Here is a 72,089-nt window from a genome sequence, read left to right as displayed (position 1 = left end):
AGGAGTGAGAGTGATTGGTTGAGAATCTAAAAAGGGAGCATCATTCTCATCTCTCCATTTCTATTTTTCTTCATTTTATTTTATTGTTTTTCAGTACTGATCCACTTTTTTGCAAATCAGGGTGCGAGAACCGGAACCGGACGGGTGACCGCGCCCTAGTCGGCCGGCAACCGCCTAGCCATGTCAGCATACCAGTGCCTGATTTTTTCCAGTATCGGTTGTTTTGAAGTGTGTACCTATACTCCGAGCCTAGATTTTGTAATAGAGTAGGAAAAGTCAGTGGAACTTGTTTGTAATAGTTAGAGATAGAAAGGAAAATGAAAAAAATTAGGAAAAATTAGTTTTTGATTGATTTCTTATGATGAACATGAGTTAAACTTGGTTTAAGTTATATACTTGCCAAGGGATTAGAGTTTTAATTGCCTTGTGAAGTTCAAGTGTGTGAGGCAAGTTGTGGATCATAGCTCACACACTTTGAATCAACACTCTAAGTCCATTTGACTCTAGTTAATCTAGGTTATTAATCTAAAACTAGTTAATTAGATTATTATAATATTAGTTTAGTTTTAAGTTTAGACCCTTGAAGACAAAGTTGTATAAATTGTCAAAAACCCAACTTGTAAGCTTTTTAAGTGGGCCTTTATTGTAACTTAAAATAGGGTAAAGCTCGAAAGGTTGGGCCTAATTCTCAGATGATGCACCAACCGACATCGCTTTCTCCTCAAGCAGCGTGTAAGCACGGCTTGAGAGGTAAATTCTAAACCTCCTTGAAGCCCAAGTAAGAGGATACTTGTGTGTTCAAGCATGCTTATGTGATTATTTGAAATTTACTTTTCGCACTGTAACTTACATTCGCGCATAAGGCTGAACCCGAGCCACATAACAACCATTGGAAAGTTATTCCCCAATGTAGGTAAATTGGATGTTGCTTGATTCTTGAAAACCCTATACCAAAAAAAAATGAATTAAAATCAATCAAATAGAGCCCAAAGTAGTCATGCTCCTCCAGAAAAAGGACAAAAATATAGCTACGAGAATTTAGAGTAATCATTTATCAGATTCCGGTGGACCAACAACCTTCCTCATTCCCCTCCCCCAGATTCATCGTGAGTGAGATTCTTGGTAGCACACCGCTTGGTGAAGTGACTACCTACTCTTCTGAGACATGTGGTAGAGCCATCCTAGTCTCGCGCCTAGTTGTTCCCCTGAACAGGGCATAGTAATATATAAACCAAATCAAATATTTTCAAAAATCCAAAAAAAAAAAAAAAGAATTTCTACTGTTTGTGCATCATCATTGATTGAGCATTCATGTCCTATCAATGTGCATCGCAACCGTCATGAAATTACAATGCAAACCCATAACCTTGTTCTTTTTGCGGTAGTCCTTATCACAGGTTATCCCATTGTCCATCATATACCGAATTCGAGTCTACTATGAGAAATCCTTACTATTACGAACCTCAATTTTCAAACTTCCCTAATACCCCCATACACTAAAGAGTTTTCTAATCATGTCGATAATTCATGGTGTTCTACCACAAATAGTCAACCACCATTCATATATCCACCTTGTCAGTCGGAGTACGATTTGAACCAAAGCCCATTACCATTCATATCACCATCCATATCAAATTCATATTCCATTACACCATCTATCACATACCAACTCTATCAGGAAATGGCCAAGCAAACAATACTAACTCAATAAATAGCAACTACCTTATGTTTTTTCCAATCCGATTCAAAAGATTCCACATCTGGGACTAATATTCTTCCCACCAGTCCAGAACCTATCCAACACGAGAAACAAGGTGCTACTATAACAAAGCCTATTACTAAAGCCCATCCTGATACTTCTGACCAATTAAATCTCCATCAACCTCCGCGTGACTATCGTGAGAATTCCAAATCTTATAGTGATGACAATATGCCTAAAGTCACAATTTCTCTCACATGCCTTATTACATCATCACCCATAAATGAGAAAACTCCAGCAGAAGAAACTCTAGAGCATGTATTGGACTCGACACACTTGGACAATGGTATTGAGAATTTTTATGAAGATCTAGGCAAAGAGATCAAAGAAAATGAAGTGCTTGGAAAAGAGGAAGTAAAATCTATAGGGGGAAGTGGATTTCAATTTAGTTTTCCCGTTAAAGACTTATTGATGGAACAAATGTGTGACATCCTTACTATTACAGATATGAACCACAATCTTGTGAAAAGGCCAAAAATAGATGAAGAATTCTCTGAGTCCTCGAGATCATGTAAAGAACCACCACCTAACCATCACCATCCTAAATTAACACATTTTGAATTCCAACCTCCATTCATTATAAATCCACCAATTTCTGAGGACAACACCAAGAAACCATTTCAAAGAAGCCTCAAATTTGCACTTAAGCCAATTGCCTTTGAGATGATTCATAATTTTCTAAACCTTCCCAGTAAAGAGACTTTGCCCAATATACAACACAAGAGTCCATCATTTCAGTAGTTGAGAAACCTTGTATGTCCTATTCCCCATTATTTGAGCTTCATGAAAGATATCTACTACCAACCTCTCAATCTTTTGGACAATTCAAATATGACGGGTTATTGTATAAGTTTTATGATGGGTTACACAAATATCCTCTTATCATTCTGCATCTTACACTCCAACTATATCATTTCATTTTGTTAGGGGGTGTATGCTTTCATATGTTTTTTTTATAAAGATCCCTAACTGTTTAGATTTTTAGTATATAGTTAACAACATGTCATCCATCTTATGCATAGTCTTGGGGAATCTGACTTAAAACGACCCTGCACATATAGTCTTGAATATCTGACTATAAAAGATGGAGTATTTAGGTTTTGGTTCTATTTATAGTAGCAATATTAGGCTTTGATACATTTATAGTTGGAAATTAGACTTTAGTCTAACTTTTGGTAGTCAAACTCGTTGACTGTCTTGTATTTTGCTTAATACCTAGAATACCCTTACACGTGCGTCTCACACATTTGATTAATTTTAGGACCAAAGTCTAATATCGCTACTATAAATAGGACCAAAGCCTAAATATCCCAAATAAATCCCATAATGAATTAATAATTACCTGGAGCAACATAACCAATTGATCCTTTGATTGCAAATGAGCTGATTTGGCTTTGAAAAGAATCATCATCAGTAATAGAAAACATCTTTGCTATTCCAAAATCAGCTACATGAGCAATCATGTCATCATCGAGAAGAACATTGCTTGGCTTTATGTCACAATGGACAATCTCCGGTTCAGAATAGCAATATTTTTTGATATTACTATTTTTAAATTTTGAGATAACAAACATCATGGCAGTTTGGATTGAAGAGTGAGAACACTGTTTTGTGTTTGTGCTTGTGCAAGTGGTTCTATGTATAAATTGTCTCAAAGTCAAAAGCCTGAAACTCGTGTTTAAATCTTTAAGCAGAATCTCGTAGAGGACAAGCACATTTCTACAAAAATTTCTAGAATTTAGAGCTATGTTTTACCATTTGGTGGATCACCCTGACATTTTCCCTCTTGGTAAAATCCATTTAATGATTAGTGTTGTGTTAATATATTAACGTTTTCAGCATTGTTAAGATCATACATTAATACTAACAAGTAACAAAGTCGGTGGTTGATTACTTAGCAATACATTGTATTTGGGATGTAGAACATTTTGTATTCCGTATTTCCTAGCAAATGGACTTATTGATCTGTGGGACTGGGTTTTCTGCCTCAGTGTATTATAGGATGTCAAGTTGTCTGACGAATTGAAACTGGTAGGGATCTCCCTAACAGTATTTTTGGTGTAACAACAGGGAAAGTCCTCGTTTGCTGGAAGTACGCCTAAGTCTTTTATGGAAGGAATGAGCCCGAATTTCTTTACCAGTGGATGCAATGATCACCCGTACCTTATCAAATGAAAAATAAGCTAGGAATGAACATAAAATGAAGGAAAGAAGGTGAAGCAGGGGTGACTGTGGCATGGTGCTTCTGCCTGACAGCAAACATTACCCTTTTGACTCTTTTTGTTTTAGCGATACGAAAAAACATATACAAAAAAAGAATGACAGAACAATAGAAAGAAAGCTTGTGCTTGTAAAAGCAAAGATGTAGACAACCTGAAAATATTACTTCTCCCAAGTCCCAATAACCACCGCATTCTTTCCCATGATTCCACATTGGCAGTAACAATTCAATGAATCCCTTTGGGGTGCAGGGGACAAACAATGACTCCCTTCCCCAAGGAGAGATTTCGAATGTTGAAGCCATCCACATCTTTGTCTAGGCTCACCACATTCAAAATATTCTCTTCATCCATATACTGCTCCAGAAAATTCTAGTTGAAGGCATTTGTGAGGGAAACTTTAATGATGTCACTATTTTTAAAGGAGAGTTTTACACGGTGAAGAATAATGGAAGTGTTTATGTTGTTCGTGGTGGTTTTGATACTTCTTCGACTCCATTTGTTAAGTTTGTTATTGGCCAACTAGATAACTGGGGTATTATAAGAAGTACTTAATTGGTTGAAGCCAAGGGAGAATTGTTTTTGTTAGATAGGGTTCGATACCCACTAGCTCAGTAAACATAACCAAGCGATTCCGGAATGTGACCTGACAATTTGTTTCCAGAAACTGACAACACTAAAAGATTTAAATTACGTATCTGTGGTGGCAATGAATCAGTAAGAAAAATCTCATGCAAGAAAAGGGCAATTGAAAGAGAAAAATCAAAATTAATCTCTTTTGTATTAATCCCTTTTGTTGTATGAAATTAGGGGTATTTAGGCTTTGGTCCTATTTATAGTAGCGATATTAGGCTTTGGTCCTAAAATTAATCAAACTTGTGAGACGCACGTGTAAGGGTATTCTAGGTATTAAGCAAAATACAAGACAGTCAACGAGTTTGATTATCAAAAGTTGGACTAAAGCCTAATTTCCAACTATAAATGTATCAAAGTCTAATATCGCTATTATAAATAGGACCAAAACCTAAATACCTCATAAAAGATTCATGTTATGTTTTCTCGATGCATTCCATGGGAGTGCATTCTTAGGGTAATCGGACCACTCCACTTGGAGTGTGTGGTTGTAAGCGCTGGAGCTTTAGTCTACGTATATTTAGCATTTTCGTTGTGAAACACTTTTTACTCATCGTTGAGTAAGTGTAAACCTGTGGAGCGAGTATACAATTTTACTTTTCTTTATTTTACATTTCTTTGTCGAAATAATTGTTTTTCTCCGTTCTCATTATGCAAGGCTCTCGATACACCAAGAGTTGTGATTTTCTTTTTCCAAAAACAAAACGGGCAATGGATTCTACATAAACCAACCCTTAGAAGTACGCAATCTCCATTCTTCTAAAGGTGATTTGAGGATCAGTTATGTATTACTAAGGGTTGCCCATATCACCATGCACTTTCTGTCTCAGCTTAAACCATATAGATACCAATTGTCCTTTGCTCACCAACATATCATCACGTCAACCATCAAATACATTAAGACAAGGACAAAGTACCTAAAACAATCATAACAGAGCATTGGTTCCCATCCCATTTTAACCAGAACTACCAAAATCCACCCAAGAGAACTAGTTCCACCATCCACTAGTGTCCAATCAGCTAAACTCTTCCATTACGTCCTGCACAATAAACCCCCCAACACACATAACTGAAGCCACAATCTGACTGGATTAGGTTCAATAAAGAGCCGACACGAAAGTTGCCTGAGAACACCAGTTATGGTTTGTTTTCAAAAATTTAGAGTTAAGAATCACTATTTTTGGGTACGAGAATCTTTATAATATCTCTCAATAATTTTTAAAACTAGAGGATATAAAAATGAAAATTATACGCTTCGGAGTAACCAAAATGATACCGGATTAACGTATAATTTTATATTTTTTTTATCAAAACCTCTGTATAGTTAGAGATATCTTTAGATTGAGAAAAACAATTACCTTTAAAAAAAAAAAAAAAAAAAAACACACACACACATTTCATATGTGTTTGTATAGATAGTTGTTTACATACTTTTTATTTCTTCAATCTTAGTCTAATCATAATCATGCATGCATGTTAGAATTTCTGCATTTCATATATGTTTTAAAAATACAAAAACCCAAAAAGATTTTATAGTAGAATAAATATCTATAGTATAATAAACTATGTATTTCTTATTCTATATCAAACAACCCACGCCCCAAACTTATTTGGGGGTGGCGTATTTTCATCATGAAGAACAGAATACAGGTGTATCGCTATTTTTGCTCATATTTCTATGGTAATCTCTTTTCATATATCTTCATATTTTAAGGAAAAAACATATATAGTTATATTTGGGGGTGGTATAGTAACATTTTGCAAAAACTAGACATTTTTTATATATTAGATATAATAATATATTTCTTTCTTTCTAAAATTTTTTTGAGAAAAGACCAAAAATATTTTTCTGCTTAGTATTAAAAAGTCTTGTTTTCTTTTTCTATGATGAATAAAAAGTTTAGAAGTTTCATTATAGCAATAGAGTAAGGACTTGTTCTTCGTACTTAGACTAATATACGTACAATAGTTTCTGCATCTTTTCATGAATGGCATGCATCAGCGTTTGTTTGTATATAACAGTGAGTTTCCGAAGGCAAGGTTAGAACAATTAAGTTCCAGAGCTTGTGAGAATCTAGCCAAAAGCCTCAATGATTATTGAGTGATGACACAAAGGATGTCTGGATAGAAAGACCACACGTCCACTTGCTTGATCACCACGCCATATCATAAGAGAGAATTTATGCCATTTTTGGATCGATATAGCCAAATAAATGTTAAAAAAACCCAAAAAGATAGTTTTCCTCTAGTTACCCCTCTTGAGCCTTCACCTTTTCTAATAGCCTTTTTATTATTCACCAAAAATTCCTAACCCGTTACAACACACAATAAAAAGCTTACCCAGCTGATGAGTTGAGAACTGGATGGATATCAGAAAAAGAAAATAGAAGACCTTGTACAAAAATAGAACAATTATTTGCTTTAAAAAGAAAAGAAAGAGAAGAAAATAAAGACCCATCAAAAACCAAAACCCCCAAAAATCAAAGGAGTCAAAACAATCGAATCTCCCAAAAGTTCAAAATCAAAAGGAGACAATATCAGAAACAAAAAGAAACAAAAGAAAAGTTAGAACTCCCAAAATTCAAAATTATATGGAGTCACAAAGCCAAAGGGCTAAAAGAATGTATCACAATTCGGAAGCAAAAGAACAAAACGAGGTTCTTCTCTGGTTACAAGTATCTTGAATTCCAGTTTCTCGACTTATCAGATTTTGTTTTCCCTTCCTTTTCCTTTCTAAACCATCACCCTAGCCTCGTAAGTCGTAATAAAAGACTTCTAGCTTGATTAGGAATAGGATGGTGTGATAGTAAGTGGCAAGCGTGATCAATCGACCTCGGTTTCTTTGGACGTCATTTGAGTATGTGAGGAATATAAGTGCCCACTGTACTTGAGAGAACGAACCTTGAGTGAATATATCAGAGAGTTGTGATTGCAACATACCCTTGTGAGAACCCACCTTAAGGAAGCTCTCCAAAAGCCTCGGAAACGACTCTGCTTTTGCATTTCATTACTTATGTTTTGTACATTTATCTTTAGATGACTAAATTACTGTATATATGTTATTCTAAGTTCAAAGAAACTTGTCCTTATTCACCGCTAATGAGATATATGAACTTCTGAGAATAAATAAGAAAACAAGACCCTTTGTACTAAATAGAAGAAGCTTGTGAACCCCTTCACTGGAAAACTCTCACGAGGCTTAAAGCTCGTCCACTAGGGAATTCCTAGTGGTTTAAGGCCTTGTTGCATATGGTCAATGCAATCGCACTCTGTGAAATGAGATTAGTATAACATTTAATAAATCACTCATTTGTGATCTTAGTTTTTTCTCTCATCCTTGCTTGAGGACAAGCCAGATGCTATTTAAGGGTGGTGATCTACTCCCAAATGTGCATTTTATTACCCGTATATTGCTGTATTACAGTCTTTCTTACACTTAACGAAAAGACAACTCATAGTTTGTACTGCCTTTTTCAGGTTAAAGAGTATTTCATACCACTTATCATAAAAGTTGCGTCTTAGCACCAAAAAGAGCCTTAATCACGCTTATTATGAAGACCAGAAGCTGCTATGGAAAAGTGCTAAAACGTCAAAGTCAATGGTAAAAGTCAAATATCAAAGCCCTCAATTTAGAAGACCAGAGATGGAGGCCCTTATCTCAAAATATGATGACTTTCTCCCTAAACCTACCTTGGTCAAGAAGAAACCATAAAGCAAAAGCAAAGGCAAAAGTGAAGTGTGAGATGTCTAATTTGTAATGGAGAAGCGCAAATCTGTAAAAGACAAAAGTAGGGGTATATAAGCTAAAAGCAAAGGATAGAGAAACCATCCATTGTCTTAGGATCCAAACCATTTGGTTTGTTTAATTTATTGTCTAGTTTTCAATTAATGTTTTTACTTTCTTGTTGTTTTATTTCTTTTCAATTAACTTGTTATTCACTTGTTCTTATTTCAATCAAACTTGTTATTTACTTGTTCTTATTTCAATCTTCCTTTCATCTTGTTATTCTTATTTCAAGTTTTAATCAATCTTTCCTTCCATGTTTTCAAGTTATTTCAATCACAACAATCAAAGCTTTCAAGTTTTTATTAGCCTAGAACCATTCTAATCCATACAAGAGTCTACCTTTCTTCTTCACATCTCCCTTACTCAAACTCTAAACAATTTAGGATGAACCTCGATCACTTCTAAAAACATACTATTTTGAAGTTACTATCACTATCTAAACTTTTAGTGGACCCACTATTTCTTTAGGGGTTCTTCTATCTGTCTATCTCAACAACTACTCACTCCTGAGCTGTTTACTATATGATTGGTCTAGTCTGTAGTTCAAGGGCACTCTTCTTAATCTGAGTTTGAGATCGGATAAAACCGGGAAGGGATTTTTTACTAAAGCCCTTTCCAGATGGAGTATTAGTTCATTTGTGTCTTGAAAGCCTGCCCTAAAGATAGGAGTTCCTATCTATACTGCCTATCCAACCCGAATACTCTTATTCGTGGTGGAGTGCTTTGAGTAGGACTTGGTCCCATCCCAATAGTGAATCCATTATATCTATGGTTTGGTTAGGACGACTGTAGTAGCCATTTGCTTAGATGGACCGTAGCATGTGTTGGGCCAAGAGAGTGGGCCCAAGACCACACTGTGGCCCATGAAGTAAACCTAAGAGAGGGATATAAAAAGGAAAAGGAGAGAGGAGGAGAAAGGGGGAGAGAGTGGAAGTGAACTACGATGGCTTGATCTCAAAATGGGTACGTAGGCAACCTAATTGGTGCAGCCGATCCAAATTAAAGCGGGAGTATGAGTAGAGTTAGAGGTTGCGGTAATTGGTTGCGACAAATGTTGTTGTCTGTGGGGAATCGATTTCAAACTTCTAGCTGTCAAGTTCTAATAACAGCTCACTACTTATGTCGACATTTGTGGTTTTGCTAAAATAGAAGGCGGTCCAATATTCGGTGATCAAAACCCATCAAAACTAGCTCAAACACTCACCTGGGCGTGATGGTCAGCACAATCCACTACCCCATCTTCCATTTCCATAGTCAAAGCAGACATTTCATACCCAACTTCACTTTTGAACCTTTTTAATAAATCCAAGCAACTTGTTTTAAATTGTGTTTGACCATTTCGTCTTTACGGTGAGCCAGTTATGTCAATTTATGTGGAAACTAGTGGTGATTATTTAGATGTATGGGGTGAACCTGAGTTTATGGAGAAAATGGAAGTGAGATATCACGGAAAAGCGGTGGCAAAAGGTCATCGGTGGCTTCGGCAGGTGGGTTTGAGTCAATTCAAGCGGAATGGGGACTTATGTTTCAGTGTAAACAATGGGTACTACTTTCGGTGTCGTATAAGGTTGAGGCATATTTGAGTTTGGAGCCTAAGAAAAGTATTGTTGGGAATTTCGGGAGGTATGGATCGGTGGTTTTGGGTGTTACCAAGATGCAGAAGTGGATGGAGTTGAGGAAGTAGAGACTCAATAGAGCGAGACCATTGATTCCAGGCCCTAGTCCTAGAAAAGGAGCAACTTTTGAGCATCAAAAGAAAATTGGTCTGTTCGGACGATGAAGGTTTGTGGGGAACTACACATTCTTGCATCTGGTTCTTAAGCACAGTTCCTCTTTTTGAAAGGCTTCAAAGAGTATGTAAAATAAACTTTAACTCATGTTGATGATTTCCTCAAGTGAAAATCCAGGGTGAGTTGGGGCTAGAGTGCTCGCTAGACGCTAGGCAGGAGGCACCAATTCTGCATGTCACTTCCAAGATGGCGGAGTTCAATGCGCTAATTATCATGCTTCTAGAGTAAAAGTGGATAATTAGAAGAATAATGAGGAATCTCATTCAGGAGTATGGTACAGGACTAAGCCTCCCTTACACAATAAACATACATGGAATGCACAACAGCCACTCCGATAGTGAAGTGGTACACTAGTTTGAGTCTGTTTTCTCTAGCCAAGGAGAAGTTCTTTTTCTTTAATTTCTCCAGGTGGGGGCTCGTTTGAACTATCTTCTGTAACAACTGAGCATCAGGTTTCTTGGGAAAAGGTAAGAGCTCTGTTCTGCCACACTGGGGAAGTTGATATTGTGTTAAAGGTGTCTGAGGAGATGGATGAAAGAGATTTGGTTTCTGGGTCTTCTATTATTGCTTGTTTAGTGGACCATGGTTTCAATGGTGAAGCCTTAGGTTTGTTTTGAGAGATGTAGCTTGTTACAAGTATAAGACCAGATGAGGTAACAATGGTCAGTGTGATTACAGCGGTTTCGAACTTAGGTTCTGTTGAATTGGATAGATGGTCGCACTTCTTTATATATAGAAATGGGTTAGATGTTACTGTTGCACTTGGTACTTCTTTGATAAATATGTACTCGAGATGTGGATCAATTGATGAAGTAGTATTAGTTTTTTATGGAATGCCAAAAAGAAATGTTATCAAGGGGACAACATTGATTACGGGGCTTGCTGTTCATGGGCGGAGTAGAGAATCTTTGAGGTTGTTTTATGAGATGGGGAAGTCAGGGTTGCGGTCAGATTATACTACTCATACTGGGGTTTTAGTTGCATGTAGATCTGACGGTGAGTGGAGAGATGGGGGGAGAAGATGGGGAATGGGTCGGTTTGGACCCATTTCAGATCTTGGTAAAATGGGCTGGGTTGGATGTTGTTGGGTCTCTTAGCTATTTGGGCTGTGGAGTAGTGTGTGGACTTATAGAGTGTGGGTGATGGCGTAGTGTGGGAATTGGGGGTAAAGTGTGGGCAGTGCTGGAATAGTAGGGCGTGAACGGTCGGTGGTAGCAGGATAGGTGTACCACCTCGGTTTTGTGCAGGGGATGTTAAAAAGAGGTTTGACAATCACGCCGAGTATTGCTAGAATGGTGACGGGTCTAACAAGGGGCAGCACAATCCCCTCCTTTGTGTTATTGGTGATTTTAGTTTTTGTAGAGTATTTAACGTAGCCATATTAACTGCGAAGAAGTTAGAGACAGAGGAACAATGAGATCAATAGATTGGGGTTGAGATCGACGGCTTGGAGCGTCTGAACATGGATGGTAAGATGATTACAAAAAACGTAGAGAGGCGTACACCGTGGCAAGTAACTTGTTTTTTTAACCGTCATGTACATAATAGACGGACGAGTAACGACTCGGCCGTCAGCCATAGTTACACTGGGGGCAAACAAGCCTTGTCCCCCCTGGGCAAAGATGTATGTGGGGACAGATTGGGATTGTCCCCAGACCTCGTGGTATTCCACGAACCTATTCGCTCTAAGAGGTCGTGGACCATGAATGAGAAATGTGGCGGTACACTTCAGGGTAAGACAGATTGTACATTGTCTAGACTATATGATCGTCGTTATATTTGTATACAAATGCTCATGCTGAATAATGTTCTGCATTATAACTCACGTGCTATTTGTGCAACGCTCAAACATGAAAGTTTCAGATTACAGAGAAAGAGAAAGACCTTCGATACCACAACAAAACTACAACAAATGCGATTGGATATGCTGTTACACTTTTCGAAGGAGAGCGGAGGATATGTCGTGGGCCTATCTGAATGAGTGTGGGGGGATGAGCCCGCGGACCCTCGTTTCCAAATCAAACATGGGGCAGGCTAAGTTGTTCCCGGATATGCATTATGAAAGAGAACGGAGGGGTTCGAGAAGACCCTTCGCGGATATGGCGTGGAGCTATCCGAATGAGTGCGGGGGGAATGATACCTTTGTGGACCTTCGAGTCTGAATCAAACATGGGGGGCAGAGATAGAAGGGGGGATGAGCCCTCCGCGGACATGAGATTCGAGTCAAACCTGAGGGAAATATGAGTTGCCCCTTTTCAGACTCCACTCCAGAGCAGAGACAACGGGGGGGGGATGAGCCTTTCGTGGAGATGAGATCTGAGACAAACCTGGGGGCAAGCTGAGTTGCCCGTCATCAAACTACACTCCAGAGCAGAGATAGCGAGGGGGGGGGGGATGAGCCTTCCACGGACATGAGATTCGAGTCAAACCTGGGGGCAAGCTGAGTTGCCCCTCATCAGACTCCACTCTAGAGCAGAGACATCAGGGGGATGTGCCCTCCGTGGACATGAGATCCTAGTCAAGCCTGGGGGCAAGTTGAGTTGCCCATTCTCAGACCCCACTCCAGAGTGGAGACAGCGGGGGGATGAGCCCTCCGTGGACATGAGATCCGAATCAAGCTCGGGGGTAAACTGAGGTGCCCCTCATTAGACTCCACTTCAGAGCAGAGACAGCGGGGGGGATGAGCCCTCCGCAGACATGAGGTCCGAATCAAAGTTGGGGGCAAACAGAGTCGCCCTCAATTGATTCCACTCCAGAGTAGAGATAGTGGGGGGGATGAACCCTCCGCTGGAAATGGAGTTCCAAATTGCAATTGGGAGCAAGCTACATATCCAGAAGGAATAATACTATTGAGTTATACAAAAGAGAAATAGAGGGATTGAGGCCCTTTACGGATGGGATATCGAATTCCATGAGTAAGTGCAAAGGGGATAAGACCCTTGGCGGATACAATGTTGAGTTCTATGAAAGGGTGAGACACTCCGCGGACATGGTAATGAGTTCTATGAAGGAGAGCATATGGCGAGGCTGAGACATTCCGCCGACATAGTAGTAAGTTCTGTGAATGAGAGCTTATGGCCGGGACGAGACACTCCGCGGATATGGCAGTGAATTTTGTAGAGGAGAGTGGATAGCTGGGTCGAGACACTTCGCTGGCATGAGGATTGAGTTTGAAGAGTGAGAGCAAAGGGGATGAGACCCTTCGTGGATACGCTAATGAGTTATATGAATGAGAACCGATAGAGTGAGACACTTCGCGGACATGATGATTGAGGTGGAAGAGGGAGTGCCAAGGGAAAGAGACCCTTCGAGGAATGGTAGTGAATTATGTAAGGAGAGCTAATAGCAGAAAGAGATTGAGGATTTTGGGTCACGCGACCAAGGACGTTTAGCAGAGAAAACACCGTGAAAGTAAGACTTCTTCAGTCCCAGACTATCGAAAGAGGGATCGCGGAGTAGAGTTTATTTACGGCTGACGCTCGCGGAACTATTGGAGGTTTGCAGAAAGAACCATAACAAAGAGGATAGAAAGATAGAGAAAACGTAACCAAGGAAAGGAGTTAGAAGAGATATAATGCACCTACATATAACATAAGCCTACGGAGATCTGAGATACACATAGTTTATCGGCTGAGGTTGGAGAACTCGGGTGAGTAGTGGTGAAGGAAGAGCGAGACGAGGGGAGGACTATAATACAATTCGTGGCCAACAAAGTCACAGAGTCAAGAAAGATAAGAGTGCAAAGTGCAAGAGTACGCAGACAAAGAGAATAAGGACTGAGTACTTTATAGACATACGATCCATTAGCAGAGTACATGGATATGAAACGTCCCGAGGAGAAGAAAACTACATAGAGTCTCAGGATACTGTGGATATCTAGAGTTCAGAGAGAGAGACAAGGAAGTTCAGAGACTTCTCAGGCCCGCCGGTGTCATCACTGCCGAACCCGAGAGGGGGCAAATGTAGTAGCCATTTGCTTAGATGGACCATAGCATGTGTTGGGCCAAGAGAGTGTGCCCAAGGCCACACCGTGGCCCATGAAGTAAACCTAAGAGAGGGATATAAAAAGGAAGAGGAGAGAGGAGGAGAAAAGGGGAGAGAGTGGAGGTGAACTACGACGGCTTGATCTCGAAATGGGTATGTAGGCAACCTAATTGGTGTAGCCGATCCAAAATTAAAGCGGGAGTATGAGTAGAGTTAGAGGTCGCGGTAATTGGTTGCGACAACGACTAATACTCTTCCCCACTATATAAACCCAGTTGCTGGGCCATCTGGTGTAGCTCAGCTGGATATTGGACACACGTAACATTATCTTCATCCTATATAATGATCTAGACTCTAACATTATTATAAAAAAAGTGATGAATGCATTATAATATCTTGAAGATTAAGATAAAATCTTAATAAATGAAAAGCTAACATTATCTTCATCTTATATAATGATCTAGACTCTGATATTATTATAAAAAAAGTGATGAATGCATTATAATATCTTGAAGATTAAGATAAAATCCTAATAAAAAAAAGAAATTATTCAACTACTTCAGACTATTTATTCCTCTCCAAAAGATTCTTCAATTGCTTGATACTGTGATGTCGTCCTCATCACTTTTCCTCTTCATTTTTTTAGCTTTCTTTGATCGTCGAATTTCTTCAGTAATTTCTTTGGAAATCTGGTGTTGCATTTTAACATAACAATATATTGAATATTTATTTTCTCAAAAATAGTAAACAAAATATTCGGAAGAGGAATTGTAATATAATTTGAATATACCTTGGCATTTTCTGTTATTGATTCAGCATCCTTATTATCTTCAGATACCATATTTGTTATGGTAAATGATGGAAACTTTTCATGCATTATTGAGTTTGACTTGAAAGATCCAATCACTACTAGTATTTTTTACAATGCAAGTTGTTTTCGAATGTCATCGAAATTTTGACCTTGCAAATTATATAAAAAGTAATTAATAATAATTTAATATTGAAATTAAGTTAAACGTGTTTATGATTCACTTGCCTTTTTCTCTAAATCAAGTACTTTTGTAATTGGTACTTTCACAATATCTTTTGCTTTGTTACCAAAAGCTACAAAAACAGTCATTTCAGTTTCATCCTCAACGCCAAGTTTTAAAAGGTATCTGTAAGTTAAAACATTTAGAATATTTGTACTCAATATCCTTTTTATTAAATATTTGTTGGAAGACTTACCTCTTTTTTGGTTTTAAATATTTGGCTCCACTATCTGTGCATGTATGTTATGAATCACTATCAACGTGATTTACATTACATTTTACACAAGTTTGGTAGTATCAGTTGGTCCCTAACAGCTTTACAAATTTTCCTTTACATGTGAAGACGTTCCCCGTAAAAGGTAATAGATTACAAAATTAATTATATCAATTATATGATATTGAAAATATATGTAAAATAATATAATACTAAATGGCTAACCTGATTGGTTGATTCCATCCTATATGTTATGAGTTCTTCTATTGTTATCTTGTCCTTGCTCATTTTTTTCGTCTAATGAAATTGGTTCTTCGTTGTTTGTTTCTTCTATTCCAATTTTTTTTATCGGGGTCTTCAAATCTTCACAATTGAAAAAGAGAATCATTATAGAAAATATGAATAATTGAAAATGTTGTAAATAAAACTGATCATAAATTACATTTTTCTCATTTCATGAACATATTTTAAATCCAAATTTGTGTACAGCTTTGTTATTGATGAGACACAAACTTTGAATTGCTCTATTAAGTAGAAAAAAGTTTAGTATGATAACAATTATTTTGGAAACTAATATAAAGGTGATGTTAAAGCTTAAACTTACTTCCAATCTTTTTAAGAAATAGGGATGTCAGGATGACAATAACATTTTCTTCCTTATTGCTTATATTAGCAATTGTATTGGATATTTGTCCCCATAAAGCCATGCTGTTCTCATATCCCCAGTAGATTATCCCCAATTGTCAAATACAATTCAATAATAAAAGAAAAAATTGCGTACTTCTGAATTAATGTTTACCTTTCATCTACCAAAGTAATTTCTCTGTAACCTTGTGATTTTCTTTGACAAACTTTTTTCAAAATTGTTATTACATCTGTATTACAAATATTGTTAGATCATTCGAATATAAATTATTAAAATATATAAAAAATAGTAAGTTTATAAAATACCTTTCAAGTCACATGCTGATGCATCTTCTGTTGCAAGGAATTTTTCGAATTCAACAAAAGGAACTTGTAATTTTCAATACTCTTGTCATCTTCGTTGGTAGGAGTTACTATAGTTTCTTTTGTGAACAAAATTTTGCAGTTAAATCGTACAGGACAGTAACTCTTGTCTTCTTTGTCCACTTCAAATTTCTCAAAAGTATAAAAATTTTCCTCTTCTAGTTTTTCTTCAAATTGGTCTTTTAGGTTGTTCTGTACCTTGGCATGGATTTGATCTTTCTATGATTTCAAAAATAAATTATTAAGCAAAAAAAGGTTATTATTTATTAAATTTCTATTTCTTACCTTTTCATCAATGAGAAGCATGTATATTCCAAAAGTTTGTTTTCTGTTCAACGGATTAAAAGGGAACCACAATCTACTAACACATGCTTTCACTATACACTTGTCTATTTTTTAGTTAAGCTCAGCAAGTCCTGTGTATTTTTTTTTCCATTGTGTAAAACCTGCGTAACATTATTATAACATTGTGAATTAGTTTTCTAACAAAAAACTTTTTTTTTTAATTGTTATCAATATATGAATTTATATTAATTAAGCTATTATTAAAAAATTTGTTAATGATAAAGCAAAAAAGAAGAAGAAAAAAGTACCTTTTCTTGAGTTGATAGATGTGTGATTTTTTGTTTCCCCTCATTGGTAAGGTTTGTGTTGTATTTATAGGTATTTTTAGTCGGTTTACTTTAAGAAGTTAATCTAAATAGAAGTTCTATTGCCATATTGATTCTTAGGAAACCTATAGAGATTAAAATTAGTAATGTTTTATCGATTATAGAAAGACTGAAGTTGTTGATTATTTTAGTTGACTAATATACGTAAGTTTAAGTTGTATGTTTCAACTTTAAGCCCAAATTGCTTTTAATCCATAGGAATACTATTAAATATTATTTTTCGTTTAGAGTTCAAGCCCATTCACATGGGTTTTCTTAGAAGTTACTTTTGAACATTTAACATTATCCATTGAAACAGATTTTTTGACTTCATTATTGTTCATGATATGTGTTCCATCTCCTGTCATCTTCATTAAAGCGGCATTCAAGTTATGTAGATCAGACATGTTACTTTGGATTTGCTAGCGCAGTTAATGGACAAAATGCATGTTGTGTGTTCTTTTCATGCTCTAAATAAGATTTGAGTTTAAAGAGGAGAAAATATTAGAAAGGAAGATCTCATATACACAGGTAAATCTATCATTATTACTTATTCGTCTTCTTCCATCTCCTTCTTTTCCTCTTGTATCTTTTAAATAATCTCCTCATTTATTTTCAGTTTGATCTCTTTGCTTATTTTCTCTTGACCTGTAAAACATGGTATATATGTTTAGTCAATAAATAAACATAATAATGTTAGTAATAAAGAATGTTAACCAAATAAGTTAATCCGATGTGTCAAATTATTGTTGATTACAAATTATATGAAAGTTGAGTGATAACATAAAAATGATTAGCTTACCTACGAAATGAACGATGAAACTCAAAACGTAAGTAAACTAAAACTATTTACGTGTCTTTATTTATCAAAGTTTCTACTCTCAATTCTATCGAAATAGCGTGGAGTAACAAATTCGTTCCACTCCTAGTGCTCTAGCATGTAATTGTTTTCTAATCTAATTAGTCAGTCTTAAGTCAATGAGAGTTTTACGAGGGGGGATTATACTACGATGCAATATGAAATTGATTATTTGAATTTAAACTACGAATGCTATGGAAATATGATTGTTTTTGAATCTAGATAAAGGATTAGAGGGGAATTGAATCCACCTCGAATCCAACTTAATAACCTAGCATAGATTCTTGTATCTCGATTCTTACGTTCTTACGGCAAGAATTTCGAGTTCTAATCCCTAGTGTTCGTGGCATTTCTACCAAATACTAACTAGCATGTGAGGTCGTCCACCCATTCTCATGGCGAAACACGACCTTCTAGAGTGGAATAGAATCTACAAACAATTCTACACTAACAACTAAGTTTTCATCAAGGCTTCATCAACCCCTCTAATGGAGGTTTTAGCCTTGAATCATTCTGCAATCATTCCCATATGAATCTAAACTACACATATTATCAAGATTCGAAATTTACTAATTTAAACTAAACAATGATTACATTCTGATTAACAACTAAGAGATGGTAACCAATCAACAATTAAAACTAGATCTAATAGATTGAAATAACACAATTCGAAATTGATAAAATAACTATTTTATTTATCTAATCAATCAAGAACAATGATTCAAAGACTTAATCTAACACAAGAATTGAAAATGGAACTAAAACTTAATTTAATTAATGAAAACAGATCTAGAATTATCTATATTATTTTAGGTCTAACTAGCTACCATTAACAAAGAGTGAAGCTTTGGTTTTTATACTCTCAGATCCAGAAATCGTGCATGGGCTTGGAGCCATGTTTTGGGCTAGAGAATCAGGCCCAAAACCCAATTCTTTCAGTCCAAAAAGGCCTCTTCAGCTGTAGTTCGCTTCAACAGACTTTTCGTCCACTTCTGCTCCTCTGATTGGGTCAAGACTTGCACCATTGGAAAGCTCTTTCCGAGCCGGTCGTTTTGACATAAGGTAGGCCCAATTCCGAGGTCCGAGTCCAAAGATATGGTCTTCGGAAGTTCTGTTGACTTTGTGTGCATCAAGTTTACACACTGGGACTTTGACTTTTCAGCTTTGACCGGGCTTTAGAAAGGCTTTGTCTTCTTGAATCTTGGCCTTTAATCACGGAACTCCTTAGTAACCGACCTTTGCTCATTTATCTCGCTAAAGTGGCACATTTCTGCACATAATGGACTTTGAAGCCTGAAATGCATAAAAACACGTAATCAGTGTTAACTCTTAATTATTACTCACATAATTGGTCTAAAAGTATGACTGTTACAGGGTTAAAACTACAGTTTTGGGCTCTTATCATTGAGTTTCATTAAAGTTCTCAAACTTCTTGGCCACCATTTTTTTAGCTTTTAAGTTCCAGTATTGTGCTGATTGTTGCTTCTTTCCCATCCTTTTTTGAGATTCCAAGTTCTACAACATTTTTTTTTTTTTTTTTTTTTTTTTTTTTTTTGTAAGATAAGATAAGGTTAGGTAGACCCTCACCTGTATTGATAATTAACCTCTTCTTACATAAATGTTTCCCCTCGCATCTTCATTTACAATATTTTGTAGGACATGATCTATAGGAGGAACAAAATGTAAAGTATTTTCAATCTCCAACTTCTTAAATCCAATCCATACGTTCTTTCCTGTAGAACATATTAAATACTTGTATTAGGCACAAATTAATATATATTTATTTGGCTTGTTTTTGTTGTTAATCTTGTATGTGATTCCTAATGAATGTGAAGTAGCTAAATTAGGACATACCTTGAGTTGATATCTTCATATTGAATTGAAAACTTCTTTATACACGATGTTCTTTGTGCATTCTTCGGGTTCATTTCCATCCTTTCTTATTAGGAATTTCAGTCCCTTTCTTGAGGTGGTTCGCGAGACAGCAACATATCAAATGTGTGAAAATTGGTCTGGGTAAATAAACACCAACCTTATCAAATGTTTGACCCTGACTCTTGTTTATAGTCATAGCGAAACAAACTTTGACAGGAAACTAACTATTTCCTCCTGAAGACGAATGACCACTTTGTGTCACTTGGAGACATAATCATTCGGGGAATAAAAACTGGTTCTCCTATCTTTGTTCTAGTAATAATTGTTGCTTCTATGAATTTTGGAGCAATTTTTTGTTAGAAAAATGGATTTGCACAAATCCATTGAGATATGAATGAGTAATTTGTCTCCCAAGTTACCCCACTTGAGATGAAATGGGTTTCACTTGAAACAGTACGTAAAGAGAGAAAAACCTTTTCTAAAGGGTGCGCTGGTTCGAAACAGTGTATTATGCCGAAAAGGTGCAACCTTTTGAAATAGGCACTAGTTCGAAACAATGCTTTATACCGAAAATGTGTGACCTTTCAAAATAGGCACTGGTTCGAAACAATGTTTTTTGCCGAAATGGTGTGTCATTTCGAAACATGTGACTTTTCAAAGAGGTGCCTAACTTTTTCAAAGAGTCACTGTGTTGTTTCGAAAAGGCACTTCTCACCTATAAATAGTGGATGAATTTGGAGAGAAAGACACACTAGACAGTTTCCCATCAACCTTCAAGCACCATGAGGGAGAAAATCTGTCTTAAGGAAATCCGTTCTATATTAGGAGACAGTTTCCCATTAACCTTCAAGCACTGTGAGGGGGAAAATTTGTCTTAAGGACATAATGTATCTACACTAGGCTCGGATTTAACTAAAAAGTACAAGACACTTACAAGACAAAAGATTTGTATAGTTTGGTAATTAGTAAAGAGTAAGTACAATTAAGTTGTATATTCCTAACAACTTAAGACAGATTTTTCCTTAGTAAATTAAGTTCATTCGTTGAACTAAAGGTTTGATCATGATATATTTGTTATATCAATTTGATTTTTTTGTTTACTTAATAATAAGTATATTTTTTGGAATAAGTTTCCTACAACTTAAGACATATTTCTTTTTCTTCTTCTTCTTTACCGAACAAAATTTGTTTATGTTTTCTTTTCTTTTTTGGTTTAAAGGAATAACAAAGTGTGGTTGTATGTCAGAATATGGCAACACCACCAGTTACACCTGTTGTTATTGTTCCTTCTGTTGTTCCCCATTCTGTTCCTCATGAGGAGAAGCCTAAAAAGTTCAATAGAACTAATTTCAAGTGCTGGAAACAGAATATGCTCTTCTATCTGACCACCTTTAACTTGGCAAGGTTTATGTGGGATAAGGCTCCTGATGTAAGCCCTGATGAAACCGACAAGGAGAAGGTTTTAGCCAAGGATGCTTGGTTTCATGCTGATTTCTTGTGTAGAAATTATGTCCTTAGCGGGTTGGCTGACTAATTATACAATGTGTATAGTGTGTTCAAGACTACTAAGGAACTTTGGGATTCATTGGACAAGAAATACAAGAGTGAAGATGTTGGCATGAAGAAATTCATAGTTGGCAGATTTCTTGATTTCAAAATGACGGATAGTAAGACCGTCGGGCCAAGAACTTCAAGTAATCCTCCATGATGTCATTGCTAAAAGAATGACCCTAGGAGAATCTTTCAAAGTGGCTGCTATGATTGAGAAATTACCACCATCTTGGAGGGATTTTAAGAACTATCTTAAGCATAAATGCAAAGATATGAATCTTGAAGAACTGGTTGTCCATCTAAGGATAGAGGAAGATAACCGTCTATCTGAGAAGAAGGGCAAGGATCCCATGGTGGCAAAGGCCAATGTTGTGGAAAGATCAAGTGCTGAGGGAAAGAGGAAGTGCCAAGACAAAGCTCAAGGTGAAGAGAGTAGTATGCCTACTAAGTTCAAGGGCAAGTGCTATAACTGTGGGAAGGCTGGACATAAGGCAAGTGAATGTCACAAGCCAAAGAAGTACAAAAAACAAAAGACTTAAGCAAATGTGATAATGGACAAGCTTTCTGACAATGTTAATGACATGAACCTATCTATTGTGATTTCTGAATGTCTCATGATTGGAAATGAAAGGGAATGGTGGGTGGATACTGGTGCTACTCGCCACATATGCTCCAACAAGTTGATATTCACCACTTATCATGCTGTGGAAAAAGAAGAACAACTCTTTATAGGAAACTCTTCTACGTCCAAGGTTGAAGGCAAAGGAAAGGTGGTGATGAGGTTGACTTCTGGGAAGGAACTATCTCTGAATGAGGTGCTCTATGTGCCTGACATTCACAAGAACTTGGTTTCTGGGTCGCTGCTATGCAATAATGGCTTTAAGTTGGTCTTTGTTTATGATAAATTTGTACTAACTAAGAATGATATATTCGTGGGTAAGGGCAATCTTCAGGATGTGCTCTTTAGGATGTCTTGTTTTACTATTGTGCCAAAGAGCGCTAATAAAGTTGAATCTTCTGTTTACTTGATTGAGTCTTCACATGTATGGTATGGTAGATTAGGACATGTTAATTATGATACTTTGCGTAGATTAATTAATTTGGACATGTTAATCCAAGTTGACTAGATCATCATTTCATTCCATTGAAAGAAGTACTAAACCTCTAGACTTAATACACACAGATATATGTGATCTTAAGTACGTGCAAACTAGAGGTGGTAAGAAGTATTTAATTACTTTTATTGACGATAGCACAAGATACTATTATATTTACTTATTGAGAAGTAAAGATGAGGCAATTGAAGTGTTCAAATACTATAAAAATGAAGTTGAAAATCAACTAAGCAAAAAGATTAAGGCTATAAGAAGCGATAGAGGGGGTGAATATTAATCACCTTTTGAAGGTATATGTTCTGAACATGGAATCATTCATCAAACTACGGCTTCTTATTCACCTCAATCAAATGGTATTGCTAAGCGCAAAAACCAAACTCCAAAAGAGATGATGAATGCTATATTGTTAAGTTCTAGTTTACCCCAGGATTTGTGGGGGGAAGCTTTGTTTTCTGCCAATTACATTCTCAACAAGATTCTTAACAAGAAGACACTTAAAGCACCATACGAATTGTGGAAAGGTCATCAAACTTCCTACGAATTCTTCAAAGTGTGGGGGTGTCTTACAAAAGTGGAAATCCCAAAACCTAAGAAGGTAAAGATAGGACTCAAGACTATTGATTGTGTATTCATTGGATATGCAAACAATAGTAGTGCATATCATTTTTTGGTTCATAAATCAAAGATTCAAGATATACATGTTAATACGATTATTGAGTCAAGGAATGCTTCATTCTTTGAAAATACGTTTTCGTATAACATGTGTATAGAGCCAAGTTCAACAAAGAGAACTTTAGATGCTACAACTAGTAACCATCCTATACAAAGCAAGATTGAGGAGGAACCTAGATGTAGCAAAAGGTCAAGGATGTCAACGTCTTTTGGACCTAATTTTCTAACATACTTGTTGGAAAGTAATCCTCAAACGTTCAAGGAGGCAATGTCATCTCCAGAAGCTACTTATTAGAAAGAAGCAATAAATAGCGAGATTGAATCCATAATGCAAAATCATACATGGGAATTGGTGGATTTACCACTAGGTTCCAAGACTTTGGGATATAAGTGGATATTCACATAGAAATTTAAAACTGATGGATCAATCGACAAGTATAAAACTAGACTTGTGGTCAAAAGCTTTAAACAAAAGGAAGGATTAGATTATTTTGATACTTACTCTCCAGTTACAAGAATAACTTCCATAAGGATGCTAATAGCAATATCATCAATACATGGATTTGAGATACATCAAATGGATGTAAAGACGATATTCTTGAATGGTGAGTTAGATGAAGAAATATATATGGAACAACCCGAAGGGTTTATTGCTCCTGGACAAGAAAGGAAAGTTTGCAAACTTGTTAAATTCTTATATGGATTAAAGCAAGCACCTAAGCAATGACATGAGAAATTTGACAATGAAATGTTGTCAAATGGTTTCAAAATAAACGAGTGTGACAAGTGTGTCTATGTCAAAAGCACTCAAAAGGAATGTGTCATTGTTTGTCTCTATGTAGACGATATGCTAATTTTGGGTAGGAATATGGATGTCATAAAATCTACCAAACAAATATTGTCTAGTAAGTTTGACATGAAAGATTTAGGTGTCGCTGATGTTATCCTAGGAATTAAGATATCTAGGACAGAGGATGGACTTGTTCTATCACAATCTCATTACATTGAGACGATTCTTGAAAAGTTTAAGAAATATAACATCACACCGAAAATTCAAAATAGTGCATTATGCCGAAAAGGTGCGACCTTTTGAAATAGGCACGGGTTCGAAACAGTGCTTTATACCGAAAAGGTGCGACCTTTTGAAATAGGCACTGGTTCGAAACAATGTTTTATGCTGAAATGGTGCATCCTTTCGAAACATGTGACTTTTCAAAGAGGTGCCTAAATTTTTCAAAGAGTCACTGTGTAGTTTCAAAAAGGCACTTTTCACCTATAAATAGTGGATGAATTTGGAGAGATAGACACACCAGATCACACATTGATGATCTTTCTCTTCTCCCTCTGTTCTTAGTCAAATACTATGTTGTGATCGCTGATTCTATAGAATTAAAGTGCTAGCTTTCTATAGAAGGAAATCCGTTCTATCTTGGGAGACAGTTTCCAATCAACCTTCAAGCATCGTGAGGGGGAAAATCTATCTTAAAGACATAATGTATCTATACTAGGCTCGGATTTAACTAAGACGTACAAGACACTTACAAGACAAAAGGATTGTATAGTTTGGTAATTGGTAACGAGTAAGTACAGTTAAGTTGTATATTCCTAACATCTTTGTCATTCTGAGTCTAGTACCATTACAAAGTCCTTCACTTTGATTCATGTTTCGCATCAGCATAATAGGGACTCCACGCTTAAGCTTCAGATTGTGGTTCGGTACTCCAGAAAATTCTAAGCTGTTTAAAAATTCTGTTGGGTATAGAACATCCTGTTCCGCTCATTTTCCAGGGATTGGACATATATAGAGAGTCTGCAACCAAGTAAGTTTTTAAATATCCAGAAAATTTTGAAACAATTGCAGTATTTGAAGGATTACCTACTATGTCACAAAAAAGTTATTAGTAGTAGATGGACAATCAAAGTACTTGAAGGATTACTTGACACACTGCTTTAAAAGTTGGATATGGGGTTCCATTAATTGTTAGAATATCTTCATAATTCCTAGGTCTTTTAACAACATTAAGAAACATTCTTAAGTAAAACCTTTCCCCTAATGTAGGATGTGTGTAGTAAACTCGTCCAACTGATTTTCGTCATTTTCTCAGAGTCCACTTATTATACTTTTTATTCCAGACAAATTTAGTTGGGAAATCGACATATGTAAGTGTCCTTGCTAATTCATACTTTCATTTGCGTTGAACCATTTTGTAAACTTTGTTCTGGACGCTTTTTCATGATGTACTACAACTCTTGGATCATCTTTCTCACTGTAATATACCATATTTTGATCTTCAAGATGGAATGGAAAGCTCTCGACACTCGGATTTCTGTACTATATATCAAAATTATTTAGAAGCCTCCAAACTCCTTCAGAGGATCGGAAGAAAGAAATAAATAGTCTAAGAAGTTTGATACTTTATCAACATCCTTGACAATTTGTTGCTTACTATTATTGTCTATCACTGTATTCTTAACAATCATTACAGCTGCTCTATCCTTTCCCTTGTTAATATACTTGAATATGTACTTGATTGACCTTGCTTTGTTGCAGTGTTCAACATTTATGTGGGCTTGGAACTTCACAGTCAAGTCTATATTGTGTGGAATGACCCATCTATTATCAAGAGTTATTCCTCCTTTTTTTTTGCAGTTCGACCATTGTCTCTCCTCATATAGACTGTTAAGTCACTCTTGTTAATCGTTATCTCGCTACAAAATTGTTTTGGATAGTGCCTAGCGCATTTTTTATTTCCATCATCAGTTTTGACCATGCACGGAGAACCTAGTTTATAATCGCCACATGGACCATGGATCATGAATTCCACAACTGCATTATATGCAACTTTGTCAGCAGGGTCAGGCGATTCGGCAGATATAACTCCGTGGACTTGAGAAGGTGTAGAAGGTGACAAGATAATTAAATTAATTGTGAAACATGTTGTTTAACATACTAATCTCATTTTAATCAAGTTATAATAATACTCTCAAATATCATGTGATAAAGGGAAAGTAATCGTGTTCTCCACTCTTGCTTGCACGTACTTGTAACAAATCTAGACTAATCAAACTATTAACTAATGAGAGAGTAATAATGATATGAAAACAGTAAATAATAGATACAAAATAGTAGAATTAAATGAGAGAAAGATATTAGAGAAGGTCAATCCACCACGCAATTCGATTGATCATTAGGTTAATTATCGAATTGCTTATTGATCCCTAGGGAACACCAAGTCCTCTCGGATCAGGGTTCCACTAGCATGAGAGTTTAGCTCCACCACAAATCTCTTTGATGGTGGCTCTAAACTCTAGTTTAACTATTATGGTTTTTAACTCTAAGCAACCATGAGAATCAAACTTGAAACTATATTCTAAATAACAACCATTCTAGTTAATCAATCATCCTCACATGGCTTCATAAACCCCCTCTAATGGAGGTTTAGCCTTATGCCATCGGAATCATTATACTAAAGCAATAATATAAAGACATAATAATATAAAGAATAATTGAATAAACTAAGCTTTCATTGAAGGTTTCTAATGGAGGCTACATACTAAACTAATTAACTAACCCTAAACTAAACTAAAGCTAAACTAAACTAATTAGAGATTAAGGGGAGAAAGGAGAGAATAAGTTTAGCCTTAACCCTCTTTATATAGGAGAGAGTTAGAGTTATATTTTCGTGTATGGGCCAAAAAGGGGAATTTTGGGCCTCTAAAGTGAGCCCAAAGTCCATTAGGTTAAGTCTAAAAGGGCAAATTTTGCTGGAAATTATTTTAGTGCTATTTACGTCCACTTTTACAGCTTTGATTAGGATAAGACTGGATCCATTGGAAAGCTTATTCTGATTCGGTCGTTTTGACATAAAAAAGGCCCAATTCTGAGGCCCGAGTCCAAATATATGCCCATTTTAAGTTCGATTGACTTTTATATTTTTTTTTACCCAAATTGACTTTGACTTCCCAGTTTTGAATGAGCTTGAAAAAGACTTTTCTTCATGATTTGTGGGCTTTATATGTATAACTTCCTCAGCAGTCATCTTGACTCATTTTCTATGCAAAATGACATCTTTAAGCACATAAACAACTTCAAGACCTGGAATACACAAAAACACATAAATATTACTAACTCTTATTTATTATAAACATAATTGGCCTAAATAGAATAATATTAAGGGGTTTAAACTACACTTTTGGGTGCTTATCAGAAGGATTTGCTGAGTTTTCCAAAAATAGCAAGATATGAGCATGAGGTAAGCCTATCTTTTGGAACTCTATTGTGTAGAGAGCTGTAATTAATTGGAATTTAGTCTTATATTTTAATACTCTAATAATATAACATGTAGTAAAATTTAACAGTAAATCTACAGACTTTGCAACAAATTGTGTACAGATGTTACGTAAAGAAGTTGCAAACTAACATAAGCAATTGAAATAAATTATGAAGTGGAGTAGTCTCAAACATGAAGATAGAGCTTAGATATGTTGTGTGAAGGTGCATTCAAGTAGTTTTCAAGTGCTTCCACTGAGGTATTTGTAATAGGAGTTTTAATTAGTTTTTGTACATGTCAAAGTTGATAAACTATTAATGTCTTCTATTTTTATCTCAAAAAAGTGAAGGGGAGTAAGTTCCAGCATGAAGATAGAGCTAAGCAAGGTGGTTTCAAGGGTCTTCAAGCAGATCTCAACAGCGTCAACCTAGGTATGTGTATATGCCTATCGTATATATAGTTTGCTTAATAATAGCCTAAGAAATTATTTTAATTTTAACTATAATCTACAACATGTTTGAAGGGGAATTCAAGTGCTTGCACATAGGTATGTGTAATAGCAACTTGTTTGTCTTCCAGCAAGTTATCATATATATATTTTGTTAGTTCACTCATTCTACACATTACTTTGAATTTCCGTTGTACTTTTTTGAAGTTGAATCCAATAAAGTGAAAAAGGGAATAAGATCCAGCATGAAGATAGAGCTAACCTATATTGTTTGAAGGGACATTCAAATATATTTCAAGAGTTAAAAGCTAGGTATGTGCATGTCTATATTCCATCATGATCATTTAGACATATTTTTTTTTAATCTTTTTTTAGCATCTATTTAATATTAATTATATATTTGAAGGTGTCTATAAATTATGAAAGAAGTAATAAATTACGAAAGAAAAAGTTATGAAAATAACTAAATCAGTAAATTACTTACCCACCCAAGCTTTTCCAAACTTTTACGTTTTTGTAAATCCGTCATCAGTTCATGCAACTTGATCTCAAACACGTACTCTAGCAACAATTTCTGGGAAATTGACGTATGTATATCTAGGAGCAATCTTGTCAATACATTTTTAAACTTTGAGCCATTTAGGATTGCAAGTAAAAGTTCACTACACCATAACAGGATATTTGCAACACGCACCTTTTTTGCTTTGCAACGGTTTTTTACCGTTAGAAAATTGCCAACGCTATATAAGCGTTAGTAATGTTGTTAAGTGTTACTTTAATTCGGGTGAATTTCAGGAATTAATATCTAACACTTAAAAATCGTTTGAGAAGTGTTACAAATCAAAATTTTGAAAATTTCACGAAAGAAGGAAACCAAAAAAAATCACGCTCTGTTATTTCGGTCGAAATATAAAAGATAACCTTAACTTTAATCTCTCTCCTCTCTCTCTCTCTCACTCAGCGCCGCTACACTCTTAGGTCTCCTCCCTAGCTCTCACTGTCGGTACCCTTTTCTCTCTCTCTCTCGCTCACTTGGGTTATTACTACTTCAATTTTTCTTGGCTTGATACTGCTCCAAATTTTCTTGCTTTAAAGGTACGATTTTTATTTTTGTCGAGGCGCTGGAGCGAGCTTTGCAATATTTTCAGTTAATTCGGATCTGTGAAAGGTTATTTTTTTTTAGTTTATTGTTTTAAATTAATTCTTTGCATTGAGAGTAACAATGTTGCGTTGAGACTCCTGAAGTATTAAAACACTTAAAAGTACCTTTGGTGGAAGGAGAGTAACAGTGTTCATTTTATTTGTGCTACTGTTAAATTAAAAATTTATGGACAAGTGTTGTGGATGCTAGGGTTTAAGCAGGTTTATGAGATTGTGACAATGTCTTCTATATCTTACAGCTTTAATGTCGTCTCAAAGTATCTATAGAAGTATTTGGTTCATCTTTGTTTCTTTTATTATATATTTATGTACTTTTTAATTTCGTTAGATCTGTAATGAGAATTTTTAAATTTTAGGTAATGATAATTATACTTAGATAGGTCTCTTTTGTAGATGATGGATCTAAATTGAGTAAATTCCCACTCTTGTACGTTTTTATCTGACTTAAAAATTGTACAACTTCATTTCATGTTAAATTTAATTAGTGTACATAAGAATTCTTTAGCTTCATTTCACTCTCAGGAAACGCTTCTTCTCCAATGTACTGGCGACCTTGAAAAAGCGGATGAGTACACAAAAATAATTTGAGCAATAACAAGCAGTCAAGCAGTTTAATTGCTGGAGTTCTTTCAAATTGTTCTTTAGGGTCTGAAACAGTTTTCACGTTATGCTCCATCTCATGAACTTATCAACTAAGAGGGGTAAGTTTTCCAAAGAAGTTGAATCGAACAAACCCTAAATTCCTTCATGTTCAACAAACACCTGTTTGCACTTTTGCTTTTACGTGTTTATGCTGTTTAACTGACTTAGCTATCTGTTGGAAATTTGGGTTACAATTGATTAACTGATGATGTGGTCTAAGCTTCCTGTGGTATATATTGTTCACATTCGATGATACCCACCATATGATAGGGTCTGCAAATCCCTATAGTGTACTTGGTTGATTCACTAGAATATGTTAATCTGGGTACTTGATAGGGTATGCAAATCCCTGTAGTGTACTTGGTTGATTCACTAGAATATGTTAATCTGGGTAGATAAAGGCTTTGATAATCTGGTTGTAAAGGGGGGAAAAAAACACACGTAAAAACATTCATACTTGGAAAGAAACCTCTCTACCTGTATTTACTTTGTTTGATTATAGTGGGTATAGCTAGAAAATCTCTACCTATTTTTACTTGGTAAGAACAAAAATGCTAACATAAACATGCTAGAAAAAATCGAAGTACATTTTTTATTATGTTTTTGAGAACTTAAAGTAAAAATGCTAACATAAACATGGCCAAAACAGTAGCAATTCCAAAAGATCATCCTAATAATGTCCATGTCGATACTCGATACAGTGGAGTTTTATGGTTCAAGTTAGAAAGACTTCTCTTGATTGGTGATTGACTACGTCTTCTTCTTTTGTAGATACTTGGAACTATATTATCTCCTCAAGATACCAAAACGTGGGACGAGATTGATTCAAGCCAATGGCTTGCATTTAGACGTGTTACTGATCTCATAGTTGATGGTTATGGCACTATTGATGGATGGGGTACAAATTGGTGGTCTAATTCATGCCGCAACAGCCACAGCAAGGTAACCGACATTTCTGCCCCATTAACATGTTTTGGAATAGTACGTTCGGCAATTTTTAATGCTAATCATCTCAGCTTGCTTTAATTTGCAAGATTGCATGGAAATGGCGGCAATAGTAAGTATTTATATGTTGATTGGTATATGTTCGCATCTAGTAATATTTGTTAATAAATTTCGATAAAATAGCTAAATTTTGTTGTTAGGTTATCAAGTTCATATTCTGGTCCAATAGTTATCTCAAAGATCTTCACTTCATTGACAGTGCAAATACAGATATTGGCATAAGACAATTAGAATGGTTTTCATATTACAAATTTGAAAATCAGTGCTCCAAAAACCAGCCAACACATATGGTATCCATATAGACAGATCTAAGCATGTTTTTATTGATCGCTTTCAAGCATCGGTGGTAAATAGCACTCTTTGGTTGATTTTTCTCGGTGACTTCTTAAGAGAATATATAGATCGAAGCTTATTTTTTTCAATTATAACTACAATTTACAGGGATGATTGCATCTCCATTGGAGACCACACTTCAGACATCAGGATAACCAATATTAACTGTGGTCCTGGGCATGGTATAAGGTAAGGATATTCATTCCATTGATCAACAATCAATTGAAGTTGTAATGACTGACCCTCAAAACACAATTGAAGTATGTACTTTGAGAATCTATTGGCTCGTTTAGACCTGGTAGGCTCGTATTCAGTTTGCACTTGCAGTATGCCATAAAATTATGTGGAATGGTGGTGCAGTGTGTGAACTGGTGGTGTGCAGTGTATGGTGGTGGACTGGTGGTTTGCAGTGTGTGGACTGTTGGTGCAGTGTGTGGTGGTAGGCTGGTGGTGCAGTGGTGTGACTGGTAATGAAGTGGACTGGTGATGCAGTGCTGTGGTGCAGTGGTGTATACTCTCTTCTACCTGTACAACTCTTTTTCTCTCTTGAAATCGTGGTCAACAATGTTTCTCCTATCACACTCTGTTGTTATCCAGCTTCATTGGTCCTATGGAACATGAAGTAACTAGTTGCTCTGCGTCTGTATATGATTAAGTAGGTGAGTCAATATCTTTTGTTTATCTTTTCCTTAGCTATTGCCACTTTTTATGACCTTGTTTGTTGTTTGTGGATTTTGGCGGCATAGTCAGCTGCTTGTTGATAAGAGCCCAAAACTGTAGTTTTAACCCCTTAATAATCATACTATTAGACCAATTATGTGAATAATAAGTAAGAGTTAATACTGATTACGTGTTTTTATGCATTTCAGGCTTCAAAGTCCATTATGTGCAGAACTGTGCCACTTTAGCGAGATAAAGAAGCAACAGTCAGCAGAACTTCCGAATGCCATATCTTTGGACTCAGACCTCGGAATTGGGTCTACCTTATGTCAAAACGACCGGCTCGGAAAGAGCTTTCCAATGGTCTAAGCCTTGACCCAATCAGAGGAGCAAAAGTGGACGAAAAGTCTGTTGAAGCGAACTGCAGCTGAAGAGGTCTTTTTGGACCGAAAGAATTGGGTTTTGGGCCTGATTCTCTGGCCCAAAACATGGCTCCAAGCCCATGCACGATTTTTGGATCTGGATGTATAAAAACAAAAGCTTCATTCTTTGTTAATGGTAGCTAGTGAGACCTAAATTAATATATAGAATTCTAGATCTAGTTTTATTAATAGATTAAGTTTTAGTTCCATTTCAATTCCTGTTTTAGATTAAATCTTTGAATGATTGTTCTTGATTGATTAGATTAATAAAATAGTTAGTTGTCAATTTCGAATTTTAAGTCATTTCTATTCTAGACCTAAATTAAATTCTTGTTATTATTCCATTCCAGCCATTAAATTAGATTCATTATTGTTAACTAAGTAAATCTCAATTTCTTACATTATGTTTAGTTTAGATTCAATGGGAAATGTTGGTTTGATGACTCAAGGCTAAACCTCCATTAGAGGGGTTGATGAAGCCTTGATGAAAACTTAGTGGTTAGTATAGAATTTGGTAGTAGAATCTATTCCACTCTAGAAGGTCGTGTTTCGCCCATGAGAATGGGTGGACGACCTCACATGCTAGTTAGTATCCGGTAGAATGCCATGAACACTAGGGATTAGACTCGAAATTCTTGCCGTTAAAACGTAAGAATCGAGATACGAAAATCTATACTAGGTTATTAAGTTGGATTCGAGGTGGATTTAATTCCCTCTATTTCTTTATCTAGAGTCAAACAATCGTATTTCTGTAGCTTAAGTAGATTATCTTTAGTTTATATTTTATCTTGTTATTTATTATATCTAGTTATTTAAAATAACGCGTCTTGTTAGCATAACATTTCGTAAAGCTCTCATTGACTTAAGACTGATTTCTTAGACTTAGAAAACAATCCATGCTAGGGAACTAGGAGTGGAACGAACTTCCTACTCCACTTAGTGCAATTTGCATCGAGAGTAGAAGATTTGATAATAGACACGAAAGTTAGTTTAGTTTACTTACGTTGTGAATTCATCGCTCATTTCAGAGGGTAAACTATATCATTTTGACCGGTTATCAAATGCCATATGCCATCTTAGTTACACTTTAGCATTGTTTTCATAGTAGAAGTAGTCAATTTTAAGTCCCATTAAACCCACCCACCCTTGTTTGTTTCATACTGTGGTTGCCCATTTCAGCGTGACAAATTCCGCGAGAAAATACACGGATGCGCCCAGCATGCAAGGAGCGCGACCGCTAAGTTCTTGGAATTTTGTTTACCACTGAAGCGCCATATACCAATACCAAGCGACCAGCTCAAACACTGGAACTCGACTTCCCATCGAGCGACCGCCCCATTTGGGGCCGACCACCTAAAAACACACGTAATCTGAAAATTACTTTCGGCGAAGGCCGCTTCTATGCGCCTTGAAATACCCATTAAAATTTCCGGATTTCCACGGTTTTGATTCAACTTTAATCTTTCATATTTTTCAGTGTTCTAACCTGCTATATACACTGAACAAGCGTAAACAAGACGCTATTCATAAGCGAAGCAAGGACGCAATCAGGTATTCCTTTCTTACATACCTCGCATTTCCAGTTAGAGGTTTTCTACTAGTATATCAGAATTGTTTGGAGTGTTGCATGTTTAGTTAAGCTCAACTTAGTCTTGCATGAGATTAAGGTCCGGTCAACAAAACAACAAACGTAATTACACGGCAACAAACAAGTCTATCTAGTACACCACCCACGACACCTTTAACTACTATCACACACACCATACCTGACATAATGGCTGAAGAAAGAGAGACTCCTCTCTCCGACTTTTACAAAGCCTTGAGCGATAGCCCTAAATCGTGCATCGTTCTAGCAAACCCAGTGGGGGATTTTTGAATCCCCCCAAACATATTTAATTTGTTACCCGTTTTTCATGGGTTAGACCATGAAAAACCTTATCAGCACATGCGTAGGATTGAACAAGTCCTTACAACATTCCATCATCCTACGGTAGGTGCGGAACAAATTAAACTGAGGGTATTCCCTTTCACATTAGCCGATAAAGGCGTCTTGGTTAACTGCCCAAGCGCCTAATTCTGTGGACTCGTGGGCTAAACTTGTTCAGCTGTTTATGGAACATTTTTACCCACCCCTAAAGACGGATGAGATGCTTTCCAAGATTCATTTTTTCCGCCAGAATCCTCATGAATCATTTTCTGAGGCGTGGAATCGTTTCACCGATCTCCTTATAGAGTGTCCACATCATAACTTAGCTAAAGACACGTTAGTTCGTGCCTTTTTCAAAGGTCTTCTACACCACCATAAAGAAGTCCTTGACATAATGAATGGGGGTAGTTTCCTAAGTAAAGGAGCCTCGGAGGCTTATAAATTTTTAGAAGACCAAACTAAACGGAATAATAATTGGGGGGGTAGTGATGATATCCCCCGCTCAGCTAGTTCTTCTTCAACAGTAAAAGCCGCCGGTATGTTTGAGAAGAAAACCAATCCAGAACTTAAAAATCTAATCGAATCTCTAACTAAAAAAGTAGAGGCTATTTCTGCTCAACAAAAGCCTATCCCCGTCATGAATGTAAACTCCAACCCATGTAATTTCTGTTTGAGTCCAGAGCACCCTGACGATTATTGTCCTCTAGCTTATGAACAACAACCACCAGAACAAGATAATGTTTACTCTATTAATAACCATCCTATTCCTAACGCCTTGAGACAACATCCCAACTTCAGTTGGAGAAATAATCAACAAGTAACACCTCCAGGGTACAATAATCAAAACGTTAGGCAAGCAAACAATTATAACCAAGCTCCACCTAGACAAGGACAAGGACAAGGTCAAGGGAATTATAATAATTATAACAACCAAGCTAACCACGACAAGGTCAAACACAAGGTCGAAATAATTATAATAATTATAATACCAATAGAGGTATCGTTCGGTTAATAATAATAACTATCACAACCCACCCATAAATAATCAACGAGAGATAGTTCCAAATACACCACCCGTGACTACTACACCTACACAACCGGATCGTATCGATGCCTTTATACAAGTTACCCAAAGAACTTTTCCGCATAATGACTCAATCAAACCAACAGATTTTACAATCCATAAATCAGGGCATACAACAGTTAGCCCAAGCGAAAGCCCAACCAAAAGGCGTGTTTCGAGGACAAGCAATACCAAACCCTAAAACAGCAAACACAGCCTTTGAGGTAAACGGTAATTCTAGTACGGAAACTACAATCGTAGGTGACCTAAATGCCATCACCACTCTCCGCTCTGGAAGAGTGGTTGATAACAAAGTAACTATGCCTATAGTTACCCCATCCGTAATCCCTACACCGGATATCGAACTAGATACCGAAATAGAAACTGAAGAACCTACCACTGTAGAGGTCCCAGTTAAACCACAACCTAAGAAATAGAAAGCCAAGGTTACACTTCAAGTCGAGCCATACACTAAATATAGAGCGAAACCACCGTTCCCTCAAAAATTAGCCATGCTAACCAGGGATACAAACTTTGAGGAAATTAGGAACGTTTTCAAGAATCTAACGATAAACCTTCCTTTTCTCGGCTATTAAAAGCTACCTAACCACGCTAAGTTTCTTAAAGAGTTGTGCACTACTAGGCGTAAGACCAATATACCTAAAGACGCCTTTTTAACCGAGCGGTTCCCTAACGTTATCCTAAAAACAATGGAATTGTTAAGTACAAGGACCACTGGTCGCCCCATCAGAAAATGCACCTTAGGAGATTCCCACACGACGACCGCCTTTATTAGACACGGGGCGAGTGTTAACTTACTCCCCGTATTACTTGTATAAACAAATAGGTCTACAGAAATGCAACCTACAAAAATAACGCTGCAATTAGCGGACATGTCAATTAAGTATCCTAAAGGTGTAGTGGAAAAACGCGTGCTTGTTAAGGTTCGTGGATTTCTACTATCCCGCTGATTTTGTTATCCTCGATACGTAAGTCGCTAATGACTCTATACCGATCATTTTAGGGCGCCCTTCTTGGCAACTGCCAATGCGCTTTATAAATTGTCGCGATGGAAAGATGTCCTTATCTTTTGGCCATCTCATGCATCGAGGTAAATGTTTTAAAATGATGAAACAGCTACGATTCGATGCGTAGATGGGGAGGTTAGCATGATCGAGTTTAGCTCAAGATTATTTTAACAACACGCTTCCTGAAAACAATATGTACAAATTCCTTTCTTTTGGACCTTCTGATTTTGTAAATGACTCCTACTTAGAGGAAGTCAACACCATCCTGGAGTCCACACCAATCGTAGACCCGTCGGTTGCTCCATATACTGATTACGAAGACTTGCTACGTCCACACCAGTGCTTAACCTCTTCCCCCGGAGTTAAAATATATTCAACTTGATCCGGATGGTAGTCACCCGATAATTATATCTTCTCTGTTAACTAAGGATGAAGAGACATGTTTAATAAGGGTGATTAGGGAACATCGGTCTGCGATTGGTTGGTCCCTAGCCGATATTAAGGGAATTGACCCCAATGTTTGCACTCATCGTATCCATTTGGAGGATAACGCGAAGACTTCTCGCGAACCTCAGCGTCGCTTGAACCCTGCCATGAAAGAGGTGGTTAGGGAAGAAGTCTTGCGATTACTCGATGCGGGTATTATATACCCAATCTCCGATAGTGAATGGGTAAGTCCCATTCATGTAGTTCCTAAGAAATCGGGAGTTACCATTGGTACGTAACGGGAAGGGTGACTATGTTGTCACTCAAGGTCCTATGAAATGGAGAATCAGTATTGATTCTGACGCGTTTAAATGCTATGACACGAAAGGATCACTTTCCCTTACCATTTATAGATCGATGCTAGAACGTCTAGCTGGTCATGCCTTTTATTGTTTTCCGGATGGCTACTCCGCTATTTTCAGATTATTATTGATATTGATGACCAAGAAAAGACAACCTTCACATGTCCCTTCCGAACATATGCCTATAAACGAATGCCTTTTGGCCTTTGTAATGCCCCCGTACCTTCCAAATGATGTATGCTTCATATATTTAGTGACATGGTAGAGCTTTATGGAAGTGTTCATGGATGATTTTTCTATCTATGGAGACTCCTTTACAGAATGTTTGTCTAACCCGCTAAAGGTCTTGACACGGTGTGAAGAAAAGAGCCTCGCTTTTAAATTGGGAAAAGTGTCATTTCATGGTAAAAAGGGCATAGTACTAGGTCATATTGTATCTAGTGATGGCATCAAGTAGATAAAGCCAAACTAGATAAGATAGCGACCTACCTAAACCACGGACTGTCCGGGTGAGATTAGAGCCTTTCTAGGCCATGCAGGGTTTTATAGGCGTTTCATTAAAGATTTTTCAAAAATAGCTAGGCCTTTAACTAACCTGCTTTTTGAAGGATGCAATCTTTGATTTTAATTTTAACTGTAAACAGGCTTTTGAAACCTTAAAAGCCGCCTAACCATCGCACCTATTATACAGCCTCCCCGATTGGTCTAAACCTTCAACTCATGTGTGATGCTAGTGACTATGCGGTTGGTGCCGTCTTGGGACGTAAACTAGATAATAAGTCCACTGTTATTTATTATGCTAGTAAAACATTAAAAAGCGATGCTCAACGGAATTATTCAACTACTGAAAAAGAATTCTTAGCTGTCATTTACGCTTTAGATAAGTTTCGTCCTTATTTGGTTGGTTCTAAAACTTTAGTTTACACGGACCATGCAGCCCTTAGGTGCCTTCTTGCAAAGAAGGATGCTAAGCAGAGATTAATCCGATGGATTCTTCTCCCGCAAGAGTTCACATTAGAAATAAAGGACAAAAAGAGGGTCGCGTGTTGCCGACCACTTATCTAGACTTACAAATGACGATAGTAGTGATTCCGAGTCCATACCGGACTCTTTTCCTGATGAGCATCTGTATGCTATTTTTTCATCACCGTGGTATGCGGACATCGTAAATTATTTAGCGGCTGATGTTATGCCTTATAATTGGACAAGAAATGAACGTAAGAAGTTCTTGGCCAGAGTCAAGTTATACTACTGGGATGAGCCCTACCTTTTTAAGTATTGTGCGGATCAGATTATTCGTCGTTACATTCCCCAGTGGGAATATAATGAAGTTCTATCGTTCTGCCATGACAAAGAGTGTGGTGGCCACTTTAGCGGAATGAAAACAGCCGCTAAAGTCCTTCAATGTGGATTTTATTGGCCTACCCTTTTTAAGGATGCTCAAGTGCATTGCAAGACGGTATTTAGTTGCCAACAACTTGGGCTTAATCACGGCGTAATATGATGCCATTAAATCCAATCTTGGTAGTAGAAATTTTTGATGTTTGGGGTATTGATTTCATGGGCCCTTTCCCCTTTTCCACGGTTATATTTATATTCTAGTTGCCGTGGATTACGGTCTAAATGGATAGAGGCCCTAGCTTGCCGTAGAGCAAATGAACATAAGACCGTGGCATTTTTATTAAAGAATATATTTTTCAATGGGTTTGGCATTCCTAAAGCCATCATTAGTGATGGTGGAACACATTTTTTGCAACAGAGTTGTTGCATCCCTAGTGAAAAGTATGGAGTTACACACAAAGTAGCAACTCCTTATCATCCACAAACTAGCGGACAAGTAGAAGTTTCTAATAGGGAAATCAAAAGATTTTAGAAACAACAAGAAACCCTTATAGGAAAGATCGGGTCGGTTGCCTATCGGATGCCTTATGGGCATATAGAACTGCTTTCAAAACCCCTATAGGTATGTCTCCCTTTAGACTTGTATTTGGGAAACCATGTCATTTGCCCGTTGAATTAGAGCACCGCGCTCGTGGGCTATAAAAAGCCTTAACTACAATATTGATGAGGCGGGTGTCAAACGCAAGTTACAATTAAATGAGCTTGAAGAAATCCGTAGCGATTCTTACGATCTCGCGAAGGATTATAAAGCTAACATGAAACGTGTTCATGATAAGCATATCTTGCGCAAAGAGTTTGTGGTCGGACAAAAGGTTTTGCTTTACAACTCCCGTCTACATATTTTCCCAGGGAAACTAAAAACCCGTTGGTCTGGTCCTTTTCTGGTTACTGAAGTCACCCCTTACGGGGCAATTACCTTGGTAAATCCCAAGGACAACAGTACCTTTCAAGTTAACGGTCAACGGTTAAAACATTTTCACGAACTTCTGTCCCCTGATATAGAGGAAGTCCTTTTACAGGACCCTATATATGAGGAATGACCCTTGTCATTGGTGTACTTCCTTTCACTTCCATTTAATGGTAAGTGCACCATTAAGGTAACCGGGCCCTCCCTATGGAGTGTGTGGCTATAAGTACCGGATCCTAAGTCCACGGTTCACATATTTCACGTTTTCCACTCTTGCATGTTTTCTCGGATTTTGAGTCATGTTTCTCTATGGTGTGAATTATGTCTTTATTTGCTTAATGTTTTTGCTTACATTTCAAAAAAAAAAAAAAATAAAAAAAAAAAATAATAATAATAATAATAATTGTTTTCATTTTTAGATATAGATATATATCTAAACCCATAAAACTAGCAATCCAACAAGTCTTGGGAATCGACTTTAAATCCACCCATGTTAAAACAAATTTTGTGTTTAAAAATTTGTTTGGGGGGGCAAATCGATCCTTGCATCCGGATTGCTCGAACCTTCCTTTTATGTTGCTTAGGTCCATTAGTATAGTTCATTGGGGTTGACGCCATCTAATTTAGTGTTCATTTGTTCGCATAACTTACGCCATGCACGCACTTCGAGGCGTTTTCCACTATCTTATATGTCACCCACGGTCAGAATAGAGTAGTTTATGGATCATTGGATTGGAAATTCTCTCCCGATCATTTCCATATCTCATTCGCAAAAATCGGACCGATAACGGCGGCAAATTTAGTTTGAAGTTATACTTGAAAATCGATTTAAAGTCGAAAAATCGAATTGGGCTTGGGCCCAACTCATACACCTCACAATACCAGCGCCCCTTTCCAAAATCCAAATCGCGAAGTTCATCTTCTCCAACCGTTTCTCACAAATTTAAATTCAAACCCTAGCAACCAAAAAAAAAAAAAATAGAATAAAAATAAAAATAGAATACATCAAAATAGAAAGACATCCCACCGCCTTGTGAAACACCAACACAAGCTCCAACCGTAACCACCACCGCCACCACCATTGTTTCTCCTTGTTTTTCATCAAACTTGCATCCACCTCCATCTACAAACCCCAAAATCAGTTCAAACTCCAATGGCGCTTCTGACGAAGAATGTTGAGAACGCGTTTGAGGCCGACCATTTCGCACCATTTTACGGCGCCAATATGATTAAGAGGGATTGGAACAGACCGTGGGTATTCGACCGGGGATTTCTATCACTATGATTTGGTAGAACAGTTTTATAAGAAACGAGAATTGGAGGAAATAGGATTTTCATTAGGATAGCGAGAACGAGGAGGGAAGTAACGAGGCAGGTGTTGGGGAGCTATTAGGAATCACGCTTTTGTAACCAACCTAGATACGACCATTCGGAATCCCAAAGATACTGCAGTTCTGTTTTGATGAAAGATACGGTCATAGAGGGTGAATACAATACGATATCTCATTGCGTTAAGCCAGACGACCACGAGAACCAATCAACCGGGCAGAGCGGTGGATTGGTAGAAACGCCCTCGGCAAAGACAAAGTCACGACATCGACTTCAAAGTCCGCGACCTTCTCTGGATTTTGCAAACGAATGAGTGTAATTTCTGCATCCTCGATGTAATTTTGAATGTGATTAGAGGAGGGGAAAGAGCATGGCTTCTTCCCGTATTGATCACTAAGATTATGCTCTCATTTAGAGTCGCTAAATCTGCTCCTATTAAGATCAAATTGCATTCTAATGCAAGTATTTATAAGGAATGCATCCAAGAGACTTGGCCGTTGTCTGCAGAGAATACAGTTGAGTCGAATAATGAAGGTGAAGATATGACATGGTTGGTTGAGGATAATTTCGATAGTCATACTTCTAATTTAGAACGAATGATAATGCCGCAAACCGGGTTCGCGATGCGTTATCGTGATCTCGTGAAGATATCCGACATAGACAAATTGTAATTCGAAATAAGCAAACGAACTTTCAGGCGAGAGTTGAAATGCTCGAAAGGGGTCAGGAAGATATCTTGTCTAACTTGGAGATTATCCACCAGAATCACCAAGCCCAGTATGTAGTACTCAAGACTGAGATGGAAGCACAGCGCTTGTTCAGGATAGAGATGCTACGACGTATGCCACTTGTGGATGAGTCCGTCTCACCGAGTCCGAGAGGCATGAGCGTCGTCGCCGCCGAGCCGGATGGCTCAAGCCATTCTTCGCCACGTAACCGGTCCCATCTCGGGGACCATCTTCTTCACACGCTAGGTGTTCACCATCACCAGGTCCTGTTATTTCATTGTTTTTATTGTTTTGTTAGTGGAATTTTATTTCAGTAGTTAGATTTAAATATTAAGTTGTTTGTTTTAGATTGCTTGGATTTCATATTATTTTAATATAATTTATTTTGATCATCTTTTCGTAAAGGTTGTCTTGGAGTTAGAGTTGAAAATTAGGCCGATATCGGCATAGCTATGAATTTTGTAGTGGTAGCATGATATGTAGGAGAGTTTAGAAGTTACTATGCTAAACCAAGTTTAAAAGATACCATGGTTGTTAGGAAATCAAAACTATGGATAGTTTCCGTTTTCGGGTTTGGCAGTTTTCAAGTTCGAAATTGCCTTAAAACAATTTGGCAACTTGGCGATTCGTTTTTTTGAAACCCGGAACCTATTTAAACTTCCATCTTTCTACACTCACAACCCACACTACACCCCACAATCATCTCTCACTTTTTACTCCAAGCTTTTTCTTCTTGTTTCTCTTGTCAACTCCGGTTTACGCACTTACTACGTCCGCCTTCGGGAGGCCGCCGCTTTACACTTTTGTCAGAAATTTTGTTCAGAGCGCCAGCCACAAGTAGAGCGACTTCTCCCTAAAACACTGTAATACTGAAAAATCTCAGAGCACGCCGCCAAAGCAGAGCGACCAGCCAAAACACTGTAATTTCAAAACCTAAGAGCGACTCGCTCTATAATGAAGCGCCAGCGCCATCGAAAACACAGAAATTCCAATTTTTCTGAGGTTTCTTCCAGGTTTTCGCAGCTGTTCTACACAGTAGTTTTGAGATGACACCTCCTATAGTGATTCCCCGCAGTCATTTGAAGACTTGATGGGAACCGATACCTATGGAGCATCGTTCATGAGCGGATCGTGGCAGCTTAGGATGGCGGCATCTTCCGGTGAGTGATGACGACTCTTTTCACCTAAGCTAACTGAATTCTTTTATAATAATATTACTTTTTATTGTACCCAAGAAGGAGAACAAAAATTTTCCCTTGCTATTGATGGCACGACTATGAAATTCAGTAAGCAATTGATAGCTTTGGTTTCGGGGTTGCCATTACCTGACCCTATGCACACGTGGGGATATATGACAGATAACTCATACCTATATGAATATGCCTATTTCCATGAGTATTATGGGGGAGGGGTGTTTCGTATCATGGACCAAGACTAATATAACATCGCCCTGAGTAGCCTATCGCTGAATGTAGGCACAATCATGTTGTTCATCATGATGAACATTCTAGGGGAACGGCAGTTTACTTCTGCCAATAATATCGCTGGTGACGTTTTCCTTGCTTTAGCCGAGGGACGCCGTCGTCGATGACATTCCCCGAAGTTTTAGTTGCTACTGCAGGCGAGGCCATTCCTTGAGGCATAAGTACCTTCTTATGCCTGCCTTTGGTTTGCGCCTTTATCGCTTGCTTTGCCACCCATATTCTGTGACACGCATTACCAGATTGGGAAAGGGTCGAAATCATGAGACCCACCAATCGCGGTGGTAAGATCATTCCGAGCCATGACTTGGCGGGATGGCAGGTGCAACCACATTTGGTTGCCCCTTACACCCCATCGGACCAAATAACACTAGAGAGGTTAGCACTAGTTGATGATACACCACGGAAGCGTGGCAAGTTGTTATGGCATGGCAGGGATGCGAAAAGAACCTCATATAGAAGAGGAGGATGACGAGTAGATGTTGGGGTGCAGGTAAGTTTTAGTTAAGTTAGTGTCCGCTATGTCCCAAGCAATTTAATTCTGTTAACCCCATAATGGGTGGAACTCTTATAGAGTTCGTCAAGATTTTTATTACTATATTTGTATGTTTTAACTTTGTTTTGCGGATGTTCTTGAATTTCACGCTTTCAATGGTATTTTTCCTACCCTCTTTATTTAAATGCTTTGAGGACAAAGCATGCTTCTTGTTTGGGGCATAGAAACACGGTAATTAAGACATCTGTTAGGATATAGATATGTATAATATGCACTTGTTTTCTAGTTAAAATTTCAAAAATTCAAAAATAAATAAAAAAAAAAAAAGTATGCTATACATTTAGGAATATTGGTATTGTTTTCTTTCTATGCTCTTAACAATTTAGAAGTCTCACATAGCTTTTGCATCGGAATAATTGTTAGAAACTTAGGTTAATATGTAGGTAATAATCTTTGCATCTATCTATAAATTTATTACATGAGTATCTATGATTGTTAGCAAGTAAGTTTCTGAAATCTAGGCTAGAGTACTTATTCTACAAATCCTGTGAGAATATAGCCTAAAGCCTTATATGAGCCCGAAACATTTGAGAAATGACACAAGGGAGAAGTAAAATCGGATAGAGAAATCACACGTCCACTTGCTTGATCACTATGCCATATCCTAAGCGAAATTTAGGCCCTCTTTGGATCGATATAGCCAGAAATTCAAACCTATGAATTATTTTCCGCTAGTCACCCTCCTCGAGCCTTTCATTAGCCCTTCCATAACCCACAATTCCTTTACCCCCCTGTTACAAAACAAAAAAAAAAAAAAAAAAAAAAATCAACCTACCCAATTTAGAATAAGTCTGAGAATAGAATGATGAAGAAAGAAGAAGAGAAAAACCTGTGTAAACAAAAATTAGTTAGTTGCTTCCGGAAATAAAGAAAAGAAGTTTCCATCCAAAGAAAAAGAAAAAGAAAAAGAAAATATAGAAATAAATCTAAACTCCAAAAAATAGAATAAAGGGAGTCAAAAGCCAAAGAAAAGAAAAAAAAAAAAAAAAATGGCTAAGGATGGAAACAAAATGTAGAAGCAAAAGTAAATAACAAGGTTTCTCTAGTTACATAATATGAAGACTCTATTATCTCAGACTTGTCCTTTTTGAATATCCATTTCCTTCCTTCTTAAACCATCTCCTAATCCCCGCAACACCTAATAAAGACCTCTAGCTCAATTAGGAATAGGTTAGTGTGATAGTAAGTGGCAGATGTGTTTGATCGACCCGGCTTCATTGTTGTCATTGAGATTGTAAGGTAAAGTGTGCCCACTGCACACTGGAGTAGCGAAACTTGAGTGGAAAAATCAGAGTGGTTTTGTCTTGACATTTATCGCGAGGACCTACTTAAGGGCGCTTATTCCGAAGTTTTAAAACGGACTCTTATTACATTTCATAGTATTACTCATTGTTATATGTTTATTTTAGATGATTGATTATTATGCATATATTAGCTTAGGGTTCTGACTGGGTTATTCTTATGTATTTGCTAGTGAGATGTATAGATAGTTGAGACATGAATGAGAAAACAATAGTTTTATTTCTTAGTCGTTGTAGTATAGATGAAGTTTGTGAGTACCTTCACTGAAAAACTCTCACGAGGCTATAACTCGTCCACTAGGGAATTCCTAGTGGTTTAAGGCCTTGTTGCATATGGTCAATGCAATCGCACTCAGTGAAAATGAGAGTAGTTAGAACTCCATTTTTGGTCACTTATTCTAATTTCTCATCTTTGCTTGAGGACAAGCAAAATGTTTGTTTGGGGTGGTTTGATAAGAGCCCAAAACTGTAGTTTTAACCCCTTAATAATCATACTGTTAGACCAATTATGTGAATAATAAGTAAGAGTTAATACTGATTACGTGTTTTATGCATTTCGGGCTTCAAAGTCCATTATGTGCGTAACTGTGCCACTTTAGCGAGATAAAGAAGCAAAAATAGTCGTGAGAACTTCCGAATGCCATATCATTGGACTCAGACCTTGGAATTGGGCCTACCTTATGTCAAAACGACCGGCTCGGAAAGAGCTTTCCAATGGTCCAAGACTTGACCCAATCAGAGGAGCAAAAGTGGACGAAAAGTCTGTTGAAGCGAACTGCAGCTGAAGAGGTCTTTTTGGACCGAAAGAATTGGGTTTTGGGCCTGATTCTCTGGCCCAAAACATGGCTCCAAGCCCATGCACGATTTTTGGATCTGGATGTATAAAAACAAAAGCTTCATTCTTTGTTAATGGTAGCTAGTGAGACCTAAATTAATATATAGAATTCTAGATCTAGTTTTATTAATAGATTAAGTTTTAGTTCCATTTCAATTCCTGTTTTAGATTAAATCTTTGAATGATTGTTCTTGATTGATTAGATTAATAAAATAGTTAGTTGTCAATTTCGAATTTCGTCATTTCTATTCTAGACCTAAATTAAATTCTTGTTATTATTCCATTCCAGCCATTAAATTAGATTCATTATTGTTAACTAAGTAAATCTCAATTTCTTACATTATGTTTAGTTTAGATTCAATGGGAAATGTTGGTTTGATGACTCAAGGCTAAACCTCCATTAGAGGGGTTGATGAAGCCTTGATGAAAACTTAGTGGTTAGTATAGAATTTGGTAGTAGAATCTATTCCACTCTAGAAGGTCGTGTTTAAGCCATGAGAATGGGTGGACGACCTCACATGCTAGTTAGTATCCGGTAGGAATGCCATGAACACTAGGGATTAGACTCGAAATTCTTGCCGTTAAAACGTAAGAATCGAGATACGACAATCTATACTAGGTTATTAAGTTGGATTCGAGGTGGATTTAATTCCCCTCTATTTCTTTATCTAGAGTCAAACAATCGTATTTCTGTAGCTTCGTAGATTATCTTTAGTTTATATTTTATCTTGTTATTTATTATATCTAGTTATTTAAAATAACGCGTCTTGTTAGCATAACATTTCGTAAAGCTCTCATTGACTTAAGACTGATTTCTTAGACTTAGAAAACAATCCATGCTAGGGAACTAGGAGTGGAACGAACTTCCTACTCCACTTAGTGCAATTTGCATCGAGAGTAGAAGATTTGATAATAGACACGAAAGTTAGTTTAGTTTACTTACGTTGTGAATTCATCGTTCATTTCGTAGGTAAACTATATCATTTTGACAGTTATCACTTGTGCTGCGATCTGCAGATTGCTCTGTGCCATACCCTTATATGTAATGTACTTCTGTCAGCTATTGGTTGTTGGCTATTGGCTGGACTCTTCATTTATTCCTATACCTACTATTATGAACAAAATGGTAGCATACTAGCAGGTAGTCCTTGGATTGTCGTACTGTTTAATATTATCTCAATCACTCAATGTTTAAATGTGAACAGTCTAAAACATGTCCTTTCTAATCAACTCATTATGGTAACTGTTTTTTTTTCCTCGATATAGAGGAGCAATTGGTCTATTTGATGTGAAGTGGAGACAAAGTTGTAGGTTGAGGTTCAAATATATTAGATGAGTAATGCTAAGGATAGCCTCTTCAACTCGAGGCTTGGAGCTACCTTATTGAAATACACTATTATTGGTGATTCCAGGAAAGAGAGCTACTAAATTTCAAAGGGTAACATAGTAAATTATCAAACCTGTTGTGTTTTTCTTTTTATTTCAGTTCAAGGTTGGATTTTGTGCTGAAATTTGATGTTGTATGATGTAGGTTCCACTTAAAACTCTTCCTATTGGCGACAACTGTAGAGTGAATGATCAAGGTTTGAAGATGCAACATGGGTCTCTCTCTCTCTCTCTCTCTCTCTCTCTCTCTCTCTCTCTCTATATATCTCTCTCTATATATATATATATATATATATATATATATATATATATATATATACACACACACACACACACACACACACACACACACACACACACACACATATATATATATAACAAGGAAAGTCGCTAGGAGCTTATTGAATGAATGTTACATGTTTTGTATGACTTATGAGAAGTTATGTTTGAAGGTAAAAAGTGGTATGTTCTAAATATACAATGAGTCATTGATATAGGAATCTATTTGCTTTTGTGTCCTTCTCTCCTGATTTGTTTATAAAGTGGCTTGAGAACTAGGGTGTGTTTGATTGCATGAGGGAATTTGCACTATTGAATCCGACATTTTAGTGCAATTCTCAAGAGATAGGAATCATATATAGGTAGGTATGGGAAACGTTGGGCAAGTTCTTTCTTAGCTTGATAGATCATTTTGTTGTCGTTTGGTGTATTGTGTAGGGTATCGATTTTATGAAGAGAAAAACAAGAAGGCCAAAAAAATTGCTTCCTAATCTGATGAGTCATGCTCACCTCAAGCTCCTTGTCAAGGTAAAACTTAAGCCCCACTCTCCATTTTCTCAATTTTCAATTCGTCAAGTTACTACAAGGTTTTATTTTTATGCACCGATTTTATGTAATCATTGTTTATGTTGTCAAGATATGGGAGTAGACAACAAATGCTCTATCTTCAGGGGAGGGTGGTGGTGGTCAAGTATTTAATTAATTGCATGAATTTAATTAGTATGATTATTTTTCTGAGTTCATTATTTGTTTTGTGAATTTTTTGGAATTAGATGGGCTTTGTGGAGCGGCACTAGGATTTGTATTGAGTGAAGCCATCGTCACTAATGCTTGTTATTGCATTTTGAAGATTCGGGATTGCTTGGAAAATAGTATAGAAATTTGTAACCCTTAGTAAATTTGAATTTGTAACCCTCAAAACTCTTCTGAAGTTATATATATGGTTCAATAAATATAATATTTTTTTCAGGTATTTGTTTGTGTTTATTTTACTTGTCAAATGGTATGAAAAAGCATTGGTAATTTTATTTGCTTCTATATGAAACTAGGAGGTGCAGGTTTAGGGCAGAAAAAAAAATTAAAATAATTTTTTTTACTATATCAACACATTAGTAACGGTTGTAAACCGTTGCAAAGCAAAAAATAAATATTAAATCATTATCAATAATTGTTACAAATCAAACTTCGCAACGCTTTTTAACCGTTAGTAATTGTCACTCTTAATAACCATTAGTAATTTTCACTCTGCAACGGTTAATAACCGTTGGAAATTTCTGTTTGCAACGCTTATTAACCGTTGCAAAAATTTCCAACACTTTACCCACGCCATATTTGCAACACTTAAAAAGCGTTGCGAAAATTATTAGCAACCCTTTTTTGCCATTGCAAATAGCCTGTTATGGTGTAGTGGTTATGAATAGATTAGGAGATCCATCCCATTGACAAAACACAATAGCGTCTTGATAGTTTTGCAGCATATAACGTGCACCTCCAGTGAAAGAAGATGGTAGAACTAATCGTCTTCTAACAAAACTTGGTTTTGAATCTCTAGAAAGTACTGCATCAACTAATCCTTGATAAAGCTCAGCACGAATAGTTGATGTTCACCTTTTGAGTATCTTAGAGATTTGAATCTCTTATTGGACAAAGTGCGAATTCAAAGATAAGTCCTTACTCACAATCTTCGTGTGTGTATAGTTTTTGAGTAAGGATTCGAACCAACCTAAATTCTAGGACCACTTATAACTTGGTTTTACTCTTTTAGGAAACTAGTGAGTAAGTTTAGCTATGATTGTATTAATACTACTACTTGGTTTCTATTAATGCACAAAAAATGAAAACCTTAAGTTACGTAAACATGCAACTAAGACAAGGTAAAAATTGACTAAGACAAAAGTGGAGAGTTAATTTTCCTCATGTGAAGATAACATTTATTGTGTAATTTTAAGTTCTTGCATCTTAATCTTCCTAGAACTCATAGACAAGTTCTAATAAAGATTAACTTGATCCCTAACACTATGACTTATCTCTAAGATCATACATGCTAGCATGTAGAACCAAAGCAATGACTTATCTCTAAGCTCATCACTTTGATTCCTAACTAGACTCTACACCAACTACCATTTTGGGATAGGATGTAGGTCTAGTTGTTCTTCCTAAACAAACTTACTAAAATCAAATAACAAAGGTTATCCCTCACATGAGCATCATTAACCCCCCACAAAGGTAAGGTTTAGCTCATGATCCTTGGGATAAAAGAAGAAAAGTGCATAATATAAATATCAAATGAGAGAGAGAGAACAAAAAGAAGAAGAAACTATATATATGAACTCACTTGCATTTAGATTTATTTGGAACTAGAAGAACACAAAGTTTCTTCCATTAAAACTATTACAAGCTCTCTCTAAAAACTAAAAACTAAAAACTAAATAAAAACTAAGACTAAGGAACTAAAATAATGTATGGTAAAGGAAAAAAAGTCAAGGGAGTAAATGGAGTGTCTCCCCCTTTGTTTTGTTTTCTTCTCCATTTGAGAGAAATCTCATTTCCTCCCATGTGAAACACCAAACCACATTTACTTCCTTCTTAACCACACAATCCACAGCAAAGTGACACCTATCTTTTTTCACTATTAACACCTAATCTCATCTAACTTTATTAACTACATGCAAGGTGTCACTTTTGCACCAATTATTTGCACCTTTGTCTTGACTTGTATGATGAATCATCAAATCTTACGGGCCCATATAGTGGGTCTACGTGCAGTCCAGTGGCGGTCCGGTCTTTTGGCAATTTTACAACTTCCTGCCTATAAGTAGAGTTCATCGCCCTGATTGTTTGAGCAGCTCACTTGTAGCATTCGGAGTCCTGGTTCAAGAGGTAGGAGCTTCGAAAGTTTGATGCTTCTGTGCGAATTTGTTGGGCTTCACATGACTGATTTGGAAGAATTCATATATACATCGTTCCCCGTGCTTTAACGCAGGTTTAACCAATATTTTCATGTTTACTACAAATACCTGCAAAAGTACGAAAATATACTCATTTCATGATTATTAAACACATAATTAACCAAATTTATATGTCTCAATGGGGTTTCATATTACAGTTTTGGTTGCTTATCACATTATCCCCAAACAGCACTTTGCTTGTCCTCAAGCAAAGAAGAGACATTAAAATAGATAAGTGGCCAAAAATGTGTAGTCATAACTAATTCTCGTTTTGCAGAGTGCAGTTGCATTGACCATATGCAACAAGGACTTAAACCACTAGGAATTCCCTAGTGGACGAGTTATAGCCTCGTGAGAGTTTTCCAGAGAAGATACTCACAAACTTCATTTATACTACAACGACTCAGTGACAAAAACTCGTTTCCTAAATTAATCTCAGATATCCATACATCTCCTTAGCAAGGAACGAGGATTGATTTCTTTGAATCTCAAGTTAATATGCATTCAATAATTAAAACATCTACATATAATCATGCATGCAGTAAACTTTTCATTGAAATGTACTAGCAGGGTCGTTTTTGGATCCTTTGGAGAGCGTACCTAAAGGGGTTCTCACAGGTATGTGTCAAAACACAAATTCGCTCATAATTTTTCCACTTAGGTTTTGCTAACTCCAATGTGCAGTGGGCACATATTTCCTCACATACTCAATGACAGTCAGAGAAGCCGAGGTCGATCAATCACATCTACTACTTATTATCACACCATCCTACTCCTAATTGAGCTAGAGGTCTTTATTAGGTATTATAGGGCTTAGGTGGTAGTGTAGAAGAAAATGGAAATGGATAATCAAAAATGATAAGTATGAGAGAATAGGGTCTTCAAGATATTTACAATCGAGAAATCCTTGTTTTCTTTTCCTGTTTCTACCTGAGTTTTCCTACTTTGCTCTTAAGCCTTGTACTTATTTCACACTCTAATTTTATTATTATTATTATTATTATTTTTTTTTGTGAAACAAGAAGCTTAAGAAACATAATTCTATTTTCCTTGGTTGAAGCAAGTAACTAACTTTTATTTAGGTCAAGTCTTTCTCTTTACCTTTCTACATTTCATCCTATTTCTCATACTCATCACTTAGGTAGGTTCTTCTATTTAGGGTTAATAGATGTGTAAGGAATTTTTTGGTGAAAGTGAAAGGTTTAATGAAAGGTTCAATGGAGTGACTAGCGGTAAAATTTGTAACAGGTAAGAATTTTTAGCTATGTCGATCCAAAGAAGGCCTAAATTCTCGCCTAGGGTTCGGGTGGTGATCAAGTAAGTAGACGCGTGATTTTCTCTATTCGGAAAAACTACTCCTCTATGTCATTACTTACATATCACACATATCGAGGCTTTTTGGTTAGATTCTCATAGGATTGATTGTTTAAGTAACTAACCGTTGGTTCCAGAAACTTACTGCTATGTACAATTGATGATACTCAGTGCATGAATGTTCATAAAAAGATGTATAAACTATTGCATACATATTATCTTAAATTTCTTAAAAACAAATACTAATTAGGATACTAATGTGAGATTTCTAGACAATTTTCATCATTGACAAGGAAACAAGACTTTGTCACTAAGTACAATTATTAATAAAAACTATATACATGCTATAATTTGCCTAATTTTTTCTATAGGTTTAAAGCACCCCCAAACAGAATGATGCTTAGTCCTCAAAATATCAATAGATAAAGAAAGAAATTACTTGAGAACCGTGAGCAAAATTAGGGCTAGATTGCTGGAACAGAAAGGTTGGAGAACATAATATATTATACAGAAAGAAATAATGAAAAACAATAGCACACGAAACATAACTATTTAGCTAGATATATGTACAATGGCATGCTCAAATTTACCATCCAGCAGGATGTGTTGGTCTGGCGTCCTCAAGAATAAAATGGATTTCCTTAGCATCACGCCAAAAGATAATAGTCTGCCAAATTTCCACCCATTCTTTGTCTCCTGATTTGTTCAAATGTGTCCTCATTTTTTCATCCTTCGGGTAATAACGAATATGCCTCAGGTACCGAGCAGGACGTTTGCATTGCCTAAACCTTAATGAACGAATGATTTTGTTTGCTGGGCACATAGAATCTACCTTGACCCAGTCATGAAAAGTAGCTAAAAACTGTGGGAAATGTGTCTTCATGATTCGGCAAGCGGTTACAGGTAAAAGTATATACTGATCCTGAAAAGTGCGAGCTCATTTCAGATTGGAGATAACACAACCTAAGATATTAAATAATGTATGACCTTGAGCCAGTGCATTGAATACTATGCAAACAGCCTCATTGGCAGTGGAAAAGTGCCAATCTCCCATGATGTTCAGGAGTATAAACAACATCGCAGTCCCCATGTTCATGGTCATGCTTGCAAAGGGAATGGTGATGTCCCGCCATGGCACATGGCCATCTCATTCTAGTGTAATCCCAAGGCCATCATCGTAAGTTTCGTGGAAAGCATGCCAATGAAAGGAACGTTAAGAATTGTGATAGATGTAATGCCATGATGTGGCCAGTTCGTGATATGGAAGATCCAAAGTTAGGGCAAGCTGTTGTTTTGAAAAAATATGTCGTGTGTCACCAACTTAGATTGTGAAACCGTCTAAGTAGAAGCCATGAGCATGGTTGAATGCTGGTGTGTCCTCCATATTAGCATAAAAGTATGCAGCCAAACTCGGAGAATAAGTTTGGTCAGGTTGAAGAACTAGGGAAGACCACCCAATGTTAGTGATGTAATCACGGAAGAGATGTCCATAAGTATTGGAATCCATCATAGACTGAAAGGATTGCCCAGGAATGAGTTTTGGAGGTGTCATGTTTGATGAAGATTCCATGGTGGATGAAGTAAAGAAATGGATAAGGATAAAGGCAAACTGGATGGATAAATGAGTATGGAAGAAAATAGACCCTCCTGTAATGACATTGAAAATCACATGTTAAAATTGTTCTTGTCACAACGTGAAATATGACAATTCTAGTAGGCATTTCTTACAAAAGAAGACACAAAGATAGCAACAAAATTCATAATACGACGAAAAACGTAATAATATATACGATTATTTATTTATAGAATTAGTATTATTATTCTATTTTTATTTAATAAGAAAATCATGGATTATTATGATGATTTTGGAGACACAAATCGTGCACCACACTGTTTAGTTCTTCAATTTGTTAGCGGAGCTGCATCTGAATGTCCCCTTGGCTGGTAGAGAGTGTAGTTTGATTCTCCATTAGGAGAGCATGATTTTGCAAGGACTGAGAATGATTTTCCAAGATTTCCTCCTGTTCAATATCATGCATTGCTTGACGTTCTTGAAAATCCTTAAGAGTTTTAATGATTATTTCCTGACGAGTGTGTAGTTCCCGTATGCCTTGATGAAGAAATTGAATGCCTTCCATGGGATTAAAAATGTTTAGCATGACATATTCCTCAAAGAAATGTTCAGAGTTTGAGCTTGGGTCGTTCTGTTCATCTGTCAGAGAATCAGGAGTCCAAAAACCAATGGAGTAGTCTGTGTGGAGTACACTAATATTTGCTCTTTGAAGGGGTGTCTCTGGAGAAATTATTGGATAATCCCAACGCATCATAATTTGCGTGACTAAAGTAGGTAGAGGTGTTAACCTTCTTGTTTTCATGGTGATTGCGTTCCAGAGGTGTTGGATTAGACAAAAATCATCCCTTTGATTATGCAAAATCCAAAGTAGGTGAAGTTGAGGCTTTGTGACTTCTGATTGGTGTGATGTACCTACCACATTGTGTCCTAACCAGTGGAGCACAACTCGTTGATTATGTTTCAAAGAGTGTTAAAGAACAACGTGATGTCTATTTCCGACTTCGCCACGAGATACAGTAGCTCGTAGTAAAGTTTTGACGGAATCAAATGATGACTCTGGAAAAAGGAACTCCTGGGTATTCATTGGAATTTGAAGTATGTCGGAGATAATTTCCCTAGTCAATTCAAATCGTTGTCCATAGGCATCGAAGTAGAATTTTCTATTTTCAGGTCCACTAAATTGGTAGAACATCAAAACCAATTCTCGGGAATAACTAGCTGCTGAATGATATAGAAGAGGCATCTATCCTCGACGTACAATTTCTGTGTCAAAATAAGGAGAAAACTGGCCATCATCAAAAATTTTAAGGTAGTCTTTCTCAGGCATTATTTTTCTTGGGTGATCCATTTGGAAGTATTTCTGAGGGAAGGATAGTGAAGAATGCTTGAAATGAGAATTGCTAAAAAGAAGAGACTTATAGCCAATATATGAGTCTATACCAATCATGATTCCAAGTGTAGTTAAATTCGGAATTAATATGTGAAAACACAAGTGAATCATGTGTTGTTGTGACACATACTTTTAGGAACAGCAACAATGGGTATCCATAGTAAGTCTTTCATATCAGAATCCCAAAAACAATTAATGAGATGTTTCAATGTTAGAAAATACGGAGAAAAGTTTCACAGGGCAGTTAGACCTACACGTAATTTCAGAATTGATGATCATACCTCAATAATAGAAGATGGATAGAATAATCGAGTTGCGTGTATGACAAGTGTTAGGCATACCGTGTAGCGTGCACGATCTATTCCTAAAATAATAAGTTGAGATTGATTTATTTTGGTGTGTTATTGATTTTGCTTATTTGTTATTGTTTTGATAACTATTTTATGTTTATGATAAGGTAAAAATACAACTAATATACACAATTATTAAATAGAGTACTTCTCCATTTAATACGTAACCCGTACAAATGGTGGAGAATTATTTAACACACCATAGTAATATACAAAGCAACAAAGGGAAAGAAAGATGTCGGTTACATAGATCTAGATATTCTGGAGCATGTTATTCATGAGCGACAGTAGAACAATGATAAACACATTTATCACGAATACTGTGACAGCCCATTTGCATTGCTCCTATTCCAATCGCTCGATCGGATTCATTGTTTTGAATGAAAAGATAATATGTGAAGATAAAGCTGTGGAGAGTGAGAGAATGGGATGAGTGAAAGTGGATGAGGAGAGTTGGATTTTATAATGGAAAATCTGACCGATGGGTATCTGACCGTTTGGATCAGTCCGTTAGGTTTTGACCGTTGGGCTTAGAGAGTAGTCCCAGTGCATCAAGGAACAAACTAATATATTAGGAAGTATAATAATTGCATAACATAAATAATTTCTCATTCAAACCGTCTGGAGATACAAAATTATGAGAAATCAAACGATATATAATTTTTCATTACTAGAAAAATAAAAATGCAGTGCATAAGGGAAATAAATGACATAGTCATTTCTAAACTAAGGGAAATAAACAACTACTGGGAATCCTCTGGGTTAGCAGAAGATGAACTAAGGTTTCTACTTCTTCGGCCATGATGAACTCCTGGCTGAGCTGACTGGTCTGGAATGTGGCCTAAAGATTGTAGCAGTTGATCTTGGAATCGCCATTGATTTGCCATCATCATTATCTGGAAACGGCCTTGGCAATTACGCATTTCTTGCTGGAAGTCATTTGGGAAGTAAGCATCTCTTCCTGATGAAGAAACATCCTGCGCATGCTAGTGTTCATCTGTCTCAAAGCTTCCATGGGAGTGCTGATTCGGCGCATGGTATCCTCATAAAAATAGTTGGGTGGTGAAGGAGGAGGGGGAGGTACGTTATCACGCTCAATATCATCTCTAGCTATTGGGTCCCAGTGGTCCAGAACACAAGTCTCGAAAATTCCAAAATTTTCGAAAGACCTTGTTGGAATGAAAGGAGTAGCAGACTGGAACCCTAAGTTAAGCATAAGCTGAGTAACAAGTATAGCAAGAGGAGCTGACCTGCTTGACGGAGTCGTAATAGCCCAGGAAATGGACCATACATAAGGTATCCTTCTTCTCCTGGAGGATCCACAGCAGGTGCAAGAATGTCTTGTTCACGGCAGACATCTTTGAAGTTCCAATGACGTTGTAAGCCAGCCACTGAGTAACGACTAGTTGGTTCCGTCTGAGCGAGTGCTGGTACACGCAGCTCGAGCCATTATTGTACTCTCCCTCGAGAAGCGTGTCAAACATTAAGTCCATCGTAGTTGGATACTCTGATATCAATAGGGTCGGACTATCGGAGTTTATCAGAATCTGTGCAGTATTCGATATTAACTCCAGCGTGAGTTCACGTTCTATCCCATCCGCCGTAATCCAAAATTCATCACCCCGGAAACCACCATTGTTGTAAAACTTTAAAACTAAATCTTCCGAGTAATTAGCTGGCACTTTGTGCAACAGATACTCCCACTCCCTATTCGCAATTTCTTCGTCGAAAAAGGGATGAAACATGCCCAAATTGAATAGATTTTTAAAATTCCTCTTAACTGTGATTTGTTGACATGCTTCCATAGAGAGGTCGAGATGCTATTCTGAGGGTTTAAATTGCTTGTAGTGATGGAGTAGATGGTGCTGGAGCAAAGGGCTTTGAATTAGTGGTGATTAGCCCACGTGCGCGGGTTCAAATCAGGCTTGCTAAGCCGCGTTCGCGAGTCTAGTGTGAGGGGAACCAAGATCCGTAATTTAGGGGGGAAGAAATAAGGGAGGTTGACGCGTGGTATGCCTCGCGTGATGTTTTTTTGTGACAGGATGCGTGATTTGGGTCAAGTCAAATTTTTGGCCCAAGCCCATATGAAATCCGGAAATTACCCTTATGTCCTGAAATGTTCCAAAATTTCAAGCGTAGAATTTCGATTCATTTTAACTCCAAATTGAACGAACAAGATGTGAAAATGATCGACATTAAAAATGCCATCCAAAGGAGTATGGAGAAGGCATATTCAAACCTTTTTATTTTTATTTGGGGGGTTGAATCTTATAAAAACATAACGCAACCCCCCCCCCTCCCCCCTTTTTTTTAGAAGTTTATTTATTTACAAATTTTATATACAAATGTACAAGGGGAGATGAACGTGTCAAGAACACCGGACTTCAAGAAGAAAATCATTACTGTAAAATCAGGCAACTGTCATGTCGGCTCTGGGGCAAACCCAATCCAGCTAGACTGTGGCTTAACCTTTATGTTTTGGGGGCCTAGGGTTCAGGACAGTACCATCCCTGACCAGTGTGCAATGGTCTAATAATAATATTACCCTTATTACATATGGTATAGCCTCAAATCGCCCCGAACTGTCATCAAATAGAAAACTATTTGGGGTTGGCCTGGTGAAATCCATTTCCCATGCGAATGAGGGACCATCCGATGTTGCATATCACGACTTTCTTTGTGCACAACACTTAGTGCAAAGGTGAAAATAAAAGACACGAGTATATACATGTTGAGTCTTTTAATGTTAGATCCTCAAGACGTATGTGAGTTGTTTAATGTCAGATCTTCAAGACGAATGTGAGTCTTTTAACGTCAGATCCTCAAGATGAATCCCAACCTGTGGGAACAATGGGACGACGACAAAGTTTATCCTACTGAGTTGGTGTCCGACAATAATATACCTTATACCGGCTCATCTCGGATAGCAGATCAAGACCTGGATTGAAAGGTGTTTGAGAATTCATACACAACCCCATCCTTTTCGCACGTCGCTTTTGAGCAAAAGTACTACGACCATTATCTATTCGAGATGGGTGAGATTTACACCAAATGATTAGTTGAAGTTCGCGAGGAAGGGAATAGAAAAAGGAAGAGAAGGAAGGAGTTGAAATTTTTGGTACCCATTGTTTACCAGAAGGCACGTTTGCTCGATTAACAAAAGACATTTATACTCAGTTATGAAGTAGAGTGTTTGTGGACTAAGGTTCCAGCACTTGCAACCACACACTCTAGGGATTTTTAGAAAAGAAAATAGAAGAAGGCCCGGCTACCCTAATGGCATACTTTCCTTGTTTAAATCACATGGAAAGAAGTACACCAATGAATCTATTAGTCTGTGTAGACTGGATCTTTGAGAAGAGTCTCTTCGACATCTGGAGAGCGCAACTCATGATAATGTTTAAGGCGTTGGCCATTTACTTGAAATTTGCTGTCATAATTTAAGTTTCTCAAAAAGATAGCCCCATAAGGGGTGACAGCAGAGACAGTGAAAGGACCAGACCATCTAGTTTTTAATTTTCCTGGAAAAATGTGTAATCTCGAGTTGTACAACAAAACTTTTTGACCAATTTTGAAATATTTTTCTTAATATGTGCTTGTCATGCACTCTTTTCATGTTGGCTTTATAGGATTTCGAGAGATCATAGGTATCACTCCAAATTTCCTCAAGCTTATTTAATTGCAATTTTCTCTTTGCGCCTGTTGCATTAGTATTATAATTGAGGCTTTTGATGGCCCATAAAGCACGATGCTCAATTTAAACTGGCAGATGACAAAGTTTACCAAAAATGAGGCGATAATGAGACATCCCTATAGGTGTCTTAAAAGCTGTTCTGTATGCCCACAAGGCATCAGATAATCGTAAAGACCAGTCTTTTCTAGATGGATTAACAGTTTTTTCCAAAATGGATTTGAGCTCTCTATTAGAGACTTCTACTTGGCCACTGGTTTGAGGATGATACAGAGTTTCCACTTTGTGTGTGACTCCATATTTCTTTACTAATGATTCAAAAAATTTATTACAGAAATGTTTTCACCCATCACTAATTATAGCTTTTGGAACGCCAAATCGAGAGAAAATATTTTCCTTTACGAACAAAACGACCATTTTGTGATCATTAGCACGACATGCCAATGCCTCAATCCATTTTGACACGTAGTCAACTGCTACTAGTATGTATAGGAAACCATGAGAATTTGGAAAGGGACCCATGATGTCGATGCCCCATACATAAAAGATTTCCACAATTAAAATGGGATTTAAGGGCATCATATTGCGTTGAGTAATGCGTCCTAGCTGCTGGCAGCGGTTGCATGCTTTGCAATGCTCATGTGCATCTCTAAACAGTGTTGGCCAATAAAATCCACATTGTAGAACCTTGGCCGCTGTTTTCTTACCACTAAAATGACCACCACAAGATTGTTCGGGAATGCAACGGCGTATAAGTTGGTCTGAACAATACTTGAAGAGGTAGGGATCATCCCAGAAATAAAATTTCACAGTCGATAAGAACTTTTTTCGGTTATTACGAGACCAAGATGAAGGGACTTTCTTGGTAACTAAGTAATTTACTATGTCAGCGTACCAAGGGGACAAAAAAATGGAATATAAGTGTTCATCCGGAAAGGAATCACAGATAGGTTCGGTATCAGTATCAACATCACTGACAAGTCTTGATAAATGGTCTGCAACCACATTTTCACAACCTTTTTTATCTCTAATTTCTAGAGTAAATTCTTGCAAAAGGAGAATCCATCGGATCAACCTCTGTTTTGCATCTTTTTTCGCTAATAGGTAACGAAGCGCCGCATGGTCAGTGTATACAATTGTGGAAGAACCCACAAGGTAAGGACGAAACTTATCCAAGGCATATACAACAGCGAGAAATTCTTTTTCAGTGGTGGTATAGTTACGTTGAGCTTCATTAAGGGTTTTATTCACGTAGTAAATGACAATTGGCTTATCTTCTCGGCGTTGCCCTAGTACAACTCCAATAGCATAGTCGCTCGCGTCACACATTAGTTCAAAATGTTTAGACCAATTAGGTGGTTAAATTATGGGAGCGGTAGTTAAGGCGGATTTTAAAGTCTCAAAAGCTTGTTTGCAATTGAAACTGAAGTCAAAAGCAGCATCTTTAAGCAAGAGATTGGTTAAAGGTCGAGCAACCTTTGAGAAATCTTGAATAAATCTCCTATAGAAACCTGCGTGTCCTAAAAATGTGTGAATGTCGCGAACTATTTTTGGTATAGGAAGTGAAGCAATTTTTTCTATCTTAGCTTTGTCGACTTCGATTCCGTCCTTTGAAATGATATGTCCTAAAACTATTCCTTTTGTAACCATGAAATGGCATTTTTCCCAATTAAGAACAAGGTTTTTCTCTTCACAATGAGGAAAGACCTTTTCAAGATTTGATAGACAGCTATCGAAAGAATCTCCATATATTGAGAAGTCGTCCATGAATACTTCCATAAAACGTTCAACCATATCACTAAAAATATGAAGCATACAGCATTGGAATGTACCAGGTGCATTGCAAAGGCCAAAATGCATTCGTTTATATGCAAATGTACCAAAAGGACAGGTGAATGTAGTCTTTTCTTGATCAGCAGGGTCTATGACTATCTGAAAATAACCTGAATAACAATCAAGAAAATAGTAATATGCATGACCGGCTAAGCGTTCGATCATCTGATCGATGAAGGGAAGTGGGAAATGATCTTTACTAGCGACCGCATTAAGTTTGCGATAGTCAATGCATATTCGCCATTTCACTGGAATACGAGCAAAAATGCATTCATCTTTATCATTTTGCACAACTGTAATGCCAGATTTCTTTGGAACTACGTGTACAGGACTAACCCAAACACTATCAGAGATAGGGTAAATAATACCTACATCGAGTAATCTTAAAACTTCCTCACATACCACATCTTTCATGGTTGGGTTTAGACGACGCTGCGGTTCGCGCGACGTCTTAGCATTTTCTTCAAGGTGTATGCGATGGGTGCACATAGTAGGGTCAATGCCTCTAATATCATCGAGGGACCATCCAATAGCAGAATGATGTTGTTGAATGACATTAATTAAATGAGATTCCTAATCGTTAGTCAATTGAAAAGAAATGATAACTGGGTGACAACCATCTGGATCAAGTTGTACGTATTTTAATTATGAAGGAAGTGGTTTTAAGTCAGGGGTGTGTGGAGTGGGTATTAAAGATTTTTGAGGAAAGTCGTCTTCCATAGAGTAAACAGATTGATGTTTATCCAAGTCACTGGATATCACAGTCGTAGGGTCAAATAATGGTATTGACTCTAATAACTTGTTTACTTCTTGTGTATAATCATCGTCCTCAAATTCAGAATCGCTAAAGGAAAGAAATTGGTATACTTCATCTTCAGGAAAAGAGTTTGTTAAATACTCTTACACAATGCTGTCAACCCTGTTCACCTCACCATCAATGTCAGGCTCTGGAATTTGTTTCATCAGCTTGAACACATTTACCTCGACCGAAAGATTTCCGAAGGACATGGTCATGGAACCATCCCTACAGTTAATAAGAGCATTAGCAGTTGCTAGGAATGGACATCCTAAGATGATAGGAATGGAATCACATGCAACTTCTGTATCCAAAATAACAAAGTCTACAGGATAGTAAAAGTCTTCGACTTTTACAAGGACGTTTTCCACAATTTCTTTTGGATACTTAATGGAATGATCGGCTAACTGTAGAGTCATGGTGGTAGGTTTAAGCTCATGAAGACCTAGTTGTTTAAATAAGTAATATGGAAGTAAGTTCACACTAGCTCCTAGGTCTAGTAGCGCATTAGCCGTATATTTGTCACCTAAGGTGCATGGAACCGTTGGTCTACCAGGGTCCTTGTATTTGACTATACCATTGTGTTCGATGATGGATGGAAACTGTTTGGTGAGGAACGCTTGTTAAGGAACCTTAGTTCTCTTTTTTGTGGTGCACATATCTTTCAGAAATTTTGCATGTTTTGGCAATAGCTTTAAGGCATCGAGAAAAGGTAAGTTGATTGTCAAATTCTAAAAAGTTTCTCGAATTTCATCAAAATTCTCATCAAGTTTATTCTTTGCCAAGCGTGCAGGAAACGGTGCCTTAGGGCGGAATTTGGCAAAGGGGTCCACTTGCTTGTTTCCTAAATTATGAGATGTTGACTTTGTTGGATTTGGTGAATCCCCCGTAGGTTCATTATTGAAAATAGATTAATTAGAACCTTCGGATTCCTTTGGTTGATCATCTGGCATACGTATTTGATTGTCTACAGTTTTTCCAGATCGAAGAGTAGTGATTGCGTGCACCTCACCATGGTTGGGAGTACTTGTACCAGGTGCATTGGTGAGTTCAAAGGCAGTATTTGCTGGCTTAGGGTTTGGAATTGCTTGTCCAAGAAACACACCTTTCTGACTCTTTTCTTGCGCCAATTGTTGAAGTGATTGTTGGATAGACGTTAAAATTTGAGATTGTTGGTTCATGTAAGCTAAGAAAGTCTCGCTTGTCCTATCCGTAACGAGTGGCGTAGGTTGTGCAATAGGTACTAGTTCACGATTATTGCTGAGAAGTTGTTGATTATAGTTGGGATTTAGATTGGCTGGAACAAGGCTGCGGTTGGTTTGATAGTTAGCATTGGAAGTATTTTGAAATTGATTTTGACTTTGTTGGTATTGCTGATTATTTCCTTGGCAGTATGGAATAAAGTTGTTGGGTGGTCGAACAGGTGGATTTGCGAAACCTGGAGGAGCCCCTATCTGTTGGTTATTTTGGCGCCAAGCGAAATTCGAATGCTGTCTCTAAGGTGCATTAGGAATGTTGAATGCACATGCCTCCTTTGATGGTTGAGTAGGGGAAGCATATAACAAGGGACAATACGGATCAGGATGGTCAGGACTAAGACAAAGAACACATGGGGATGTGTCAACGCTCATGACCTGTTTTGGTAGTTGATCGTTTACTTGAACTGCAAGGGCATCTACTTTTTTAGTTAGGGATTCTATCAAATTTTTTAATTTGGGATCGGGTTTTACCTCAAAAATAGATGTAGCTTTTGTAACAGTATCCTTTGATGACCTAGACAACTCAGTGTTACCCCAGTGTGTACCTTTTTTCGCTTGTTTTTCAAGAAAAGTATATGCTTCAGTAGCTCCTTTGTCCATGAAGCAACCGCCGTTCATTATATCAAGAGTTTCTTTTTGATGATCAGAAAGTCCATTAAAGAATGAACAAACAAGGACAACTTTGTCTAGTTGGTGATGAGGACATTCTAAAAGAAGATCAGTAAAGCGACTCCATGCTTCCGTAAAGGATTCATGAGGATTTTGACAAAAGAATTGAATTTTCTTAAGCATTTCAGTTGTTTTCTTCTGAGTGTAAAATTGAAGCATGAAAGCTTGAACAAATTTATTCCATGTGTCTATGGATTGTGGCTGTTGTCCTGCTAGCCAAATTGACACTTTCTCTGCTAAAGTGAATGGAAACAGCCAAAGCAAGAGTTGTTCCTTAGAGACGGCTGGATGGTGAAATGTTGTGGCCACTTATTAAAGCCTATGAAGATGATTGTATGGTTTTTCGTGATCCAAACCATGATACACAGGTAACAAACTAAAAATGTTTGGTGGAATCCAAAAATCACCGACAATGTCCTCAAGTTTGATGTAGGAAGAAGGTCCTTCTTGTAATGCAGTATAGAAGTCCGACAGGGGCTTCTCAGCCGGTGGAGGATTGTCGGCCATAACGACAGAAGTTAATGGCGACAAAGGATCTTGATGAAGGTAATTAACCGAAGAACAACGTAGGCCTAAGCTACTGGTAATGTAGCAGTGAAGCGAGGAATACGTGTGCATAAACCAATGGCCAGGTTACAAGAGAGATATGAGGGAGGCTTTCCATGCAAGTACGGTTCTAATTAAGTAACCTCAATCTTTCAAGTTTCCTAGACACCGTTAGAATATGATTAAGATTTATGGAATTAAAATTTATGCAAGGTCTTTCTTAATTTTTTTTTTCTTTTTTAAGATTTATGCAAGGGTGAAAGTACAAGCATGCAAATACGACCTACTCATACAATACTAGATGCAGTAACATGTGAAGATACTCTACTCATACGTATAGCAATACGAATAGGCAAGGATGTATCATCCTTAAATATTTCGATACGTACAGGCAAATATACATCAGTAATACGTATATGTACGCTAATTTGTAATTATATATTACGTAGACAGATATCTATAGTTACTGGCAAATTTGAATCACTCATACGTATCTAGATACATTAGCATGCGAAGAAGTATACTGATAAGAGCCCAAAACTGTAAACTGTAAACTGTAAACTGTAAACTGATAACTATAAAATGAGTAGTCTACCTACGAAATGAACTATGAATTCACAACGTAAGTAAACTAGAACTATTCTTTTACGAGTCGATTATCAAAGCTTCTACTCTCAATGCGAATTGCACTAAATGGAGTACGAAGTTCGTTCCACTCCTAGTTCCCTAGCATGGATTGTTTTCTAAGTCTAACTAGTTAAACTCTTAAGTCAATGAGAGCTTTACTTAAATATTATACTCACGATACTTAATTAAGATGATTACTAGAAATTAACTACAAATGCTATGGAAATACTATTGTTTGACTCTAGATAAAGGAATTAGAGGGGAATTGAATCCACCTCGAATCCAACTTAATGACCTAGTACAGATTGTGGTATCTCGATTCTTACGTTTTCACGGCAAGAATTCCGAGTCTAATCCCTAGTGTTCATGGCATTTCTACCAAGTACTAACTAGCATGTGAGGTCACCCATTCCATTCTCATGGCTTAAAACACGACCTTCTAGAGTGGAATAGATGCTAAAACGCTTTCTATACTAAACAACTAAGTTTTCATCAAGGCTTCATCAACCCCTCTAATGGAGGTTTAGCCTTGAATCATCAATATAACATTTCCCATTGAATCTAAACTAAACATAATGTAAGAAATTTAGATTTACTTAATTTGAACAATAATGAATCTAACTTAATGGCTGGAATGAAATAGGAACAAGAATTGAAATTAGATCTATACTGGAAATGACAAAATTCAAACTTGATAAAAATACTACTTTATTTATCTAATCAATCAAGAACAATGATTCAGAGATTTAATCTAAAACAAGAATTTAAATGGAACTAAAACTTAATTTAATTAATAAAACTAGATCTAGAATTCTATATCTTAATTTAGGTCTAACTAGCTACCATTAACAAAGAGCTAAGCTTTTGTTTTTATACATCCAGATCCAAAATTCGTGCATGGGCTTGGAGCCATGGTTTGGGCCAGAGAATCAGGCCCAAAACCCAATTCTTTCAGTCCAAAAAGGCCTCTTCAGCTGCAGTTGGCTTCCACAGACTTTTCATCCACTTCTGCTCCTCTGATTGGGTCAAGGTTTGGACCATTGGAAAGCTCTTTCCGAGACGGTCGTTTTGACATAAGGTAGACCCAATTCCGAGGTCTGAGTCCAAAGATATGGCATTCGGAAGTTCTGCTGGCTTTTGCTCCTTTATCTCGCTAATGTGGTACATTTCTGCACATAATGGACTTTGAAGCCCGAAAATGCATAAAAACACGTAATCGATATTAACTCTTACTTATTATTCACATAATTGGTCTAACAAGTATGATTATTAAGGGGTTAAAACTACAGTTTTGGGCTCTTATCAAACCACCCCCAAACAAAGATTTTGCTTGTCCTCAAGCAAAGATGAGAAATTAGAATAAGTGACCAAAAATGGAGTTCTAACTACTCTCGTTTACTGAGTGTGATTGCATTGACCATATGCAACAAGGCCTTAAACCACTAGGAATTCCCTAGTGGACGAGTTATAACCTCGTGAGAGTTTTACAATGAAGGTACTCACAAACTTCATCTATACTACAACGACTAAGAAATAAAACTATTGTTTTCTCATTCATGTCTCAACTATCTATCGTCTCACTAGCAAATACATAAGAATAACCCAAATAACCCTAAGCTAATATATGCATAATAATCAATCATCTAAAATAAACATATAACAATGAGTAATACTATGAAATGTAATAGCAGTCCGTTTAAAAACTTCGAATAGTGTCCTTAAGTAGGTCCTCACATAAATGTCAAGACAAAAACCACTCTGATTTTTCCACTCAAGTTTCGCTACTCCAGTGTGCAATGGGCACACTTTACCTTACAATCTCAATGACAACAAGGAAGCCGGGGTCGATCAAACACATCTGCCACTTACTATCCCACTAACCTATTCCTAATTGAGCTAGAGGTCTTTATTAGGTGTTGCGGGGATTAGGAGATGGTTTAAGAAGGAAGGAAATGGATATTCAAAAAGGACAAGTCTGAGATAATAGAGTCTTCATATTATGTAACTAGAGAAAACCTTGTTATTTACTTTTGCTTCTACACTTTGTTTCCATCCTTAGCCATATTTTTTTTTTTTTTTCTTTGGCTTTTGATTCCTTTTATTCTATTTTTTTTTTGGAGTTTTTATTTTATTTTATTTTATTTTTTTTTCTTTTCTTTGGATGGAAACTTCTTTTCTTTATTTTCTGAAGCAATTAACTAACTTTTGTTTACACAGGTTTTTCTCTTCTTCTTTCTTCACTCATTCTATTCTCAGACTTATTCTAGATTGGGTAGGTTGATTTATTATATATATATTTTTTTATTTTGTTTTGTTTTTGTAACAGGGTAAAGGAATTGTGGTTTATGGATGGCTAAAGAAAGGCTCAGAGGGGCGACTAGCGGACAATAATTCATAGGTTTGAATTTCTGGCTATATCGATCCAAAGAGGGCCTAAATTCTCGCTTAGGATATGGTTTAGTGATCAAGCAAGTGGACGTGTGATTTCTCTATCCGGATTTTACTTCTCCCTTGTGTCATTTCTCAAATGTTTCACTCATATAAGGCTTTAGGCTATATTCTCACAGGATTTGTAGAATAAGTACTCTAGCCTAGATTTGAAACTTCTTTGCCAAACAATCATAGATACTCATGTAATATGTTTATAGATAGATGCAAAGATTATTACCTACATATTAACCTAAGTTCCTAACTATTATTCTGATGCAAAAGCTACGTGAGACTTCTAGATTGTTAAGAGCATAGAGAAAGAAAACAATACCAATATTCCTAAGTGTATAGCATACTTTTTATTTTTATTTTTGAGTTTTTGAAATTTTAACTAGAAAACAAGTGCTATATCCTAACAGATGTCTTAATTACACGTGTTTCTATGCCCCCCCAACAAGAAGCATGCTTTGTCCTCAAAGCATTTAAATAAAGAGGGTAGGAAAAATACCATTGAAACGCGTGAAATTCAGGAACATCTGCAAAACAAGGTTAAAACATACAAATATAGTAATAAAAATACTGACGCAACTCTATAAGAGTTCCACCCATTATGGGGTTAACAGAATTAAATTGCTTGGGACATAAGCAGACACTAACTTAACTAAAACTTACCTGCACCCCAGCATCTACTCGTCATCCTCCTCTTCTATATGAGGTTCTTTCGCATCCTGCCATGCCATAACAACTTGCCACGCCTTACGTCGTGTATCATCAACTAGTGCTAACCTCTCTAGTGTTATTTGGTCTGATGGGGTGTAAGGGGCAACCAAATGTGGTTGCACCTGCCATCTCGGCCAAGTCATGGCTCGGAATGATCTTACCACCGCGATTGGTGGGTCTCATGATTTCGACCCTTTCCCAATCTGCGGTAATCGCGTACGTATCACGGGTAGGCAAGCAAAGCGTAAAGGCGACAAACCAAGACAGGCATAAGAAGGTACTTATGCCTCAAGGAATGGCCTCGCTTCAGAGTAGCAACTAAAACTCGGGGAATGTCATACCGACGACGTCCCTCAGCTAAAGCAAGGAAAACGTCACCAGCGATATTATTGGCGTATAAACCGCCGTTCCCTAGAATGTTCATCATGATGAACAACATGGTTGTGCCTACATTCAGCGATAGGCTACTCCGGGGTGATGTTATATTGGTCTTGGTCCATGATACGAAACACCCCTCCCCCATAATACTCATGGAAATAGGCATATTCATATAGGTATGAGTTATCTGTCATATATCCCCACGTGTGCATAGGGTCAGGTAATGGCAATCCCGAAACCAAAGCTATCAAGTGTTTATTGAATTCCATAGTCGTACCATCAATAGTAAGGGAAAATTTTTGTTCTCCTTCTTGGGTACAAAAAAAAAGTAATATTATTATAGAAGAATTCAGTTAGCTTAGGTGAAAAAGAATCGTCATCACTCACCAGAAGATGCCGCCATCCTAATTGTACGATCCGCTCGCGGAACGATGCTCCATAGGTATAGGTTCCCATCAAGTCTTCAAAAGACTGTTCAGGAATCACTATAGGTGGTGTCATCTCAACACTACTTGTAGAATAGCTGCGAAAACCTGGAAGAACCTCAGAAAATCGAAAATTTCTGTGATTATCTTGGAGGCGCTGGCGCTGCCAGATATAGAAGCGAAGTCGCTCTTTGGTTTTTGAAAATACAGTGTTTTAAGCGGTCGCGCTTACTACTTGGCGGCTTCGGTGATTTTTTTTGATTTCCGGTGTTTGGCTGGGTTAAGCTCTACTTGGTAGGGCGCTCTTTCTAGATTTTTCGATTCTACGATTGTAATAGGGCGAAGTCTCTCTGCTTGAAGCGGGGGGCTTCGTGGGGTGCAGAAAGTGAGTTTCTAAGAAAAACAAGAAAAAAGGTTGGAGTGAAAAGTGAAAGATGATTGTGGTGTGTAGTGTGGGTTGTGAGTGTAGTATGATGGAAGTTTAAATAGGTTCTGGGTTTCCAAAACGAATCGGCAAATTGCCAAATTGTTTTAAGGCAATTTCCGAAAATAGAAAACTGCCAAACCCGAAACCGGAAACTAACCATAGTTTTGATTTCCTAACAACCCTGGTATCTAAACTCTCCTACATATCATGCTCCCACTATTTTCAACTTTTACTCCAAGACAACCTTACGAAAGATGATCAAAATAAATTATATTAAAATAATATGAAATCCAAGCAATCTAAAACAAACAACTTAATATTTAAATCTAACTACTGAAATAAAATTCCACTAACTAAACAATAAAAACGATGAAATAACAGGACACAACTGATGGTGAACACCTAGGCGTGTGAAGAAGATGGTCCCTGAGATGGAGACTGGCTCTGTGGTGACGAATGGCTTGAGCCATCTGGCCTGCGGCGACGACGCTTATGCCTCTCAGACTCAGCTGAGACAGACTCATCCACGAGTGGCATGCGTCGTAGCATCTCTATCCTGAACAAGCGCTGTGCTTCCATCTCAGTCTTGAGTACTGCATACTGGGCTTGCTGATTCTTGTGGATAACCTCCAAGTCAGACAAGATATCTTCTTGACCACTTTCGAGCATTTCAACTCTCGTCTGAAGGTTCGTTTGCTTATTTCGAAGTACAATTTGTCTATGTCTAATATCTTCACAGATACGATAACCGCATCGCAAACCAGTTTGCAGCATTATCATTCGTTCTAAATTAGAAGTATGACTATCAAAATTATCCTCAACCAACCATGTCATATCTTCCCCTACATTATCCGACTCAACTTCCTTCTCTGCAGACAACGGCCAAGTCTTTTGGATGCATTCCTTATAAATACTTACATTAGAAGGCAATTTGATCTTAATAGGAGCAGATCTAGCGACGGCTCTAAATGAGAGCATAATCTTAGTGATCAATACGGGAAGAGGCGCCAGGCTCTTTCCCACTCCTCTAATCACATTCAAAATTAAATCAAGGATGCAGAAATTATACTCCTTCGTTTGCAAATTCCAGAGAACGTGCAGACACTGAAGTCCGATGTCGCTGACTTTGTCTTTCCCGAGGCGTTCTTACCAATCCACCGAGCTACCGGCCAGTTGATTGGTTCTCAGGGTCGTCTGGCGAACGCAATGAGATATCGTATTGTATTCACCCTCTATGACCGTATCTTTCATCAAAACAGGAACTGCAGTATACTGGGGTTCCTGAATGGTCGTATCTAGGTTGGTTCTGGTGATTCCTAATAGCTCAGCCAACAACTGTCTCGTAACTTCCCTCCGCGTTCCTGCTATCCTAATGAAAATCCTATTTCCCTCCACTTCTCGTTTCTTATAAAACTGTTCTACCAAATCATAGTGATAGAAATCCTCTGTCGAATACCACAGTCCGTTCCAATTTCTCTTAAACATCTCCGCGTCATAAAATGGCGCGAAACTGTCGGGCGCAAACGCGTTTTTCGGCAGAATTCTACGTCGTAGCGCCATTGAAGTTTGAACTGATTTGGGGTTTGTAGATGGTGGTGGATTCGAGTTTGATGAAAACTAACCAAACCAACAGTGGTGGTTATGGTAGGTTCGGCGGCAGGTTCGAAAACTTGAATTGGTGGGTGGTTTCTTGGTGGAAACGGTTGGATTGTGTGGAAGATTGGTGTTTCACAATGGGCGTGGGTGGTCTTCTTATTGTGATGTATTCTATTTTTATTATATATATATTTTTTTATTTTGGTTGATAGGGTTTGGATTTTAATTTGTGTCAAGCGGCTGGAGAAGATGAAGGTCGCGATTTGTTTTTGGAAAGGGGCTGTTGGTGAGCGCGAGTTGGCCAAAGCCCAATTCGTATTTTTCGACTTTCGTCGATTTTTAGCGCAATTTCAAACTAGATTTCCCGCTTCGTTATCGGTCCGATTCTTTCGAATGAGATATGGAAATGATCAGGAGAGATTTTCCAATCCAATGATCCATAAACTACTCTATTCCGACCGGGGGTGACTAATAAGATAGTGGAAAACGCCTCGTAGTGCGTGCATGACGTAAGTTATGCGAACTAATGAACACTAAATTAGATGACGTCAACCCCAATGAACTATACTAATGGACCTAAACAACACAACTAGAAAGTTCGAGCAATCCGGATGGAAAGACTGATTTCCCACCCCCAAACAAATTTTTAAACACAAAATTTGTTTACAACGTGGGTCGTTTAAAGTCAGATTCCCAAGACTTGTTGGATTGCTATGTCTATGATTTTTAAGAATTTTAATTTATTTTATTTGTTTATTATGAGAAACACGAAAAACAATAAATACATAATTCACTCCATAGAGGAACATGACTAAAAAAAACGAGAAAACATGCGAAAGTGGAAAACGTGAATTATCTGAACTGTGGACTTAGGATCCGGTACTTACAGCCACACACTCCATAGGGAGGGCCCGGTTACCTGAATGGTGTACTTATCGAAGATATGGAAATGAAAAGTAAGTACACCAAATGACAAGGTCGATCCTCATAGACAGGGTCCTGTAAAGAGGACTTCCTCCACATCGGGGGACAAACGTTAGGAAAATGTTTTAACCGTTGACCATTAACTTGAAAGGTACTTGTTGTCCTTGGGATTTACCAAGGTAATTGCCCGTAAGGGGTGACTTCAATAACGAGAAAAGGACCGCACCAACGGGTTTTAGTTTCCACAGGAAAATATGTAGACGGGGGAGTTGTAAAGCAAAACCTTTTGTCCGACCACAAACTCTTTTTACATAAGATATGCTTATCATGAACACGCGTTTCATGTTGGCTTTATAATCCTTCATGAGATCGTAAGAATCGCTCACGGATTTCTTCAAGCTCATTTAATTGTAACTTGCGTTTGGCGCCCGCCTCATCAATATTGAAGTTAAGGCTTTTTATAGCCCACGAGCCGCGGTGCTCTAATTCAACGGGCAAATGACATGGTTTCCCAAATACAAGTCTAAAGGGAGACATACCTATAGGAGTTTTGAAAGCAGTTCTATATGCCCATAAGGCATCCGATAGACGCTTGACCGGTCTTTCCTATCGGGGTTTACTTGTTGTTTCTAAAATCTATTTGATTTCCCTATTAGAAACTTCTACTTGTCCGCTAGTTTGTGGATGATAAGGAGTTGCTATTTTGTGTGTAACTCCGTGCTTTTTAACTAGGGATGCAACAACTCATTGCAAAATGTGTTCCACCATCACTAATGATGGCTTTAGGAATGCCAAACCGACAGAAAATATATTCTTTAATAAAAAATACAACGGTCTTATGGTCATTGCTACGGCAAGCTAGGGCCTCTATCCATTTAGACACGTAGTCCACGGCAACTAGAATATAAATATAACCGTGGGAAACAGGGAAAGGGCCCATGAAATCAATACCCCAAACATCAAAAATTTCTACTATTAAGATTGGATTTAATGGCATCATATTACGCTTCGTGATTCGCCCAAGTTGTTGGCAACGAATACACGTCTTGCAATGCACTTGGGCATCCTTAAAAAGGGTAGGCCAATAAAATCCAC

At 37.3% G+C, this 72,089-nt stretch overlaps 2 long non-coding RNA genes and 1 other non-coding gene across 3 annotated transcripts; 2 read left to right on the top strand and 1 right to left on the bottom strand.

Annotated features, from left to right (window-relative positions):
• The first annotated feature begins 28,827 nt into the window (after nucleotides 1-28,827).
• LOC147487742 (uncharacterized) lies at nucleotides 28,828-32,190 on the top strand. Its single transcript, XR_015201978.1, has 7 exons — nucleotides 28,828-28,865; nucleotides 28,962-29,034; nucleotides 29,550-29,728; nucleotides 30,441-30,611; nucleotides 31,116-31,196; nucleotides 31,368-31,666; nucleotides 31,877-32,190. It is a non-coding gene; the product is annotated as an uncharacterized LOC147487742 (long non-coding RNA).
• A 2,046-nt stretch (nucleotides 32,191-34,236) lies between these two features.
• LOC147487741 (small nucleolar RNA R71) lies at nucleotides 34,237-34,340 on the bottom strand. The gene has a single exon (XR_015203396.1). It is a non-coding gene; the product is annotated as a small nucleolar RNA R71 (small nucleolar RNA).
• Nucleotides 34,341-46,446: 12,106 nt separating this feature from the next.
• LOC147487740 (uncharacterized) lies at nucleotides 46,447-47,626 on the top strand. Its single transcript, XR_015203311.1, has 4 exons — nucleotides 46,447-46,574; nucleotides 46,700-46,871; nucleotides 46,965-47,035; nucleotides 47,537-47,626. It is a non-coding gene; the product is annotated as an uncharacterized LOC147487740 (long non-coding RNA).
• Nucleotides 47,627-72,089: the final 24,463 nt, after the last annotated feature.

This window comes from Coptis chinensis, chromosome 7 (genome assembly GCF_015680905.1).
Source record: "Coptis chinensis isolate HL-2020 chromosome 7, ASM1568090v1, whole genome shotgun sequence".
Taxonomy (NCBI): domain Eukaryota; kingdom Viridiplantae; phylum Streptophyta; class Magnoliopsida; order Ranunculales; family Ranunculaceae; genus Coptis; species Coptis chinensis.
The sequence above is the reverse complement of the archived record's forward strand: the minus strand, read 5'-3'. Positions and strand labels throughout refer to the sequence as shown.